Source organism: Cucumis melo, chromosome 5, assembly GCF_025177605.1.
Source record: "Cucumis melo cultivar AY chromosome 5, USDA_Cmelo_AY_1.0, whole genome shotgun sequence".
NCBI classification, from domain to species: Eukaryota; Viridiplantae; Streptophyta; class Magnoliopsida; order Cucurbitales; family Cucurbitaceae; genus Cucumis; species Cucumis melo.
Window position 1 is genome coordinate 22,455,891 of NC_066861.1, and position 72,089 is coordinate 22,527,979.

At 37.3% G+C, this 72,089-nt stretch overlaps 1 long non-coding RNA gene and 1 other non-coding gene across 3 annotated transcripts; both read left to right on the plus strand.

The window, feature by feature from the left end:
- The first annotated feature begins 7,475 nt into the window (after positions 1-7,475).
- MIR169G (microRNA MIR169g) lies at positions 7,476-7,608 on the plus strand. The gene has a single exon (NR_120788.1). It is a non-coding gene; the product is annotated as a microRNA MIR169g (primary transcript).
- Positions 7,609-33,946: 26,338 nt separating this feature from the next.
- Positions 33,947-36,829, plus strand: LOC127149510 (uncharacterized). 2 transcript variants are annotated; one of them, XR_007821188.1, is made up of 3 exons: positions 33,947-34,120; positions 34,216-34,345; positions 36,646-36,829. It is a non-coding gene; the product is annotated as an uncharacterized LOC127149510 (long non-coding RNA). The 2 variants fall into 2 exon arrangements; XR_007821187.1 differs by lacking the exon at positions 34,216-34,345.
- The last annotated feature ends 35,260 nt before the right edge of the window (positions 36,830-72,089 follow it).

Genomic DNA, 72,089 nt, shown 5'->3' on the forward strand with positions numbered 1-72,089 from the left:
CTTATGACAAATTCAATCAAACTCTATACTTTAATGAGATATTCAGACGGGAACATCTTCACCACAAAAGTGCATCCCTTAGATAGTCTGAATAAATAGACGATCAAAGATAAATGATAATGAAACTCATTTCCACTGCTAGTACAAATTATAACAAAAACGATGTACACTACGAATAATAAGATACCATAGGCTAATACCATGAAACTTCTCTAACCGATTCCTAATAGCAAGTTAGACGATGAAAGTGTGTATTCGAACATTACCTTTAAATCAAAGGAGACCATACCAAAACACCAGAAAAATGACTAAGACAATGTAAAAACAAATAAAGTACTAACAATTGAAATTAAAACATTTCAGAATGACTAGGGAGCTAGGGTCACATGATTCTTTCTCTCTACCTCAACCAATATAAACTATACTAAACTCCAAAAGTTGAATAACCTCTCTAAAACTAGAAGAGTAAAGAGACCAAATCTCATCTAAATAAACAAAACACGCACCTACCATAAAGGGGACTATTTGAATTTAAAGTAGAGTCATCGAACTAAACTATTGAAAGATAGAACCGAGCTTCTTATAACCGAGGGTCTAACAAAACCATACATCTCAAAGCCTATCTCCAATTAAAAAAAGGAACAAATGGTCATAAGCTTTTCCAAACACGAAGTATAGCCTGTTAACACCAAGATGAAAAACTAGAGAAACTGATGATTCAGATGTTCCGATCCTACAAACTATAGTATCGTCCACCAAATAAGGATCTCGAACAAATCAAAACAAGATATCAAGGAATATGACAAATACTTATACACTATAAAGAACAAATAAGACAAACATCCAACTAAGAAATCCTAGCCTTACTGCCACTATCCATATACGTATGTCATATTGTTTACAACCATACACAAGATTTCAATTCACTGCAATAAATTTTCACACATTAAATTAACACGGATTTCCATGAATATGATGTTATGCTTTTTAATTTTTACATATCAAGCCATTTTATTTTAATGTGAAAAAAACTTTCGAAAAAGACATTTTCAAAAATCAACCTCTAAATTCAAACCTCTAAATTCAAAGATAAAGATAAAACTTTTACAACATTTAAATGATATAACTGAAATCCAATTACTCAAAAGCTTAACGGTGCATTTTATATTTTCTTTAAGCTTAATTATTTTAACAACATGGAGTTGGATAAATCACCTAATTAATTAACTAAAGTATATGAGTTTTGAAAATACTATTTTTATGTATAGAAGTAAAAAGAGTGATATATGGGTAGAAAAGTTGGTGCTCTAATTTAGAGATTGTCTTGGACTTCACTAGTGGTTGATAGTTGTGACATGAGAATAAACTTTTATAAAGTAAAAAAAAAAAAAAAAAAAAAAAAAAAAGAGAGAAAAGAAAAGAAAAGAAAAGAAAGAAGTACTATAATTAAAATCAAAGTAAAACTTAGGATAAAAGCTTAATATAATCCAACCTTGACCATCTTAATGCTTATTATAAGGTTACACAAATCAATTTTGGACACACATAATCTCTGGATTAGTCAAAGAACCAATCATGTTTAATATTAATAAACTATGTATATACATTAAAAGAAAAAAGAAATGGTCTATGAGAAAGCATATTCTTTTGTGGTTCAACCTACTAAACATTCCCTACACTCTCTAGTGTGTAATAAATTCTCTAATCCAACAATGCTTTAACATTATTCTCTATTTTATTTTAATGGACTTTAAGTAAATTCTTATGCTCTTGATTTTTTTAAGCTTTTTATATTATACTCTCATATACTCCCTTATTATTAAATTATTTTTTTTACTTTACTTTTGACTTTTATTTCATTAGATGATTTCGTCCCTTAATCATTATGGTGTCAAATAAGGTCCGTTTAATAATTATTTGACTTTCTAAAACAAAATCTACAATCATACATTTATTCGAGTTCATTCTATTTAATAAGATTGTTTTTAATTAATCAACCACAAATCTTTTGGGAATATGAAGAAAAAAAAAAAGGACTATAATAAAAATATTGTAACGCAAAAAAAAAAAAAAAGGAAGAAATGATGACTAACCATCGAAGAAATTTTATAATTGTAATATGCTTTTACGTAAGTATCGATTTAATCTCCAAACTTTGGTTTGTAATGATTTAGTTTAAAATTTTGTAAAAATTTAGTTTTTAAATAACGCAACAATTTAGTCATTGTACTCTCAAATTTATAACAATTTAGTTCCAATTTTAAAAATTAATGTTAGGGTTTAATAAGATTTTTCGCATAAATAAACCAATAAACTAATTAGAGAGACTCAATTTTTAGACAAAATACAAAGTCTAAATCATAAAATAATAAAAATCGACATCTAATTTTTATAATTTTAGGCACGGGACTAAAACGTTAATGACTAAATTATTATTATATCATAAAGTTTAGAAAGCCAAATTATAACTCAATCAAAGGTGGAGAATAAAAGTGTTTTTTTTTTTTAAATCAAGTTTCTTACTTTTAATTTCGAACTATTTAAGTAAAAATATGTTATATTTTCTCTACTCACCTAATAATTATGCTAAATATGAAAGGGCTCTTACTTCAAAAGATTCATTCAAAACGCAATCCATCAAGTTAAATAACTTAAAACCTAATTGGAAAGGAAATAGTTGATGTCTTGTTTGAAATTTTATATGATTTATTGCAAGGATATTTCCATATAATAATTTTGAGGGTATTATTAATTATTTCATAAAGAAATAAAATCTTTAATTATAATTAAAAGCACACTAATAATAAAAAGGTAGTTATATTAATATTTTAACCATAAAATACCCTTACTTTAATTCAGCATCTTTTTATATATTTAGGGGCATATCAACCTTTTTCATTCCAAATCTTTCCTTAAAATGGTAATATATTTTTTTCTTCAGGCTTCTAATTAAGGAAATATTTGTCTCCCCCTCTCTCTCATGATTTTTAGTTCAACAAAACATGTGTAAAAGCAACAATTTTGAAAATTACTTCTTTTTAAGGTACATTGTTTTCTTTGGCAGAAATCTCTCTCTTTTTTTATTTATTTTTTTTTATAAAGTGTACATATTGTTATTTGTCCATTGGATTGGTAATTCATTTAGGTTTTCAATGAAAAGCAAAAAGGAGATTGGTTGGTTTTTGACCAAAAACTCATATTTTTCTATTTATATTCAACTTGCTAGTTGCTAGTATTAGGTTATCAATCCATAACAACCATGTTGGTTAAAGGAATCTGCCTTTTTTTTTTTTCATACCTTTAAACTTCAAGGTATATCCATTTAAATCTTAAAATAATAATTATATCAATTTAAAATTTGAACTTTGAAGTTATATTTTAATTTAAACTTCAAACTAATTATCGTTTTATTAATTAGATGTGTCAATTTAAATTCTTAACTTTCACAAGGGTATTCAAATAAAATATAATTAAGGATTTCAATTGATACAATAATCATTAAGTTCAAGTTTAAATTATATCGTTGATATATTTTATAAAAATTTAAGGTCTAAATTAAATTAATACAATTATTAATTTGAAGAGTTTAAATTGATACAACTTTCAAATTATACGTCATATCATATTGAGATGGAATTACAATCTTCTAATATATGAGATAATTTACATACTCAAACATTGTGCTACAAATTGAATCAAATAAGACCTTTTGACTAGTTGAGTTACTTTGGTTTACTTAGAATTTTGCTATACTTACTCGTCTCTCCTCCTTCAATTTATAAAAAAACTGGTTAGAATTCCAAGTGATCTCACATTTTATTTATTATTAGAAAAACTATTTGTTAGAATTCTCATCTGAATATAATTTTTCTTTTTCTTTTTCTTTCTTTATTTTTAAATCAATGCATGGTAAATGGGAAATATAGTTCAACCATGTTTTTATTAACATGTCTCTACACATTTTCACAATATGATATTTATGATTCACTTTTTGTTTTATGGATATAAGCTCTCATGTCTATTACGTGTTACATCCTCTAGTTAAGTGTGCCAAAGGCCTTTATCTCATATAGCCACATGATTTTTAGTCACATCTCCAATAATGTTTTTCTTGAACAAATTAGAACCATCAACCATCTTTTCGAATATTAGTTATATATTTGTTGGTGTACACTTACCCAAGACCCACTTTTATATTCGAAACATAAATTATATGTATGCATAACCTACGTACATATATATCTATATACATACATATGTACATATACATACATATCTATATATCTATGCATGTGTTTATATGTGTAAAGACATACACACATAAATATACATATATATAAGCACATCTTTACCATGTATCTTCATTTTGTTCATAGGATGTTAGAGACTTTGATCTCACTCCTAATAATTCATTCTTAAACAAGCACGACAAATCTACCCTCAAATGGTCATGCATATACGTGTCTTCCTTTATCTAAACTAACTTAATTATTATTTAGAGCATAAAAGGTCTGAACAGACAAAAATTCTTCCATGGCAAGGTATGTAAATGCTTTTATTTTAACCCTTTGAGCCCAATCTTTCCTTTCTATTTTTTATAGGGTAATATATTACTATGTATTCAAGATTTCTAAATATATATTTAAATCAACTTAGGTCGTACATCTTAAATAATAAACAAAAAAAGGCAAAGGAGAGGAAAAAAAGTTTATGGAAAATAAAATAGATAAAGAAAAAAAAGTTATGAATGGAAGAAAGGATGAAGCGATTGAAATGAAAAGGAAAGAAACAACAGCAGAAAATTATTGAATGCATACAACCACAACCCATGACTTGCCAAATCTTTCGACTTTTCTAGAATTACATTCCCATTTTGGTGGAATATGAATATCTACCTTTTTCCCATTACCCTTTTTGGGGATGTGGGGTGTATTTGGCTAATTGAAAATTGAAAGGACAACATCAAAATAAAGAATAATGAAAATCAAGACATAGAATCGAAAAATAATTTGTTTTAAATAACAAAACTATTAAAAATATTTATATATATAACAAACTTTCATGGTTATTAGTGATATATGTAGATAGACTTTGATAGAAACTGATACACATCTGTCTCTTAGCATCTATCAGTGATATTTTGATATATTTATATATATATTTTGGTACATTTCGATATATGTATATAGATATTTTGGTACATTTTACTATATTAAATTACTAAAAAAGAAAAACCCTATTATATCAAAGCTAGACCGAAGTAAAAATTCATTAAAATGTTGCAAAAAATTAGAACCCTAATATAGATATGATCATAATCTAGTATGGTACCGACAGATGTTTGAGTTTCAATTCTCATTTGCAACTTGTCCCTAGTAAAATGTTTCAAGTCTCTCAATTTCTGTTTGGTATCGTAAATAGATATTAATCTAGTGATAGATTTTTTTTAGAGGGAAACGAGATGCTCGAGGCTCTATCAGAAGCCCCAATAGGGGAACTGAAAGGACTCACATACATCGAATGTTATTAATAATAAAGTAAAGGTGTATATGTAGGGCTAGAGTTGAGCCCAAAGCAGAAAACTAGACTAGCAGAGCTTTGAAATTTAAAGCAATAATGCTAGGCCTGTAGTCTTTGAATAGTGGATGTCTACTACACCAGAGACGACCTAGCAAGTTACAAGAATCTTCTCAAAGGTTTAAAATGATTTCTTTTATTGTTGTTGAAGATTCTGTTATTTCTCTCGAGCCAAATGGACCAAAGAATAGCTAACCCTAATATAGATATGATTATAATCTAGTGATAGATTTGAAACTTTTATGAAATATTAAGAGTAATATTATTACAACTTTTGAAAGAATAAATTCTAAAAGTTTATTATTATTTTTTTCTTATTTAGTCACAACAAATATAAATACCCAAGAAACTTTCTATTTCTAAACCATTGATTAACCGAGAAACTTGAGCTTATAAAATGAAGATAAATTTGATTATATCAGCACTTCACACTTCCTCTCACCTATAAGCTTGCAAACTTCCTCTCACCTATAGGCTTGCAAATTAATCAGTAAAAGATCAAGAAATTAATATTAATTGAGGAAGAATGACATTACTTGCTTGGAACATATGATTGCTCTGGTACTATGTTAAACGACTGATTGATCAATTGATTCAAAAACTTAAGTTGATGTATTGAAACGATAAATTTAATCATATCCACTTCAACATCTATAAATCAAACACATTTACTTTGTGTTGCTAAAGTAATAATTGTTAGGATTGCCTAGAATTTATTATTTGACACTTCAAATAACCAAACACATGGGCCTGGAATGGGGACCTCAAGGGATAACATCCTCGAAACCTAATTGATATTCATACTGTGCTATTTAGTTATTTACGATTTTGGCCTTAGGTGGCGTTTAGAGAAGTGTATTGTATAAACTATCTAGCTCTACTCACGCTTTTGAATTTGTACTCAATTTTTTCTCTAATAAAATCGCATCTCTATACCCTTGGACATAACTAACTGTTCTGAGTCACGTAAATCTCTGTGTCAATTTCTCTACTATTTTCACTTTTTTTTGTTTATTTATTTGTTAATTTCTAAACAAACAGTTACCATAGTAGATTTTGACATAGTCATATTTGTAAAATCTTCGAGTGTTGAAAAAAAAATAAAAAAATGGAGAGTCTCGAATGAAATCACATGGTAGTATCCGTATGTGGTTGAGCCTTCAAATATGCAATGCATGCTCAAGTGTAACTTTGAGGAGATGACTATTTTTTACTGGAGGCTCGACAATAGTCGTTATTTGTTTGATGGAAAGATAGTTAAAATGCAATCAAAGTCTCACATTGACTAGAAAAAGAATAACCATGAGTTTATAAGGGAGAGCAACCATCTTCATTGGTAGTACATGATGCTTTTTTGGTGAAACCAAAAGAAAAGTCGTAAAGAAAATTCGTAGAAGTGTGTGCTCAAAATGAATAATACCATATTATCGTGGAAATATCTCAAGGTCAAGTACCCAAGAGTAACAAAATTAAAGCTCTCTGTCATCTTTTTAGGGTTAATGTTAACCATAGGCTTATAATTTAATTATATACCAGACATGAAGCACCCTCTGCCCTCACTCCTCCCACTCTCTCTTCTTTCCCTTTTTCTCTTGTTCTTATTCTTCATTCAGAATCTTGCTTGGTTTTGGGTCCAAAAGTGTGGGCTGACCAAATCTCTAAAAGATTATTAATTTAGTGCCCAAAGTGCTCTTTCTTTTGGAGGTGTGACAATGGTCTAAATCGAATAAGAATATAATATATATCTATCATTAATATTTATAATTATAAGGTCCCTTACCTTTCACTTTAACATCACTATAAATAGGTGCATTTTTGTGTACAAAAAACTTCAGCACTTGTTTGTGTTTTATAGTAATGTAAAATATTGTTTTAAGGCATTGCATGAAATGGAAGAGAGGACTACTAAGCCAAGGATGAATTGCCGGCAATGCATCAATATATATTTGATCTTAGTTTATGATATAATAATGTATAGACAACTTCTTCTTCTTTGTAGCCGGCAATTCCATTCTTGGCTAAGTGTGGCTTTCTTTCTCTCATGTCATGCCCAAGATGATGATGGTCGATGGCGACTATGCCGGAGGAGGATATATAGTTTCAATTTAATTTGGTTTTGTTTGTTGTTGTTTTTGTGGTTGTGTTTTGAGAGCTTTTGATATATACGTTCAAGAACTACATGAAATATATGGAGGATATGTGTATGGTTTACCAAGGTATAAAACGAGGAATTTAGTTAACCCCTTATAGGGGTGTAGGAGATAATTAATTAACGTGGCACAGTTTATCCTTCACTAAAATATTTAGGCACACTTCTATATGAATCCTTTTAACTTTTAGTTTGTTGTTAAGAAAAATAATAACTAATATTGCATAGTTTTGTTTTGTTTGACCCAGGTGTAATGGTAGATGGAAGAAAGCTAGAGGAGTATATATATCCATGGTTAAAGATCATATTTTTGCCTCCCGTGTAAAGGCAGAGGGTAAGTATCAACTGCTTACAACTAATTAAGACATGTTTGTGGTCAATTAAGATATGAAGTTGAAATTTCATTTTCATTTTCCAATCTTGGGCTCAAGTAAAATATTATATAAAAGGAAAATTACAAATAGAGCAATTAACTTCAAAGTATTAGCATACATATAGCAACACCTTAAAAAAAAATTGCAAACATAACGAAATTTATATATCACGATGAAGTTTATTGTTGATAGGTTTTGTTATATTTACAATTTTTTAATAAAATGGGTGCTATGTGTACATAGGTGTGGTATCGTCAAAATACCTTTTAATGCTTCAACCAATGGGAGTATTAAATTTGTTTAATTTTTGATAAATCCGAGGGGGAGTGTGTGTATATATATATATATATGTATAGATTTATTTACCTCGCCCACCTTACAACTTTTATTTTCCATGCACAAGTGGAAGCAAAAAAAGTAGGTTAGAAGGTCACTTGTTTTTGTTAGGAGATATGATTTGAACTTAAAGTGGCAACCTTGGAAGTTGCACCAAATTTAACTTAGAACATTCATGGTGCGGTAAAAGGGGACTTGATGTTTTTTCAATAAATAGATACGTTGAATCAGTTGGGTGCACCCAAGGCAATTAGGTACACCCAAGCATCTCCTAGACATTCCATAGCGCTCTCTCGTCACTCTCGCTTCATTATATATATAAGGAAAACAAATATAGGAAATAGAAGTATAGGGCTAGAGATAAGTCCAGTGAAGAATTAGATAAAACATTTATGTTCAAAGCAATAGAGCTAGGATTATAATTTGAAAAGTGCTTTTGGTCTAATAGTCCAAAAGCTCATAAGAAGATTTGATGTATTGGATGAAGTATAAAAGTAGGGTTGATTTGAAAAATATTTTTACAAAATGCGGTTGATTTTTTTGTTTTATTAGGTCACATTTCTAAATTCTAAGTTCTATTCCATTTTAATTTTGCTATTAGTTTGGAGATCTTTCTTTTATTTCTCAAATAATACACTTCCCCACGAACACTTTTCTCCAAAATATTTTCCAAAATCTAACTAAATATACCTTTTCAGTAAGCTCTCTTAATAACAACAATAAAATGATGCAAGTTATGGTTGTGAACTTTCCAAAATAATTATTTTTTTTTTAAATCGACACAAGTTAGACAATTTTTTTAATAAAAAATACGAATATTGTTGTTATCGTAAATAATGAAAGCAAAAATTATATTTACAAAAAACTACGAAGGTATATTTGATATATACAACACTATGCATCTAATTTTCTAAAAAAATAAATTATAGTATACGTGATAAGTGCGTCTTATGTATCAAACAATATATGAGATATATATTTATATTTTCTTTTATATATTGATACACAAAAAAAAATTATAATATATATGATGTATATTTTTATTTTTCAATCTCAATGTAGATGTTTCAATTTTTAGTTAGAAGTATATAAGAAAACAAAGTCCTTCCCTGAGGAAGAAAGTCATGAATTATATTCACATTAAATCAATATAAATCAAAATTAATAAATAAAGAAAAGTCAACATTATTAATAAGAAAGGAAATAATTATTTAAAAAGTAACCGATAAGAGATAATAGGTAATTAATGATATCTTAAGAAAACAAAAATCTTAATATAATTAACAAATCTGAAATTGGTATATTTTTTATTTAAAAATTAATTTCAGGAAGTAAAAATATGAGAGAGAATGTCCAAAGTTAAAAAATGTCGTAAATGTTTCCAAAATCTAATCATGAAATATTATTACATTTTAAGACATTTATGAAATAATATTAGTTATAAAGTAGGTTAATTCTATAAATTTTTTTAATATAATTACATTTATTGTAATCAATTAGCTAGATTTTTAAGTTAATTGACAATATTTTAACATAGGAACAAAAATCGATTGGGAAGGTATCTCTTAAAGAGATATCAATTCTACAATTCAAAAAGTGCGTTTGAAAATCTATCAACAACAGAAGCACCCTACCAAGATCGCAAAAGACTTAGATTAGCGAAGAGAATTGGGGTCTTTTTGCAAACAATATGGGATACACAACACTCCTCTTTCTAGAAAAATGTAACACCAAAAAATTTAAGGAACTTATTATGGGTATTACATTAAGTGGAATTGGAAGTTATGGAATTTATTCGGTGAAACAATGTACTTGTTGTTTTGTGTTAGATTAATTAAATATATATACATGATATGTATATTTACTTAAAGATTATGGAGTTGGGTAGAAATTGTTATTAATTATGACATGAGAGCCATATTTTCCCAAAATAATAATTATATTTTCTCAAAATAATAATTATTGTAGAAAATATAATTATAATTTTGGGAAAATTTAATTATTTTTAGAAGGATAATTTATCTTTTTCCCAAATAATTAATTATCCTCCATAATAATTAATTATTATTTATCTTTTTTCAAAATAATTATCCTTTTACAAATAATTATATTTTTCCAAAATATAATTATTTTCCTTTTCTACCTTAATAAATATCTTTTCTCCAAAATACAATTATCTTTTCTTTAAATAGTTATATTTCGACAAATACAATTTAATTAAATAATTTAATTCAACTTTAAAATTAAACACTAAAAATCTAAACTTTACTTAATTCTCTTAACCTACCATTTAATCAAAATTTCAACAAACAAGCCAAAACCTCTAATTAATTAAATATTCATCCAACAAATATTTAATTAATCTTAATCCTCACAAAAATCAAATAATTCTTATTAAATGAATTATGACATAATGCCCAATAAATTAAATTTAATTAAACAAAACTAAGATAATTAACTCCAAAATTATCTTAATTTTAGGGACATTAAAAAAAAAGATTCGATCCAAGAAGGTCTTCAGTAGGAGTAGGTCGAGTGAATCAAATGAGTACTTTAACCGCAAGAGAAAGTACCACGACAAAAGTAAGAACAAGCGGAAATTTTCTAAAGAAAATACCACTTGTTTCAAATGCAATAAAAAGGGTCATTATGCCAATGGATGCCCCGTTTTCAAAAAAATTAACCAAATGGAGATTGATGAAATTGAAAAGCAATCCCTGTTAAAGGTTATCAAAGCTGAAGAATTATCTTCAAAAGAAGAAGAATTCTCTTTTGAGAAAGAGGAAGATTTGCTCAATGTCATCCTCAAAGAATCTTCATAAGAACCTTCGTCATCCGAAAATGAGTCAGACAACGAAGATGCAATTCTCTGTTCTAGGTGCATTAATGTTCTCATGAGCACTCAGAAAGATCTCTTGGACATCATCGAAGTAGTCGATGATGATGCAATTAGAAAGAAGATATTTTTGAGACTTGGAGAGGACCTAGAGACTTCAGATCAAAAGTTCAAAGATTCGATGTATTTCAGCTTTCAAGCTGTGATGAATCAGTTATCAAAAGAACATGCTGAACCAGTTAAAGTCACGGACCTCCAGCATGAAATCAAGGTCCTTAAAAAGGAAATCAATGAAAACATGCAGCATATATCTTATCTTGAAAATGCAGTTGTTGCAATTCAAAAACAGATAATTTCAAAAGAAAGCGTTGAAACTCCAAGTAATGAGATCAACGTTATCAGTAAAATCTTTAATCATAAGTGGTTAACTAAGGTGACATTGAAGATTAAAAATTATATATAAGTTTGAAGCAACATCCTTAATCGATTCAGGTACTGATTAAAATGTGATGCAAGAAGAAATTATTCCATCTAAATACTTTGAGATAACCAGAGAGTCTTAAAAAATCTAGTAATAATTCTTTGAAAATCAACTACAAGCTATCAAAGGTAGATGTTTGTAAAGACGATGTGTAGCTATTGAATTCATTTCTCCTCGTTAAAGGCCTTACCAAGGAAGTAATTTTGGGTACTCCATTCCTTACCCAAATTTATCCATTTATAGTTTCTGACAAAAGTTTAACTTCTCAAAAATTTGGAAAATAAACTATCTTTGAATTCTGTAAATTGGTCGTTCAAAGGTATATTTCTTCAATCGAAGATGAGATTGTGCAAAGTCTTAATCTCATCTCAAAGAAAGAGAAGCAAATTAAATTTCTTCATGATGACATAAAAGGACAAAAAATTAGTGAAGAAATCAATAAACCTTTTATCCAAATAAAAATTCAATCCATCCTGAAAAGGATCAATTCTAAGATTTGTTTCAATTTACCTAATGCCTTTTGGACAAGAAAAAGACATATTGTGGACCTTCCCCATGTAGACAATTTTGATGAAACTCAAATTCCTACAAAGGTCAGACCCATTCAAATGAGCAAAGATCTAGTTGATAGTTGCTTTAAAGAGATATTTAATCTCCAAAAGAAGAGATTAGTAAGCCATTAAAAAGCCCATGGTCTTGTGTGACCTTTTACGTTAACAATTAGAAAAAGAAAGAACGAGGAGTCTCTCACCTGGTCATTAACTACAAACCACTAAATAAAGTACTCAAATGGATTGGGTACCTCAATACCTACTAGCCAAGACTTGCTTAAGCGTATCGCTAATGCAAAGATCTTTTTAAATTTGACATGAAATCTGGATTTTGGTAAATTTAAATTAACCCAAAAGACAGATCTAAAACCGCTTTCAATGTTCCATTCGGTCAATACGAATGGAATGTTATGCCATTCGATCTTAAGAATGCTCCATCAGAGTTTCAAAAGATCACGGATGACATTTTCAATAAACATCAAGACTTCACAATAGTTTACATTGATGATGTTTTGATATTTTCTGAAACTATTGATCAACATTTTAAACATTTAAATATGTTCATCAATATTATTAAAACAAATGGCCTTGTGATATATCTACTTAAGGTTAAGTTGTTTCAAACAAAAGTAAGGTTTCTTGGATTTGATATTGATCAAGGAATCATTAAGCCTATCCAAAGATCATTAGACTTTGTGGATAAGTTTCTTGATGAAATCCAAGATAAGACCTAACTACAGAGATTTCTTGGGTGTGTCAATTATATCGGAGACTTTATTAAAGACCTTCGAACAATTTTTCTGCCACTTTATGACAGACTAAAGAAGAACCTAAAACTGTGGACGACTGAGCATTCTCGAGTAGTCCAGTCAATCAAATCCCTAGCCAAAGGTATTCCATGTTTAACGCTTGTGGATGAAAAAGCCAAAATGATCGTTGAAATCGATGCATTTGAGAAAGGTTACGACGACATTCTTAAACAGAAAATTAACGAAAAAGAATCATTAGTCTGTTTTCATTCGGGTATATCGAATAGTGCCCAACAAAACTATTCCACCATCAAAAAGGAAGTTCTAGCAATAGTACTCTTCGTTCAAAAAGTGCAGGTTGATCTTATCAACAAAGATTTTTTTGTCATAATAGATTCAAAAGCAAGTAAATCCACCTTTGAAGAAGATGTAAAAAATCTTGTTTTAAAACAAATCTTTGCACAGTGGCGAGCAATATTATCTTGCTTTGATTTCACAATTGAGCCTATAAAAGGCACGAACAATTGCCTTGCAGATTATGTCTCAAGAGAGCACCTTTCATGACACAAGCTCTCAAAGCCCTCAAATGGTCCAAAAAAATGCTTCCGACCTCCGGTCGTCCTCAACCGCCAAGGAGGCCTCTGCCTTCCAATCAGCCTAATTCGACTACTTCTTAACTAGCTAGCTTCTTTAGAACAAGCTCTTCTAAGGACAAACACCCTATATCTCAAGCATCTGCACTCAATCCAATGTGTGCAAACAATTATGCTATGGATCTAAGCTTTCAAATGGTATCTAGGCATCATCAAGGTTCCTCACAAAGAAATCTTACAATTAGATCAACTTCAGATCCCTCAACAACTTTGTTGTGTCTAACAAGCGTCGTAACGTCAAATAGCCCAGCCTCTAAGCCTAAATCCTATGCTTAGATGGTTAAACCAGCAGTGTTTATACCACGAACATCGGTCACATGATGTCAAACAAAAATAATTCTAGAAGATGTAGTCATCGAGCCAGAATTCGATGGACCTTCCGTTCCAAAAATTTGTTACCACGGTTCAATTTCTTCTTGGAAGATATCAAGAAAACAAGACAATTTTATGAGTTCATTTTTGTCGATATCATCTCCACCGAAATTACTCATATTTCTGACAGGAATAATCGGGAGAAAATTGTCTATTACAAACTAAAAATTTTTAGGGTTCTAACACCATCCCATTGGCTTCAAGGGATGTTTATTCCCATAAAATTTTCAAAGCCGTTTAATCCTCAATTGTAGGCATATCGAGACTATATGGAAGTTTGGTACATGGTACTTTGACATGAGTCACACAACCACCCTGGTTTATTATGTTTTGTAAGAAATCTTACAAAACTAATTTTCCAAATTGGTTTAAAACATGGTGGAGAGTTATTACGGCCTAACAGAGATCTTACCCGTTGATGTCCAACGAGACTACACCACTTCTCAACAAGTATCTATCCGTCTGCACTTTCGCCGACGTATAGGCTCTCTCTTTATTTTCAAGTGCCTTGGACTTTTTGTTGGAGTCACCAGCTTTCATCTAGAGCAAAGATCAAAATCTTAGGAAAGATTTTGCCTGTCAAATATTAGGATAAGTATGACATTATTCCCATCTGAACGAAGAACAAATAGCGAAATGGTTCAAAACCAAAGTTCATCTCTCTCGAGAAGAAGAAGATCAGTTCCTTCTCGCAAAGAACTCAATCATGACCTCCATTGCTGGAGCAATGTCTAAAGCAAACCTTCAGGCGGTCATGGAGAAACAGTCGTCAACAATGCTTCTGACCACAACAAACAAGATGAACCTGAAGATATCGCAAATCTCTCAAATTCATCTGTCAATGATATCGATTTTGATAATAATTCTTATTACAACTTCGATAATTTCGACCCCTATTTGGACTCCCAACCGAGATGAAAAATAGATTTTTACTTTTGTAGTATTATTGTAAAAAAAAAGTTCATAAATAAATTTAGTCCTTGTAAACTTGTGGTAAAATTTTCCAATTTGCATGTGTAATTGCTGATTTGGGTGATCTTTGATTGAAGGGGAGGTGATGTAGATAACAGGTGATTGAAGCGACATGACCAACTGCAGGCCAACACAATTAGCGAGGATTGTTTCTGGTCAAGAATTCTTATCGCGAGCAGCAAATTCAATGAGACTAGGATGCTTGGGCAGTTGATGGAGGGGAAGCCAAGAGTAAGTCCCTAGATGTATTCTATCTCGGAGAATCTACAGTCATTGCACGATGAGACCAATCCCGACCATTCAGACAAAGTCGGGTGATGCCACATTCTTCAAAGAAGAAATTACCAAAAGAGGCTTGAAGACATTGGCATACATATCATTTCAGTTTTTTTTTTTTTTTTTTTGTATAATTGTATTTTGTTCGTTTGTAATTTTGCTTTGTTGATTTGTATTTTAGCTCTTGTATAGTATCTTTTTAAATTACGAAGAGATAAGGATAAGTGAGGCTTCTTTCCCACCCAAACCTTATCGTAATCTTTTCTTTTAAAAAAGAAAGATTCTAAAGAGATAAGATGTCAAACAGGGGTTCTGTCTTGTCTACCACCTCTTTTATCTTTCTACTTTTGTAAATTATTGTTGACACGTGATGTAACTTGTATGAATAAAATGATATCTCTGTCTTTCTACTTTTGTAAATTATTGTTGACACGTGTTGTAACTTATATGGATAAATGATATCCTGGTGAGAGATACATTTATCTATATAAGGGCACGTTCCTCAAGCCTTAATGGTATTAGAGCAATATTAGAGATATATATTTATATTTTCTATTATATATTTATCCACACATGAAAAAAAATAGATTATGATATATGTGATGTATATTTCCATTTTTCAGTATGATATCTACTTGAGATCTAGATGTTTCAATTTTTAGTTAGGAATATATAAGAAAGCAAACAAAGTCTTTCCCGAGGAAGAAAGTCATGAATTATATTCGACATTAAATCAATATAAACGAAAATTAATAAATAAAGAAAAGTCAACATTATTAATAAGAAAAGAAATAATTATTTAAAAAGTAACCGACAAGAGATAATATGTAATTAATGATATTTTAAGAAAAAAAACTCCTAATATAATTAATAAATCTGAAATTGGTATATTTTTTATTTAAAAATTAATTTTAGGAAGTTAAAATACGAGAGAATGTCGTAAATGTTTCCAAAATCTAATCATGAAATATTATTACATTTTAAGACATTTATGAAATATTATTAGTTATAAAGTAGGTTAATTCTATAAATCTTTCTTGATATAATTACATTTATTGCAATCAATTAGCTAGATTTTTGAGTTAATTGACAATATTTTAATGTAGGTTTTTATAACGTTACTAGCTAGACAACTGACTTTAGTCAAGTTCTATAGTTTGTTTTTATATATACATATGATCTCTCCTTTTGATTCACTTAAGACTTTATCAATTATTTCACATCCACTAGATATTGTCTTCAATTTCTCATCTTATTCTGAAAAAAGAAAATTAGATAATGCATGCCCTTTTCTTTTCTTTTACAAAAATACTTAGTTTTTTGGATTTATCATAAAGTATATATGATTATTTAAATACATGCATGTCCAATTTCCTATTTGCAACAAAAGAGCAAATGGTTCTAAAATTAAAATTAAAACTCTAGGTGGTAAATGAAGTCAACTTGGAATCAACTTTTGAAACTTGAACTTGAAATCAATTTTCTTTTTATTTATATTTGACCAACTTAACTCTATTCTACTAATTACGTATATGCTCTACCTTTTCTTTCTTACTTAGACCACAGTAGAGTAACTAATTAATAAAAAAGTTGGGGATGATATGTTTTTTATTAACGTAAGTTTTTCAATTTTGTTGTTTTTAGAAGTCTTAATTAATTATAAAGTAGAGGTAGAAAATACATTTTAAATTATAACATTAGATCAAAGATCATATGTTATAGCATGAACATAAAACTGTGTTTATTTACATTTAAAATTGAAAAGTTCATGAAACAAAATTTGTACCAACTTTCTTTTGACTCAAAATAAAGATCATATATTATAGTATTGAAATTATTATATATTATGCGAACAACAAACAATTTTATATGACATATTAGTTTGTACTATTAATGTTATAAGATCTTATATTGTAAAAAAAACTAACAAATAAAGTAACGATGATAACAAAAACAACAATCCTTATGGATAACAATAACTAACAATAAATATCGAAGAAAATGACCTATAAGAACATATTTTTTAGTAGTCTTGTACTCAGTTCTTGGAAGTTAGAGGTTCAATTCCACAATCCGTACCGATAGATTCAATTGAGAATAGACCTATATAATTGATGTACTTTTGATTAGCTAGTGATAGGAGTTTTGCCAATCATTGATCATAAACTTCATTCCCAACCCAAATGTATAAGAAACCTAACCTTATCAATTATTCAAGTGTATTAATAATAAACGACAATCCAACTATAAACTTAGTCAATAAACTTAATTGATGAATGAACTCGGTCGTATGAAACATGCATTTACATTGTAAAAATCAAGTGCAAAAAGTTGAAACTAATAAAAAATGGTTGAAGAAAATTGTTGCTTCACAAACTGTTTAACTTATTTAAATAACCCAAAATAAAACTACATAGACCAACATTGATTAAGAAAAATAAATAAAACACTATAATAGTTTGAAAAGAAATCGAATTTTAACGAATTTAATTTGGGATGGAAATTCCATGTGTTCAAATAACCCATAATTTGGACAACCCAACTTAAAATGTAAAGGTTAGGTTGAGTTAGTTTTATTGCTAGGTTTGATGAAGCATTTTCTACTTTTATCCGGTTGGGTTAGATTGTGGTTTGTCTAAAAAAAGTTAAACTTGGATTGGTTCAATCCAACCCGAATTACACACGTATATATTAATAAAAAAAATATGATAACATATATTTTTGTCGAAGTTTGACTATTTTTTATTCATTAATTTGTTAAATTTTAGTATTTTTCTTTTAAAATTGTTGTGATATTTGTCTTTCTTTAAAGTTTGTATTAAATATATATTTTAGTATTTTATATTTGAATTTAATGAGATTTTTTTATTCATTATATATGTATGATGAACAAACTTACATAATTAGATTAAAAAGAAAAAAAAAATAAGTCATAACCATCATGAAATTATGTATTAGTAAGGGCTTTTAAGATTTTTCAGTTAGATTTTGCAAATAATTTTCAGGTTTACAAAATATTTTTCTATTAATTGAACACATTTATTATACATTTCAACTTTAATTTGGTCTAAAGAAATATCTCTCCGCAAAGTAATTAATCAAATAAATTTGTATAATAGATACGATTAAAGAAATTCTAATAATGCAAAAGGATATATATCTATCAGTTTTTTTTTTTTTTTTTTTTTTTTTTTTTTTTTTTTTTTTTTAAATAACGATCAATCAACTCCTCAAAATCATATTATTAATTTCCATCATTAAAATTTCCTTAATGGCACAATATATTTTGTAACTGAATTTAAATTCAAATTTGATCAATTACAACCATCCAGAAAGGGTTCCCTTGTTTTATCTATATATATTAGTCTTCTCCAAGAACCTAATACAACGTTCAAATAAAATACAAACTTTGTTCTTATATATAATCTTAGCCATTTTGCATTTTAGAATTTAAAATGTCTAAGATTTTTCTACCTATTTGCCTTCTATCTCTTCTTTTTATAGCAATAAGTAAGTGTCATGGATTAATTTCTTTTTTCATTTCAACAAATTTTAGATGGAATCTTTGGTTTTTGGAAAAAAAAGAAAGAAATAGGTGCATGCTTCATTTACTGAATTATTTTTAAATTGATCTCGAACAAGGTTTTGATTGTGACAAATCTTATTCTTCTCGATCCAATCTCTCTACCTCTAGGCTTTTGTTAAAGATCAATATATATATATATATATATATATATATATTCTTTAGTTCAACAATTACAAAAGTGAGGATCAAGATTAACCATTAAAAAAATATGCTCAGATTTAACATGATCTCTTCCATTGTTTTTATTTTCTTGAGTTATATGTGTATGTATTGTTATCATTACTCACAACACTTGAATCTTTCTTTTTAAAAAAAAAAAAAAAAAAATCTTATGCAGTGATTTTTCCTAATTTTGAGGGGTGGGTTCATGTTTATTTCTAAAATAATTCACATATAATCTATTTTTATTACCCATTTTAATGGATAATGATAGTGATGGTTGAATTGTTTATGAATTATGCATTAGATTTTACAGATTACTAATAAAATATTATTGATAATTTCATAATCTTTGAAATTTCATGGTGATGAACAACAGGCACAATGACTCCAGTGGTTGGAAACAAGAACATATGCAGCGAAGGGTTAGGACCATGTGGAACCAACTGCGATGCAAGGTGCAAAGCCAAGCATAGCCCTATAGAGAACCCTCAGGGCAGCTGTGATCAAATCGGGAGCAACTTATCGTTGTGTTACTGCCTTTACACTTGTGGCATTCCGACGCCGAAGCCGAACCCACCACAAAACTGCATCTCCGGACTAGGGTTGTGCACTGGACAATGCAAGAGCGATTGTTGTAATGCTAAATGTAGGAGGCAGTACCAAGGAGGGGAGGGGTATTGTGACACAAACGTTGGAGTTCCTTTGTGCCAATGCAGCCACCCTTGCTAATTAACACAATAAATGATGTGTGCATTGTAAATGCACGGTTTGGGCAATTGAGTTTTCTAAAAGTGTTTCTAGAATTGCCTACATGTTATCTCTAGTTTCTTAGGTGTGCGTACTGTTATTTATTTTAGGAAAGGTGTGTGTTCTGTTATTGTGCTTGTGCTTTTAGTGAACGTTCTTTTTATGGGAGTATCTTATCTTTTCCATGTAATGTTTAATTTCAATCTTAACAAGTGTTACTCAAGCAAATATCTAGATTTTCATGTTACAAGAGAGTATAGCCAATTAAGGTGAGAGATAACAAATTGTCATAATAAAAGCTAAATTTTTCTTTTTAATTGCAAAAACCACACTGAAGTATGATGGTTAATAAGTTGTAATGACATTCTCAAAATTTCAACGGTAAAAATTGAATTCTTAAACCTTTACAAGTATTAAAATTGGACCCTCAACATCAAAATAATTCTCATAATTAGACTTTATTATAAAATTGAACTATATAATTTATACTACAATAATTTATATAATTATAGATAGGTTTAAAAGTTGGAGGACATAATTGTACTACCCTTTATTTTAACAAAAAGCGGAGATTTTTAATTTTAGGTACATTTTTATGATTTTTGTTAAAGCAAAATATATGAGATTTATTATTTTTCAAAAATAATAAAAGAATTATTATTTACACTCCATAAAAAAACCACTAGGATAAAAAATTCATTACCAAGTTTTTCTTAATATTTTCTTAATCAAATTTAATTATTAGGAGTTATTGGTCGGAGATATAATCAATTAAATTGGTTGCCCAATGATGGCCATCAAAGCTGGGGCTCTAAGAGTTGGTTGTTAATGAAAACCATGGTAGAGATAAAGTAGAAATTTTTTTCGTCAAAGTCAAAACTTTCCTTATCTACATGGCTTTCAAACCTTCTCAATATATCTATCAAATATTTCAAATTAATTAATCTTATCCAAATAACTTTTAAGCTTTTACTTTTCCGAATGAATTTAATTGAATTTAAATTACTAGTTTTAATTTATAAGGGAGATTCTTGTAAAAAGGATAACATAAATGACAAAAACAATTAACTCTTTGTTCTTTCATGTATCCCCTCCTCTGGTTTTTGAAGAGAAAAGATTCTAGTGTAATTTTCTTTGTTTTTTTTTTTTTAATCAAGAAACGATCCAGAGAGCCACCAAAATACCACAGTATTTTGAAGGCACCTGGAGGATAAAATTATATTTCATTATATTAGAGTAGCATTGTTACATAAAAGAAAAAGGCAGGGGATGCCTAAAGACTTCAATCTAACAATCCCTTGAAGTTAAGGGACATAGTATTAGGAATGTAAATTTTATAGGATTTGTGTCTGCTGGACCAAATATCAGTCAGCATTGTTGAATCCTTCCACCAGTTGATTGTGCTTCTTTTGGTCTCCTTCAGGATTCTGTTGTTTCTTTCATTCCAGATTGCCCAAAGAAGAGCAGCAATGGCATTGAATTTGATGACATCATTTTGATTCTTTTGGTTGAGGTTGCATAGCAATGAACATAAAGCTTCAGTGCTACTTCCGTCAAAGTTTCCACCAATTTGAGAAAGGAGCTTGGCCTTTTGATAAATTGCAATCTATGAAGAAGTGATCCAAACTTTCATTGTTGGAGTAGCAAAGAACACATTGATTTGGGTTTAGAAGAGTATTTGGTAATTTTCTTTGCAGCACTTCCTTCAACCGCCAGCCGTTCTGCCTTCTACCCGAGCCACCCTTCTCTTCAGCCTTGAGTCGCCAAGCCATTTTCAAGTCATCTAGTTTATTTTTGGCCTTTTTCCCCTAATTTTGGTAAGTCTAAGTAAATTTGATTGGATTTTTAGCATACCCAACTAAGGTTTATTTTTAGACCCTAACTAATTTAATTTTGGATTAAATTGGTTAGATTTTATTTGGAAGTCTGAGCCGGAGAATTTTCATAAACTATAGGTAAATCAGATTCGACTTCAACTTTGGGTAAGTTGAAATAATTGGAATTTTAATCCTTAAGCGACTGTTAATTAATTTATTTACTTTAGTTATTGGGTTCCCTTGTTGTTTAGGACTTGACTATTGGAAAGCTTGACCATGACTGTTAGGATAATTTTGGTTTAAGCTAATCTCCAGGTAAGAGATTCTTCTACTAAACCTTCGTATTGAAGTGAGAGCTTGTATGAAATTCTTCTGTCATGCTTTGATGTAGCTGGTATGCATAATATGAATCATGTGTATGGTGATTGGTATTTAGGATTATTCCATGATTATGATGACTGATAGATCCGATTGAGATATGTTATGAAGATAATATTTGAATACGAATGCAATGATTGATACTTATGCCACGTTTATGATGATATGATGATATGTTTATCCTATGGATATGGTGTATTGTTATCTCTATTTATTAGAGTCGTACCAACATGGATGTCCCTCGAGATTACCACATTTTTATGACTGTGTAATTCAACGGGATGACCAGTCCAGTATGATATAGACATGATTATGAGTGATTCCACGGGGTTACTCACAGCCCGATTGTCTTAGTGTTTCCTTCAGGTACACTAAAGACTAATTTGTCCTAGGTGTTCCTTTGGGTTCAGCGAAGACCAGATATGTTTCCTCCAAATCACAGATTGCACGTGTTCGAAAACGTGCTAGTTTAGGGGTACTCATTGAGGTAGAGGTACCCTTCCACCTAGTCTTCCGCCTAGCCCTTCACTGAGTATATTTTTATACTCATTCTTTCTTGTTTAATTTTTCAGGCAGAGGTAAAGGTAAGGGCAGAAGGAAGCTGGTGAATGACAAGAAGCGACTCTGGCGAGCCAGAGGGAATATTGTCACTCGCCAGGTATGTTTTACCCTTATGGCTAATATGGTCCTTTGTCACTCGCCGGGTATGTTTTACAATTTATGATGATGTTATGAATATAACCTTGCCTGAATTAAACTAGATAATGTATGAATGTTATAATTGTATTGTGAAAACTTCTACTGGTGGAATTTAGAAAAAATACCGCCACGTAGAGGTGCACACAGAGGTGGTAGGGGAGGCAGAGGAGCTGGAAGTATCCAGCCTGAAGAGCAAGCTGCTGTACAAGCTGTCAACCTTATTGTAGTCGTCACTCAAGTAAACCTCGCTGCAATGGAGAAGAGGTACCAGAATATGCTGAGAGATGCTTTAACACCATTTCATGTTATCCAGCAGACCTTTATTCAGCCCTATTGGAATCTCAGATCGTGCCAGATCGACTGTCCACCGAGGCTAAACATCTGAGGGCTAAACATCCAGCCCTAGTGGAATCTCAGATATGCTAGTTTAGAGATATCGCCTGGTGGAAGACTGCTGAAAGGATGCTAGGTGGTGATGTCAACCAGATAACATGAGAGCAGTTCAAGGAGAGCTTCTATGTTAAATTCTTCCATGCTAACTTGAGGTACACTAAGCAGCAATAGTTCCTGAACTTGGAGTAAGGCGACATCACTGTGGAGCAGTATGACGTCGTGTAACGCCCGACAATTTCGGTTTCCTTTTTGTTTTGACCATTAATATTAATACTAAGTGTGTTTATTATTAGTATTAAACTAAAGTTTTTATGGATTAATTTTGAAGTTAGGGGGTGAAATAAATTAATGGCTTAGCAAATAAATGGCCTTGGAAAGGGTCAAAGGTGGTTAATGGAGGAGAGAGGAAAGAGGGTTTTAGGGTTCTCTTTTAATTATTTTTTTTATTTCTTTAAAAAGAGGCATGGGGAAGTGTGAGACTCTTCATCTTCCCAAAGAAAAGAAAGAAAAAAAAAAATAGAAGAGGAAACCCTAGCCGCCGCCGCACGCCGCCGCACGCCGCCGCACGCCGCCGCCGCCAGCTGAAAGAATAACCCTCGGAGCCGGCCGTAGTAGAGCCGACCCACCGCGCGTCTGCAAGCCGAGTGGAAGCCGAGCCATCCTCCGCGCGTCTGCAGCCGAATCCGCAGCCGCCAGCCGAGCCGGAACCCGCCGCGCCGTTTCGACCTAAGGAAGACCGCCGACGCCGCGCCGCTCCGATCAGGAGGATAGCCGAGCCGCGTCGCGTCGCTTCGATCGAGCCGATCTGTGTAGCCGAGAAGCTCCGTCAGCCGCGTCGATCCGAGAAGCTCCGTCAGCCGCGTCGATCCGAGAAGCTCCGTCAGCCGCGTCGCTCCGATCGAGCCGAAGGGAGCCGCTTCGATCCGCGCCCAGCCGTCTCCCGCAGCCGCCACTCGAAGCCGATCCGCCGCGCGTGCCTCCAGCCGACGAACGAACCCGGAGCCGCTCCACGCCCGCGCGCCCGAAGCCGAAACCGAAGAGCCGCGTCCGCGTGTGAAGCCGCGCCGCGCGCTTCTGTGTAGCCGAGCCGCGTCTCCCCTGTTGCAAGCCGAGCCGCGTCTCCCCCTGTTGCAAGCCGAGCCGCACGCGAAATCCCTGTACCGAGCCGAGCCGCGTCTGCCCAAGCCGAGCCGGTCCTGTCTTCTTCCAGCCGAGCCGCCAGGACTAAATTGGCTCCATCCACCTATATTTTGGTAAGCTAATTAATTATTGTGATTTTTCCGGTAAGACTCCATGCTCGGACGTTAGTTAAATTAATTTGGATCTAAATTAAATTATTTTCCTCAAGGGACGTCTTGGACCAAGAAATTACTGCAGCGCGGGATTTCTTCAGTAGGGGCTCGAGCACTGCAACCTCCTTCTAGGGTAAGTTAAATTCAATTGAGTCTCGAACCGTTGGTCGTTGGCGACCTATTTACGAATTTTGACTTATTAAACAGTTAGGACTTCGTCGCTTGGAAAGCGTACTGCCTCGCGGTTAGGACTCGACAAGTAGATCTCCAGGTAAGAGATTCTACTACTAGTTTCATGTTTGAAGTATGAGACTGTGTATGCCCTATGTTGCATACTGAGGATTTGACAGTATGATGCCTGAAATAAATGCTAGTATGATGCAAATGACGATTTAGTTGTGCTATAGCCTGTTATGTGTGGCAAGATCTATTATGGTTACGACGAATGTCGGGACGGAGAGTGTAGAAATGATTTATGTGACATGTTATATGCTGATGCCATGTGTATGTTTACTGCAATTAGGGTACCTGTTAGCTTGATTCTGTTAGAGTCGTACCTGCATGGGTGTCCTTCGGGATCACCACCTATTGAGGACTGTGTGGTCCGACGGGACGCCAGTCTAGCATGATATAGACATGACTCGAGTGACTCGACGGGGTCCTCGCATCCCGACTGTCCTAGGTGTCCCCGGGCACCGAAGACCAGAGTTACGTTCCTACGGGAGCGCATGATTGCACGTGTTCGGGAACGTGCCAGAGATTGGGTACCAGTTATCAGGACTCTAACAGGAAGTTAACAGGCACCTAGTGGGACTAGTAGTGGGTCCCTTACTGAGTATTTTTATACTCATTCTCTCCATTTTATGTTTTCAGGTAGAGGACGAGGCAAGGGCAAGGGCAAACTGGCGAGCGACCCGAAGTGAGACCGAGGAGGGCCATAGGGACTACCGCTTCCGCTTATTTCTTATTTCAGATTTTAGCATTTGAGTTTGAGTACTTTTTATTTTTCACTATCTTTTATGTAGATAGGGCCCGAGTAGGATTTCAGAACGTTTTTACATTTTTGCATGACTACCTTGTTTATGTTTTTATAAATGAATTTCTTGAACCGTATGCTTTTAATAAAATTTTTAGACTTAAACCACTTGTTCTATATTTAGTAATGACTTCGATTCAGCATAAGGAGTTGGGTCGTTACAGTTGGTATCAGAGCACAGTGTTTTAGGTTCTGTAGACTGACCTACGATGTAAGTCATTTTTGTTTGGTTTTACTTCACCCTATGGCTATACGGTCCTTCGGCACTCGCCAGGTATGTCTAAAGCCTTGCTAATGTTAAGATTACAATTTTGCCTGAATAGTCTAAGACCTAGATATAGGGTGTTAAGTTCTTGTGGTGAAAAGTTTGTTGGTGAATTTTAGGGAGAATGCCGCCACGTAGAGGTACACGCCGAGGAGGTGGTAGGGGAGGCAGAGGAGCCGGTCGTGGCCAGCCGGAGGCGCCACCTGTTGCACCGGCAGTCGACCCAAACGCACCGGTCACCCAGGCGGATCTCGCCGCAATGGAGCAGCGTTATCAGGACATGCTGCAAGCTGCTTTGGCGCCTTTCTTTGCCGCCCAGCAGAACCAGGCCGCCCCTGTTCAGGCCGAGGCCGCCCCTGCTCAGGCCCAGGCCGCCCCTGTTCAGGCTCAGGCCGTCGCTCCTCCAGCCCCTGAGGAAGCTCAACCAGTACCAGTTCAACTGTCGGCCGAGGCGAAACACTTACGGGATTTCAGGAAGTATAATCCCAAGACCTTTGACGGATCCATGGACAACCCCACAAAGGCCCAAATGTGGTTGACGTCCATAGAGACTATTTTCCGGTACATGAAGTGCCCAGAAGACCAGAAGGTGCAGTGTGCAGTCTTCTTCTTGGAGGACAGGGGCACCGCCTGGTGGGAGACCGCGGAGAGAATGCTAGGGGGCGATGTAAGCAAAATAACATGGGAGCAGTTCAAGGAGAACTTCTATGCTAAGTTTTTCTCCGCCAATGTGAAGCACGCCAAGCTGCAAGAGTTCCTAAACTTGGAGCAAGGCGACATGACGGTGGAGCAGTACGACGCCGAGTTCGATATGCTGTCCCGCTTTGCTCCCGATATGGTAAGAGATGAGGCTGCCAGGACGGAGAAATTTGTTAGAGGACTCAGGCTAGACCTTCAGGGCATTGTCAGAGCCCTCCGCCCAGCCACGCATGCTGATGCACTACGTATAGCACTGGATTTGAGCCTGCCTGAGAGAGCCGATGCGTCTAAGGCTGCCGGCAGAGGGTCAGCCTTGGGACAGAAGAGAAAGGTTGAGACGCAGCCTGACGTAGCACCGCAGCGAACACTGAGGTCAGGAGGTGTCTTCCAGAGGCACCGACGGGAGCTTGCAGCAGCCGGGAGGACTCTGAGAGAGCTACCCGCTTGTACTACCTGCGGGAGAGTCCACGGAGGTCGTTGCTTGGCTGGAAGTGGAGTCTGCTTTAGGTGCAGACAGCCGGGGCACACTGCTGATATGTGTCCTCGGAAACCCTTTGAGACGACACCGCCCCAGCCTTCTGCGGCCCAGCAGGGGAGAGTTTTCGCCACTACCCGGCAGGAGGCCGAGCGAGCTGGCACTGTGGTGACAGGTACGCTCCCAATTTTGGGGCACTATGCTTTTGTGCTATTTGACTCTGGGTCATCCCACTCGTTTATATCCTCCGTTTTCGTTCAGCATGTGGGTTTAGAGGTAGAGCCTTTGGGTAGTGTTTTGTCGGTTTCTACTCCATCTGGGGAGGTCCTGTTATCCAAAGAACAAATAAAGGCATGTCGGGTAGAGATAGCGAATCGTATGTTAGACGTGACCTTGCTAGTGTTAGACATGCAGGATTTTGATGTGATACTAGGCATGGATTGGCTATCAGCCAACCATGCAAATATAGACTGTTATGGCAAGGAAGTTGTCTTCAACCCTCCCTCCGAGGCTAGTTTCAAATTCAGGGGGGCAGGCATGGTATGTATACCCAAGGTCATCTCAGCCATGAAGGCTAGTAAACTACTCAGCCAGGGTACTTGGGGTATTTTGGCAAGCGTAGTGGATGTGAGAGAGCCGGAAGTTTCCCTATCTTCCGAACCAGTGGTAAGAGAGTACCCCGACGTTTTTCCAGACGAACTTCCAGGACTTCCGCCTCCCAGAGAAGTAGACTTCGCTATCGAGTTAGAGCCGGGCACTGCCCCAATCTCGAGGGCCCCTTACAGAATGGCTCCAGCTGAGCTAAAGGAGTTAAAGGTCCAGTTACAGGAGTTGCTGGACAAAGGCTTCATCCGGCCCAGTGTGTCGCCTTGGGGAGCCCCAGTATTGTTCGTGAAGAAGAAGGATGGGTCAATGCGCCTTTGTATTGACTACCGAGAGCTGAACAAGGTGACAGTCAAAAACCGCTACCCCTTGCCCAGGATTGATGACCTGTTCGATCAGTTGCAGGGAGCCACCGTCTTCTCCAAGATCGACCTGCGATCAGGCTATCACCAGTTGAGGATTAGGGACGGTGACATCCCCAAGACGGCCTTTCGATCGAGGTACGGACATTACGAATTCGTTGTGATGTCTTTCGGCTTGACTAACGCTCCTGCAGTATTCATGGATCTGATGAACAGGGTGTTTAAGGAGTTTCTAGACTCGTTCGTCATAGTCTTCATTGACGACATCCTCATTTACTCAAAAACTGAGGCTGAGCACGAGGAGCACTTACACCAAGTTTTGGAGACCCTTCGAGCCAACAAGTTGTATGCCAAGTTCTCCAAGTGTGAATTCTGGTTAAGGAAGGTGACGTTTCTTGGCCATGTGGTTTCCAGTGAGGGAGTTTCAGTAGATCCCGCAAAGATTGAAGCGGTGACCAACTGGACCCGACCGTCCACGGTTAGTGAAATTCGAAGTTTTCTGGGCTTGGCAGGTTACTACAGGAGGTTCGTGGAAGACTTCTCACGTATAGCCAGCCCGTTGACCCAGTTGACCAGGAAGGGAACCCCTTTTGTCTGGAGCCCAGCTTGCGAGAGGAGCTTTCAGGAGCTCAAACAGAAGCTAGTGACTGCACCGGTCCTGACAGTGCCCGATGGTTCGGGAAACTTTGTAATCTATAGTGACGCCTCCAAGAAGGGACTAGGTTGTGTCCTGATGCAGCAGGGTAAGGTAGTTGCTTATGCCTCCCGCCAGTTGAAGATCCATGAGCAGAACTACCCTACCCATGACTTGGAGTTGGCAGCTGTAGTCTTTGCACTGAAGATATGGAGGCACTATCTGTACGGTGAGAAGATTCAGATTTACACCGATCATAAGAGCCTGAAGTACTTCTTCACCCAGAAGGAGTTGAACATGAGGCAGAGGAGGTGGCTTGAGTTGGTGAAAGACTACGACTGCGAGATCCTATACCACCCAGGTAAAGCGAATGTAGTGGCTGATGCGCTAAGTAGGAAAGTTGCACATTCAGCAGCGCTAATCACCAAGCAGACCCCCTTACTCAGGGACTTTGAGAGGGCAGAGATTGCAGTCTCAGTAGGTGAGGTTACCGCACAGTTGGCTCAGTTGACAGTTCAGCCAACCTTGAGGCAAAAGATCATTGCTGCTCAGCTGAATGATCCTTATTTGGCAGAGAAGCGTCGCGTGGTAGAGACAGAGCGAGGTGAAGGCTTCTCCATATCCTCTGACGATGGCCTCATGTTTGAAGGACGCCTGTGTGTGCCGGAAGACAGCGCAGTTAAGACGGAGCTTTTGACTGAGGCTCACAGTTCCCCGTTTACCATGCACCCTGGGAGTACAAAGATGTACCAGGACTTAAGGAGTGTCTATTGGTGGAGGGGCATGAAGAGGGATGTGGCAGACTTTGTCAGTAGATGCTTGGTGTGCCAGCAGGTGAAGGCACCTAGGCAGCATCCAGCAGGGTTGTTGCAACCCTTGAGTGTGCCAGGGTGGAAGTGGGAGAGTGTGTCGATGGATTTTATTACGGGACTGCCCAAGACCCTAAGGGGCTACACGGTGATCTGGGTCGTGGTCGACAGACTCACGAAGTCGGCCCATTTCGTGCCAGGGAAATCCACTTACACTGCCAGTAAGTGGGGGCAGCTATATATGACAGAGATTGTGAGACTACATGGAGTACCCGTATCCATCACTTCAGACAGAGACGCCCGTTTCACATCGAAGTTCTGGAAAGGACTTCAACTTGCACTAGGTACAAGGTTGGACTTCAGCACGACATTCCACCCTCAGACTGATGGTCAGACAGAGAGATTGAACCAGATTTTGGAAGACATGCTGCGAGCCTGCGTACTAGAGTTTTCAGGAAGTTGGGACTCCCATCTGCATCTGATGGAGTTTGCCTATAACAACAGCTACCAGGCTACTATCGGTATGGCACCGTTCGAGGCTCTGTATGGCAAGTGCTGTAGATCCCCTGTCTGCTGGGGCGAGGTTGGAGAGCAGAGGATGCTAGGCCCCGAATTAGTGCAGACGACCAACGCAGCCATACAGAAGATCCGAGCTCGTATGCTGACAGCCCAGAGCAGACAGAAGAGTTACGCTGATGTACGACGTAAGGACCTCGAGTTTGAAGTGAGAGATATGGTCTTTCTGAAGGTTGCACCCATGAAGGGTGTTCTGAGGTTCGCGAAGAAGGGGAAGCTGAGCCCACGCTTCGTAGGGCCGTTCGAGATATTGGAGCGGATTGGCCCCGTGGCTTACCGCTTGGCGCTACCCCCATCGTTTGCTGCAGTGCACGACGTATTCCATATCTCCATGCTGAGGAAATATGTCGCAGACCCAACACATATGGTGGACTTCGAGCCACTGCAGGTTAGCGAGAACCTGAGCTACGAGGAGCAGCCTGTCGAGGTCCTGGCAAGGGAGGTCAAGAAGCTTCGCAGTCGAGAAATTCCACTGGTCAAAATCCTTTGGCAGAACCATGGAGTGGAAGAGGCCACGTGGGAGAAAGAAGAGGATATGAGAGCCCAGTACCCCGAGCTGTTCGAGGATTAGAACTTTCGAGGACGAAAGTTTTTTTAGGAGGGAAGATTGTAACGCCCGACAATTTCGGTTTCCTTTTTGTTTTGACCATTAATATTAATACTAAGTGTGTTTATTATTAGTATTAAACTAAAGTTTTTATGGATTAATTTTGAAGTTAGGGGGTGAAATAAATTAATGGCTTAGCAAATAAATGGCCTTGGAAAGGGTCAAAGGTGGTTAATGGAGGAGAGAGGAAAGAGGGTTTTAGGGTTCTCTTTTAATTATTTTTTTTATTTCTTTAAAAAGAGGCATGGGGAAGTGTGAGACTCTTCATCTTCCCAAAGAAAAGAAAGAAAAAAAAAAATAGAAGAGGAAACCCTAGCCGCCGCCGCACGCCGCCGCACGCCGCCGCACGCCGCCGCCGCCAGCTGAAAGAATAACCCTCGGAGCCGGCCGTAGTAGAGCCGACCCACCGCGCGTCTGCAAGCCGAGTGGAAGCCGAGCCATCCTCCGCGCGTCTGCAGCCGAATCCGCAGCCGCCAGCCGAGCCGGAACCCGCCGCGCCGTTTCGACCTAAGGAAGACCGCCGACGCCGCGCCGCTCCGATCAGGAGGATAGCCGAGCCGCGTCGCGTCGCTTCGATCGAGCCGATCTGTGTAGCCGAGAAGCTCCGTCAGCCGCGTCGATCCGAGAAGCTCCGTCAGCCGCGTCGATCCGAGAAGCTCCGTCAGCCGCGTCGCTCCGATCGAGCCGAAGGGAGCCGCTTCGATCCGCGCCCAGCCGTCTCCCGCAGCCGCCACTCGAAGCCGATCCGCCGCGCGTGCCTCCAGCCGACGAACGAACCCGGAGCCGCTCCACGCCCGCGCGCCCGAAGCCGAAACCGAAGAGCCGCGTCCGCGTGTGAAGCCGCGCCGCGCGCTTCTGTGTAGCCGAGCCGCGTCTCCCCTGTTGCAAGCCGAGCCGCGTCTCCCCCTGTTGCAAGCCGAGCCGCACGCGAAATCCCTGTACCGAGCCGAGCCGCGTCTGCCCAAGCCGAGTCGGTCCTGTCTTCTTCCAGCCGAGCCGCCAGGACTAAATTGGCTCCATCCACCTATATTTTGGTAAGCTAATTAATTATTGTGATTTTTCCGGTAAGACTCCATGCTCGGACGTTAGTTAAATTAATTTGGATCTAAATTAAATTATTTTCCTCAAGGGACGTCTTGGACCAAGAAATTACTGCAGCGCGGGATTTCTTCAGTAGGGGCTCGAGCACTGCAACCTCCTTCTAAGGTAAGTTAAATTCAATTGAGTCTCGAACCGTTGGTCGTTGGCGACCTATTTACGAATTTTGACTTATTAAACAGTTAGGACTTCGTCGCTTGGAAAGCGTACTGCCTCGCGGTTAGGACTCGACAAGTAGATCTCCAGGTAAGAGATTCTACTACTAGTTTCATGTTTGAAGTATGAGACTGTGTATGCCCTATGTTGCATACTGAGGATTTGACAGTATGATGCCTGAAATAAATGCTAGTATGATGCAAATGACGATTTAGTTGTGCTATAGCCTGTTATGTGTGGCAAGATCTATTATGGTTACGACGAATGTCGGGACGGAGAGTGTAGAAATGATTTATGTGACATGTTATATGCTGATGCCATGTGTATGTTTACTGCAATTAGGGTACCTGTTAGCTTGATTCTGTTAGAGTCGTACCTGCATGGGTGTCCTTCGGGATCACCACCTATTGAGGACTGTGTGGTCCGACGGGACGCCAGTCTAGCATGATATAGACATGACTCGAGTGACTCGACGGGGTCCTCGCATCCCGACTGTCCTAGGTGTCCCCGGGCACCGAAGACCAGAGTTACGTTCCTACGGGAGCGCATGATTGCACGTGTTCGGGAACGTGCCAGAGATTGGGTACCAGTTATCAGGACTCTAACAGGAAGTTAACAGGCACCTAGTGGGACTAGTAGTGGGTCCCTTACTGAGTATTTTTATACTCATTCTCTCCATTTTATGTTTTCAGGTAGAGGACGAGGCAAGGGCAAGGGCAAACTGGCGAGCGACCCGAAGTGAGACCGAGGAGGGCCATAGGGACTACCGCTTCCGCTTATTTCTTATTTCAGATTTTAGCATTTGAGTTTGAGTACTTTTTATTTTTCACTATCTTTTATGTAGATAGGGCCCGAGTAGGATTTCAGAACGTTTTTACATTTTTGCATGACTACCTTGTTTATGTTTTTATAAATGAATTTCTTGAACCGTATGCTTTTAATAAAATTTTTAGACTTAAACCACTTGTTCTATATTTAGTAATGACTTCGATTCAGCATAAGGAGTTGGGTCGTTACACGTCGAGTTTGATATGTTATCCTCTTTTGTTCCCGATGTAGTGAGGGATGAGGCTGCCAGGACCGAAAAGTTAGTTGGAGGTCTGAGACTAGACCTCCAGGGTTTTGTTCGAACCTTTAGGCCAACCACCCATGCTGATGCACTGCGCCTGGCAGTGGACATGAGTCTGCACGAGAGAGCTAATTCGTCCAAGGCTGAAGGAAGAGGGTTAACCTTAGGTTAGAAAAGGAAGCCTGAGTTGCAGCCTACTATAGCGCCACAAAGTAAAATGAGGTTAAGAGGTGTCTTCCAGCGACATCTCCAGGAGCTTGCTACTACAGGAAAGACTTTGAGAGAACTGCCTGCGTGTTGGGGCTATGGGATATCTTATGGAGATCGTTGCTTAGCAAAATATGGAGTTTGTTTCAGGTGCAAGCAACCAAGGCATACAACTGACTTTTGTCCTCAGAAACTGTTGGAGACTACCTCGAACTAGACTTCCACTTCCAAGCAGGGAAAAGTATTTGCCACTACTCGTTATGAGGTCGAGCAAGCTGGTAGTGTGGTGACAGGTACGCTCCCAATCTTGGGGCACTTCGCATTTGTGTTGTTTGACTCTAGGTCATCTCATTCCTTCATATCTTCAGTCTTTGTTTGACATATGTGTTTAGAAGTAGAACCTTTGGTTAGTATACTATCTGTTTCTACTCCATCTGGAGAAATTATGTTGTCTAAATTAGAAAGGATAAAAGCATGTCAAGTAGAGATAGCAAACCATGTGTTAGATGTAATTTTGCTACTTTTGGACATGCAAGATTTTGATGTAATTCTAGGTATGGATTGGCTATCTGCCAATCATGCAAGTATAGATTGTTCCTTTAGCGGCTAGTTTCAAGTTTAAGGGGGCAGGGACTGTGGTCCTACCCAAAGTTATCTCATCCATGAAAGCCAATAAGTGTAAGCCCTCGTTCCATTTTCTTTTATGTATATTAATATTCTCTAAGTTGAGGAAAACAAGTTGGAATACTTTTATGCTCCTTAAGGTTTATTCGGGTGATAAGAAATTTTAAAACTATTTTAATAAAACTTAAATTGTTTAGTTTAAGTGTTGAAAAGAATGAAGAAGGGTGAAAAGTGAATTCAATTAGAATTGAAGGGCATTGTGGTCATTTTATTATTATTATTATTAAGTTAAAAAAAAAGAAAAAGAAAAGGGGAAATATCTCACCTCTCTCCCCCTCCTTCTCGATTTTTCTCTTCACCTTTCCCTTCTTCTTCTTGCTGACGCCACCATCTCTATCTATCTCTCCATCGCTGCACGCTGACAGCTACTATGTTTGAACGTCAAACGCATGGTCGCCAGCCATAGCCGGTCGTAGCCAACTGTGTTCAACGAAGTCGTCGTGAGTTGCTTGGGTAGATTATACTACCCATTAAGTTTCAGCTTTTATTTTGCTTTACCCATTATAATTTGTTGTTATATGTGGAGTTTTTGAAGATTTCTTGGCTCTATGGTTGAAGAAGAAGGGGAAAAACTCAAAGGAAGTTTCAATCATAACAATTTTTTTACCCACTCTGCATACTTCTGGTTTTTATTTCAATTTGAGCTTCTCAAGAAAATCTAAGAGGTGAGGTTTGTATTTTCTGAAAGCTAATTCATTTTCGAACAAATTTTATGAAGAAAGCTTAAGCAAATTTTGAGGTTCATTGGTGAATTTTCACAAAAAAGACAGAGCAAGTGTTTTCATGCGAAATCAGAAGATCTCTATTCTTTTTAGTATTTTAGGGTGTACCAGTGGATTTAGGATCTCTATTTAGTATGGTTGGAAAGCTTATTCAATTTACTACAACTTTTATGAAGAAATTGTGAGCTAAATATGATTATAATTAATCTTAATTTCATAAACAAGTCAGGAGATAGCAGAAGATTCCGTTTTTGAATACTCTCTGTTTTGGGCCAATTTTGTAGTAATCTATTAAGTATCGTATTTTTCTTCCTTCAGATAAATTATAGAGGACATCAATATGAAGATTTTGACATAAAGAACGCTCATTTTGGTTAAGTATTGGAAGAGTTATGATCATTTGAAGATCATATTGCGAATCTGAAAAACTTTGAGAAATGTGTTGTCGAGGTGATTTTGATATGGTTTTAGATAAATTTTAGTGGGTTCTCTCATGTTTGGGTGCTTGTGGTATTAAGAGTTTAAGTTGAAGTTTAAGGGTATAAATAGCCTAAATTGAACCATTTGGGGGATTGTTCAATCTAAATCTTAGAAGTACTTAAGGTTGTTGGTCCCTTGTTGATATAATGGACATAAACCCACATAAACGATCCATTGAGCTTGTTGTATCTACATAAAAGACCCGTTGAATTTGAACTAACTTGGATGCTCATGGGGTTAAGTATCTAGATTTCAAGTCCAAGGGTTCGTAGGTGAAAGGTTTAGTCTAATCCTAAGCGCTTTGAAAAATTGAGAACCTTAGAAACATAAAATGGATCTAGGTGGCCTAATGAAGTTTAAGGTTAGTTGGTTCATGTTGACATAGTGGATTTAAACCTAAATATCTAAATTTGAAGTTTAAAGGTTTGAAGTGGATTTTTAGTCTAGTCCAAGGAGATTTGAGAATGTAAGGACTCAACAAATGTAAAATAGTTTGAATGCTCGTAATGAAGTATTTTTAGAGATTATTGTGTTGTCTTGCTAAGTGAAGACAATGATGTGACCTTGAAAGTTGTTTTAGGCCAAATTAAAGTGGGGAAAGCGTAAAATCCTGGGGGATCGAGTTATCGACTGCGAGTGGTTATTTCCAAATATTTTCGTTATAAATTTATATATGTTATTATAGTACATTGTAATTGTAATGATTACTTGTATGATTGTTTTATGATCTATATGTCAAAAGTGTTTTCAAATATAAATTTCGGTATTCCATGAACTCTTGTATTTCAAAATTATGGTTGAAACCAACTTTACTAAACAAGTTCTAGATGACAACTGAATTCTAAAATCTTCATTGATTTATAACTAGATTTGAATAAGTTCTAAAAAGATGAATCAATTACTAAGGATCGAAAATGATTTGAAATGTGTTTCTAACCATGTTTGATTTGTTTTTAAACTTGAAATATGTGATTTTATGAATGTCGGTGATTACCCTTAAGGCTACGTGAATGTATTTCCGTAGCGCCACTTATGGTTGTTAGGGGGTTTCGGGGCTGAAAGAGGCTGTGACTGGAGATCCGAGAACCTGAGCCTAGGTGAGGACATGGATGGAGGATTGTGATATGGCTTCGGCCTAGCTTAACTCATGGTTGGGTGGCTCTATGTGCATATAGGAGCGGGATGTTGCTACTGTGGTAGGTGCTGAGTATGCGTGAGCTCTGTTTGGCCGCGTGCTTCTTAGTGGATATGGAGCACGTGTGAGCTATCCTTGGGTCGTATGCTTAGTATGCTATCATGGTTGGATTTGATTGGATGGAGGTTGCTACCGTGGTATGTGCTAAGTATGCGTGAGCTCCATTTAGTCGCGTGTCTCCTTGTGGATATGGAACACGTGTAAGCTATTCCCGGGCCGTATACTTAGTATGCTATCATGGTTGGATTGGATTGGTTGGATCAGATTGGATTGGAGGTTGCCATCGTGGTGGGTACTAAGGATGTATGAGCTAATTTTGGCCTCATGATTCTTTATTATGTGCGAGCTATCTTTGGCCATATCTTTAGATCCTTGCCATGGTTGTACGGATTACAGGTTTGTTGGTGGTCTAATGGTTACGAGTTAATGGCATTTTTTTTTACTAATATTATCTTACTAATGCATATTTATAATTTTTCTCTTAAAGCATGTTTTACGAGCTTTACAATTAAGGAACTTACCACTCACTGAGTATTCGACTTACATTCTTAATGTTTTCTTCCTCCAGGTTGCGAACCAAAGACCAAGTGTTGATTTAACATTCGTCATCAGTCATAGATCTCCATTATTCTTTGTATGTTTATAGTAAATTTTTGTAATGCATCATGGAGTAGTTAAATGTGACGAGAGTGAGGTTAAGAACTTGTGTGAAATTCCCTCTTAGAATGAAATCATGTGTATGTAACTTTTAAGTTGATTGTGAACTGTACTGAAACTCTGAAATTGTTTGGATAAGTGTGGTGAGATACACTTGCGGCGTTGTGGAGTTTTGAAGTTAATTTACATATAGAAGTGCAAAATCTCTCCATTTCAGGTTTGGCTAACTCATATTTTAGGGGAGATGCTGCGGAAATTTTTAATGAAATTTTTGAAAGGGTATTTTATAAATCTTATCTTTGAAAAGACTTGTTTAAGGGAGTAGATTCACACCACAATCTAAGTTAGAGGGGAAAACTTAGAACGGGGTGTGACAATAAGCTACTCAACCAGGGTACTTGGGGTATCTTGGCCAGCGTAGTAGACAATAGAGAGTATGAAGTTTTCTTGTCATCTGAACCTGTGGTGAGAGAATACCCCGACGTTTTTCTAGATGAGCTTCCAAGACTCCCACCTCCCAGGGAGATCGATTTTGCTATTGAGCTGGAGTCAAGCACTACTCCAATATCTAGAGCTCCTTACAGAATGGCCCCAGCAGAGCTGAAAGAGCTAAAGGTCCAGTTGCAGGAGTTGCTAGACAAGGGTTTTATTCGACCTAGTACATCACCTTGGGGAGCACCAGTATTGTTTGTGAAGAAGAAAGATGGGTTGATGCACCTTTGCACTGATTACAGATAGCTGAATAAGGTGTCAGTCAAGAACCGGTATCCATTGCCCATGATTGATGACTTGTTTGATTAGTTGCAAGGAGCCACTGTTTTCTCTAAGATTGATTTACGTTCAGGCTATTACCAGGTGACGATTAGAGACAGTGATATTCCTAAGACTACTTTTCAATCAAGATATGGACATTACGAGTTCATTGTAATGTTTTTTTGGCTTGACCAATACCCCTGCGGTGTTTATAGACCTGATGAACAGAGTGTTTAAGGACCTCTTGGACACTTTTGTTATAGTTTTTATTGATGACATCTTGGTTTACTTCAAGAAGAGGCTGAGCATGAGGAGCACTTGCATTAGGTTTTGGAGACTCTTCGAGCTAATAAGCTATATGCTAAGTTTTCTAAGTACGAGTTCTCGCTGAAGAAGGTGTCGTTTCTTGGCCATGTAGTATCCAATGAGGGAGTCTCTGTGGACCCAACGAAGATTGAAGTTGTGAGCAGTTGGCCTCGACCTTCTATAGTTAGTGAGGTTCATAGTTTTCTAGACTTAGCAGGTTATTACAGAAGGTTCGTGGAAGATTTCTCTCGTATACCCAGTCCGTTGACTCAGTTGACTAGGAAGGGGACTTCTTTTGTTTGGATCCCAGCATGTGAGAGTAGTATACCCAGTCCGTTGACTCAGTTGACTAGTCCTTACAGTGCCATATGGGTCTGGAAGTTTTATGATCTTCAATGACGCCTTCAAGAAAGAACTGGATTGTGTTTTGATGTAGCAAGGTAAGGTAGTTGCTTATGCCTCTCGTCGATTGAAGAGTCATGAGCAGAACTACCCTACCCATGATTTAGAGTTGGCAGCAGTTGTTTTTGCATTGAAGATATGGAGGCACTACTTGTATGGTGAAAAGATACAAAATTTTACTAACTGTAAGAGCGTGAAATACTTCTTCCCCCAGAAGGAGTTGAACATGAGACAGAGAAGATGACTTGAGTTAGTAAAGGATTATGACTGCGAGATTCTGTATCATCCAGGTATGGCAAATGTGGTAGTTGATGCACTTAGTAGAAAGGTGTCACACTCAGCAACACTTATTATCGAGCAAGCCCCTTTGCTTAAAGACTTTGAGAGAGCTGAGATTGCAGTTTCAATAGGGGAAGTTATCTCACAGTTGGCTCAGTTGGCTCAGTTGTCAGTACAACCGACCTTGAGACAGAGGATTGTTGTTGCTTAGATAAATGACCCATATTTGGTTGAGAAGCGCCGCCTGATAGAAGCAGGACAACGTGAGGAGTTCTCCATATCCTTTGATGGTGGACTTATGTTTGAGAGGCGTTTGTGCGTCCTAGCAAATAATGCAGTTAAGACTGAACTTTTGACTGAGGCCCATAGTTCCCCATTTTCTATGCATCTTAGAAGTACGAAGATGTCCCATGACTTGAAGCGAGTTTACTAGTGGTAAAATATGAAGAAAGAAGTGGCAGACTTCGTTAATAGATGCTTGGTATGCCAGCAGGTGAAGGCACCAAGACAGAGGCCAGCAGATTTGTTGCAACCCTTGAGTGTGTTAAGGTAGAAGTGGGAGAGTGTGTTTATGGACTTCATTGTAGGACAACCTAGAATCCTTACAGGTTACGCAATGATTTGGGTGGTTGTTGATAGGCTTACGAAGTCAGCTTATTTCATCCTAGGGAAATCCACTTACATTGCTAGTAAGTGGGAACAGTTATACATGACTGAGGTAATAAGATTGCATGGAGTGCCTGTATCTATTGTTTCTGGCAGAGATGCTCGTTTCACTTCAAAGTTCAGAAAAGAACTTCAGCTTGCATTGGGCACGAGGTTAGATTTCAGCACAGCCTTTCATCATCAGACTGATGGTCAAATAGACAGGTTGAACTAGATTTTAGAAGATATGCTGCGAGCTTGTGTGCTAGAGTTTTCAGGGAGTTAGGACTCTCATTTGCATTTGATGGAGTTCGCCTATAATAACAGTTACCAGGCTACCATTGTCATGGCACTGTTTGAAGCTTTGTATGATAGGTGTTGTAGGTCTCTTGTGTGTTGGGGTGAGATTGGTGAGTAGACACTACTAGAAAAAGAGGCTTTCTTGACGGCTGTTTTTTTTTCCTTGACGGTTTTTGGTAAAAACGTCAAGAAACGAGTGGTTTAATAGGAAAACCGTCAAGAATTTTGATAAAATGGCGGAGGGTAGGCAATTTTCAGAATTCTTGACGGTTTTAAACTGTCAAGAAATATGAACTTTTTCTTGACGGTTATAAATTGTCAAGGATTATCTTCTAAATTTTTGACGTTTTTAAAACGTCATGAATTTTTATAAAATCGACATTCTTGACGTTTTTCAAACATCAAATAATATGTAATTATACTTGACGTTTTAAAAACGTCAAGAAAGACCGATTAAATTCTTGACGTTTTAAAAACGTCAAGTTATATCAATTAAATTCTTGACGTTTTAAAACGTCAAGAATTTTTAGAAAAAGGCGGAAGAAGTTATTTGGGAAATTGCCAAAAATAGGTTAAAAAAAGAGATTTAAATGAATTTTGGGACAAGTTTTCAAAAGAAAGACTTTTAGGACAATTTGGGTGTGAATAGACAAAAATGCCCTTCCTTTCCTTTCCCTTTTCCACGTTGCTTTCCCTTCTCTCCACCATCGATTCCTTCTCTTTCGCGTATAGTTCCCTTTCCCTTCTCTTTTCTTTCGTGTAGAACACCTGAACCTACTCCGGCCATCGTCACTTGCCCATCGTCACTTGCCCATCGTCGCTTGCCCATCGTCGTTTGCCCTTCGTCGCTTGCCCTTCGTCGGTCGTTGTCCAGTGCATTTCGTCGCTCCTATTCGGACCATTCAATCAACTTCGAGCGTCTTATTTAGGTGAGTTTCATGTCTAACCGATTTTCAATTTATCTGCTGTAAGCAAATGTTTGTTAGGGTATTTGGTGCTATTTTCATCCGTAGTTGTCTGGCTTTTGGAATTGGACTTATTTTCCGTAAATTAGTTTAGTCAAATTTTGGTTTTAGGTTCTTAGAAAGTTCAATGGGTAGTGAAAAATGAATTGAACTCGAGGATGAGGATTTAGTTGGATCAAATAGAGGAGGAGTAAGCAATAGGAATAGAAGGAATGAAGGTTTTTTTTTATCTCGCACGTATCTCGCACGTTCCAAACTTTCACTATTTATTTCAAAATCAACTTGGTACACCTCCTAATCCATTTAGAGCTATTCTTTGCATGTTTAGTAACTCTCTTAGACCCTCATGCTTTACCTCGCACGTATCTCGCACACATCTCGCATGTATCTCGCACGTTCCGAACTTTCACTATTTATTTCAAAATCAACTTGGTACACCTCCTAATCCATTTAGAGCTATTCTTTGCATGTTTAGTAACTCTCTTAGGCCCTCATGCTTTACCTCGCACGTATCTCGCACACATCTCGCATGTATCTCGCACGTTCCGAACTTTCACTATTTATTTCAAAATCAACTTGGTACACCTCCTAATCCATTTAGAGCTATTCTTTGCATGTTTAGTAACTCTCTTAGGCCCTCATGCTTTATCTCGCACGTATCTCGCACGTATCTCGCACACATCTCGCACGTATCTCGCACACATCTCGCACGTTCCAAACTTCCACTATTTATTTCAAAATCAAATTGGTACACCTCCTAATCCATTTCTTTACATCTTGCACGCATTTTGTAGGTTCTTAAGTTCAAATCAATTTTTGAAGATACAAAACTACTTAAGGTAGTTTAAGGATGGCACATGTTCGGATTTTAGTGCGTCACGGTGGTGAATGGGATGAGGGACGAAGAAAATATGAAGGAGGAGTGTTAAAAGGCATTGTTGTCCCTAAAGAAATAACACACAAAGATTTACAGTCTGAACTATATGACCTTGGTTGTCTAATTGTGCCAAACATGAAACTGTTTAGACAACAATATGTGCTGGAACTTTGGGCCAATAAATACTTTTGCTAAATAAAAAAATATATATTCGTTCTTGTACTTTTCAGTTAATATTTGTATTCGTTTATATAATTTTTTTATGTAATTTTTATAGAGAGAATAACATATTATAATTTTAAACTTTGTTATAAAATAAATACTTTGTGATATTTTCAATTAAACGCGACCAAAATTGAGAAAGAATATTTGAGTTAATATTTGTATTCGTTTAGATACATATCACAAAATATTCGTGTAGAGAAATACTCATCGCGCACATATGTATAAACGATCTTCTTAATAAACGATGTCTAAACGATCTTCTTAATAAACGTCAAAATATTAAGCGATCGTTTAGTAAAGTCTAAACGATCGTTTGGTAAAGTCTAAACGATCTTCTTAATAAACGATGTCTAAACGATCTTCTTAATAAACGTCAAAATATTAAGCGATCGTTTAGTAAAGTCTAAACGATCGTTTGGTAAAGTCTAAACGATCTTCTTAATAAACGATGTCTAAACGATCTTCTTAATAAACGTCAAAATATTAAGCGATCGTTTAGTAAAGTCTAAACGATCGTTTGGTAAAGTCTAAACGATCTTCTTAAAATCATAAAAAAATTAAGCGATCGTTTAGTAAAGTCTAAACGATCCTTTGGTAAAGTCTAAACGATCTTCTTAAAATCATAAAAAAATTAAGCGATCGTTTAGCTACAAGTAGTTTTGCAACATAGAGAATAATCGATACTTCTAATTGAAATGTCAATTGATACTAATTGAAATGCAACATACACAATAATCGAACAGCCAATTGATACTTGTGATTTATGTTAATATTTCAATACATAGGAGTGTTGGTCCATAATTGAAATGCTAATTGTTTTCTAAAGTATGACATGTTTTCTTGACATAATGTATCTAAACCAACACCAGCATCTATGTACTCAAAATACTTAATTGTGAATACGCCACAATCACTATTATTTCGTTGAAGTGGAATTGAGTCAACAATGACAACTGGCCAAGGTTCCTTGTATGTCGATGATCTACCTCTCCTATCAAAGAAGCCAGTACTATCTAACAACTTTGGCACCAACTGTCGAATGGGCAGTAATATGTTTGTCATCTCTTCGGCAGTTGTAAGTGACGGAAGCGAATCCCATACCTTCACTTGAAAACTTACCAAATCCAAGCATAATAGAACCCAATGGTTGCCATGGACATTGAATGGAGAGTAAACGTAATCAACACTTGCCCAAGGATCTTGGAAGTCCTCTTTTGACCCGACAACATAGTCAACCAACCTATACTCTTCGTCCCAGTCAAACGGGCAATTCTCTTTAATACATTCTTTGTATAGGGGCCACTTCGAAACTAAAATGCGCTGCAAAGAAAAACATACAAACGCAAATATCAGACCGAAAGACAAATATCAAACGCAAATACATACATAAAATAACGCGACGATTCCAAACCATAAAGATTGTGTCTGCAGTTGTGAAGTTCTGAGAAGAAGGTATCCTGGCTGCCTTAATCTTCAAGCGAATGAAAAGAAAAAGTGCATCCAAATGCTAATAGAAACAAAAGTAAGCAGTAAATGTATAGAACCATAACAATGATAAAATTATAATTGCATAAATGATAAGATAATCTCATACCTCATCCGACAACCACCGGCGACACATAAACAAGTCTCTGAAAAAAGCCTTCGATTTTTTCCCATGAAAGGTTTCACGCAGCTCATCGTCTGTACGCTTGTCTGTAATCCAAGCTCGAAGTCTATCTAAATGGACGTCAAGTATTTTGTGCATAGGATCATAAACAATTGCTTCATACTCAGAGGTGCTGGTGGTTGATGTCAGAGACCGTTTAGGTAGAGTTGTGAATGGGGTTGATAGGTAAACACTTGCACGCTTCCTACGGGAGGGCCGAACGTGTGGTCGTTGAGTGAGAAATGGTTCTATCTCTGTGACGTCCTCATCGTCAACGACATCTATTGGCTCCTCTAAACCAATATCAACCTTCTTCTCCAACACATCTTCGTCGCCCTATGGAAGCTCATAATGCATTAGTGTGGATAATGATAGAAATTAAACATCAATATTAGCATGAACATGGAACCAAACCTTCTTTTTAACTTCAATGTGTTCATCCTCCTTTGGCATCCTCAACCAATTAGGGGTACCGCCTGTGTCAACATCTTCGGTCTTAGCATTATCCACATCTTTACTTTCTAATGTATGATCTACTAAGCCTTCGGACACCTTGTGGTCCCCTTCGTCACCCTATGGAACCTCAAAATGAATTAGCGAGAACATGCAACTTAACGTATGAGTAATTACCAAATATGAAACAACTAACGTCAATACACTTAACAGTTTCATTCCTAACCTTGCTTTGAAGTCCAATGTGCTTCAATATGGTTGACATCATGCCCTTCAATTCGTCAATATCGGATTTTATACTATTAAGTTGCCCTTCAACAACCGCTACTCGATCTTGGAGATTTCGAATAGCCTTTTTCATCTTAATCTTGGACTTCTGTTTCTCACTCTTTTTGAAGTCATCTTCATCATTAACAACTTCTCGTACTCTTTTTGAACCACCATTCTTCGACTGAATAATGGTAGATGAGCGGAAGTTTTCAAAAAGTTCACTTGAAGCAATTTTCAACTGCTCCTCTTCAGGTGTCATCTCAATGACCGCCTTAATTATAAACTGCAAATAGAAAAAGGCAAATGTATTTAGGACAAAGAAATAAGCACAAAATCACGCGATCCTTAAGTAAGTTACTATTGCTTGCTACTTACCATTGGCGAGTCAAACACCTGGCTTATAGTTTGGGACTTTGGTGATTGTTGGCACACCCACCTCAGCATTCGTGGTATGGCATGATCGTTTACTTTATCTACACCACATCCAATGATGGTTGGTATAGACTCATATGCCCAAACCTATTCGACATTTGACAAACAAGTTTAGAAAGTGCCACAAGATATATATAGATATATAAACAAGTGGTTATACAATCGTTTGAAAACAACTATACGATCATTTAACATAACTAAACGATTGTTAAAAAACAACTATACGATCGTTTAACATAACTAAACGATCGTTAAAACAACAACTAAGCGATCGTTTAAAAGAACTAAACGATCGTTTAAAACAACTAAACGATCTTTTAAATAACTAAACGATCGTTTAAATAACTAAACGATCGTTTAAAATAACTAAACGATCGTTTTAAAGTTTTGAAGTAAGAAGTAAGAAGTCACATACCTGTAATGCATGCGGAAATCCATTGATAGTATATTTTTTTGTCTGTGTTGATTTCTTCTTTCCCTTGGCATATTGCTTGTCCAAGGCTCTTTTCAAGGCACTTAGCGTGCGTACAAAAACAATCCGACCCCAATCATAATTATTAAATGAATTCCAATCATCAGCAATCTTGAAAAAAACAATGTCCACTTTGGTTCGCCTATCTTTTCCCAACAAAGATATCTCTATAAAGTAGACTAAAGCTAATTTCACAATATCATCATCATCACCCTCGTATTCCAAAAATATATCCTCTAAGTCGCTAACATAAACACACTCCTTGTCTTTGAAAAACTTCTCCAACAGTCGACTATTCCCAACCAACTGAATATAGTCCTCTTTAGGACCCCATAGTCCAGTTATGATGTTAAACTCTCTCCTACCGAAAGTACAAACAACGCCCCCTAGTAAGAAACTTATAGAATCCTTTCCTTCATCTTCCACCTCCCTTAACAGTAAGTAGTGGATGAGTGGCCCATTAAAGACAATATTTAGGTCCAAAAAGTGCCCAAACTTTGTTTTCCTAAATAAGGCTAATTGATCGGGTTTGAGTTTGGCCTTAATATTATGTGTTGTCTTTTCCAAATGAGACAAACAGCTTACTAGGGAATAAAAATGATGGGAAGGATTAATCTTGTACAAGGGTCCGTCGGTCGATGTCGAAGTCGATGTCATGATTCAAGCCTGAAGAAAAAGGAACAAATTCCAACAAATATATTGAAAATGGGTTACAGATAAAACTCACTGAAATAAGAGAACACGCTCAAAGTTGATTCTTAGGTTCGAAAAGGAGAAGCGACGAAATGCACTGGAGGACCGACGACAGACGAACAGTCGGAGTATCTTCGAAGAGCAGAGCGGGAAATTTCAAAAGCCAACGAAAGGAGATGTTTTTTTTTTTACTTCAAGTGTTCTATGCGAAAGAGAAGGAAAATCGAACGTGGGTAGGCGAAAAAATCAATAGAGAGCGATAGAAATTTAATGAAGGGCATTTTTGTCCATTCACACCCAAATTGTCCTAAAAGTCTTTCTTTTGAAAACTTGTCCCAAAATTCATTTAAATCTCTTTTTTTAACCTATTTTTGGCAATTTCCCCAAGTTATTTTCCAAATTTCTTGACTTTAAAAATGTCAAGAATTACTAAGTAATTTCTAAATAAAAAATATTATTTTAATATAAATATTTCATAATCTTTATAATTGATCAAAATTCCCAAAACAATCTCAAAATTTCTAAACTTCTTGCGCGTCTCCCCCAATTTTTTCTTCACTTTCTTCGCGTGTGTCGCTGTGAACTCGTCGGCGTCGCTCCATCTTCCAAACGTCGTCCGTCGAACGTCGCTCTGTCGCCGAGCATTGTTCTTCTTCAGCTTGGTCAAGGTCGCTCCGTCGCCATCGTTTCAAGCCGTCGTGCAATAACCTTTTGTGCAAAATTTAGGGTTCGATATTTAAAGTATTTCATCAATTTTTCTCAATTTCGTTTTCCCCCCAAATCGATCGTTATTCCTGATGATCAATCACATCTTCTGTTGGTTTCTTTTTTTTCGGCTACCGGGACGGTGGCGAGTTCTGTGAGAATTTCGTTGTTTGTATTTCTTCCATCGAGATCTTCTTCGACTTTTTTTTTGTTTTTCTTTAATTAATGGGGTTTTTGTTTAGGAATGAATGTTAGGTTTTCACGATGTGGGTGTTAATTGTTTGTGTATAATCATGTTTGTTGGTTGAAATTTTGTCTATTTGGGGTGAAATGGGTATAGATTGCTGGCTTTTTTTTTATGTATTCGAGATAATTGTTGTTCTTTGGTTATTCTTTTTTTTTTTTATTGTAGTTAGATTTTTTAGACTTTTTTTATTTGAGGCTATGATATTGAGGAACTGAAGGAGGAAGGAGAGTTGCAGAGTGGGGAAGAGGGAAATTTGGGTGTTATTGTTAGTAATTTGGAGAAGAGCATTGTTAGGTCTGATGTGAAAAGGATCGTTGTTGGAGTTGGGGCTCGTGTACTTTTCTAGAAATTTGTCTCTTATCTCTTTCACAAAAATTTTTCACATAGAAGATGTTAAAGCTAATATTATTGTTTTTCATTCACGAAGTGCTGCTGCTTGATTCCACACCATTGTGCACACACAAAGCTCATGTTTTTCCTGATTTCTTTGCAGGTCACAAAATTTGGAGTTGAAGAGTCTGGCCACCGATGGCAGAGTCACCTGTAGATGGGTTTTACTATTGATACTGCTGCGGCTCACTGTAACACGAATTCCCTTTTCCTTGTCTAAATTGCTCGGCACACTAACTGGCAAGGAGCATTGGATAATTTCTTGAGCTGCAGCTACTGCCTTTGTGGTATGCACGTATTCTCCGTTATTGTTGGAATTCCCCAATCTAAAGTGGCAGCTGAATTCAGCCGGATTTGATTCTCTGTGTTTGATTCCCAGCCGGATTTGATTAATTGATGAGAGTTGGTAAATTTATGGATTGATTCATGAAATAATATGTTCATAGATTTAAGTTATAGAATATATAATTGTTCAAGACAATCCTACAGAAGGTTAAAGGAGTAACTCATACTGCTTTTCTCTTCTTGCCTTGAACCTTGTTTCTCTCTTCAATACTCCTCTTTTCTTTGTCTTAATTTCTTGGTGTTTCTTTAGAAGTAATTACTTTATTCTACTTTTCTAGTGGTTATTTATTGCTCCTTCTATCTTAGAGTTGTATGAGTATACAAGACATATAATTTGCCTATGTATATATACAAAATTTTCATCATAGTTAAAATTGGATCTAGTACTACTGATATACTACTGAGATTAGTGTATGTCTTTGTTTTGTCCAACACAATCCAATCCTTTAGGTAAGTATATATGAGAAACCAAAGTGGTGTCGAGTTGAAAAAAATCAGATTACGTACCTTTCTCAGGGGTGGGTTAGATCCTGTTATTGTAGTAGTACGTTGAGTTTTTTTCTTGTTGGTGCAGGTTCATTATCTTTTCCACATTGCTCGACGTGTGAAGAATAGGCTAAGGTACTCATTTCTAGCTTGAGTTCATTTCTTTTCAAATATGCTCATTTTAATTTGAATAGTAGCTTGGGAAACGTGGCTCAAACCTGGCAGAGGAAGAGCTTGAAACACATACCATATCTACTTGGAAAAAGGGTAAAGCATATTTGAATGGTCAATGGATAGACAAGGAAGGTTTTTATCAAGACAATACATTTATATAAGCAATATATTTCACAATTTTTAAAACTAATTTGTACTATTTTTTATATCTTCATCACAGCTTTTACAAATTCTTGAACTTAGATTACCAATTAGCAAATTCTTGAAATATGCAACTCATTGCCTTAGTTGTCTCTTGTAGGATAAAGTTGATTATAGGGTCAAGCTTAGAAATCACACCTTATTGAAATTCCTTGTTTTGTTTTCTGATTAGAAATCCTTCCAAATTTAGGGTTCAAACAGGGGTAAAAAATGCAACTGAACACAAGTTTCTTAGCCAAAGATGCAACACGACGAGGTAATATGGTAGGTTATCCGCCACAATCATTGCAGTTTCATGGCCAAGTGAGTTTTACTTGAGAGTTATTTACATTTAAAGGTTTTTTTTTTGTTGGAACAAACATGGCCAGTTGGGTTCATGTTCTGTAAAAAATGGTGAGTTAAGTTAGTTGGAGGTTTACAAAATGTAAACGCTTAATTTTTATGTTGCATTATTTAGGTAGATAAATCCGAAATGCTCCTTGCAATGGAGCCATATGGGAATTGGGTGTCAATGCATCTTCATATGTTATGTTAAATTAATTTGTAACTCACAATTTTTCTTGTACTTGATCATTGTTTTTTTTTCCTCGACAGCTTGGTCATATAATCGATAATGAGGTACTGTACAATGTTTTATTACTACTTTTTCTTCTATTCTTTTTAATTTGTATTGAACAAATGGAGAATCTTTTATTGTATATCATGAGAAACATTGCACGATGTTCGTGGAAGTATTGTAGTCTGCTATGTGATTACAAGTTTGAGGTAGGTTTTCGAAGTTATTGTTCTAATGTGGAATCTGGTTTTTGTGATTTAAATACCCAAACGACCTTTATGGTCTATGTCTGAACCATTGGTTGTGATTGTTGAAGATGTAATTTTCCAACTATTGGCTTCCCTCAAAGTTTGCTGTTTTTTTTAATTTTCCATATATTCCATGGTTATGAATTATAATACAAGGGTGTTTCAAATGAAATGTTTGTCCGCCTGCGTTTTGTGTGATTTTATAATGCAATATTAACATTATGAAAGGTTTTCCGTGATGTGGTCTTGCTGCAAAATGTGTTATGGGAATCTGACAGCATTTTAGCCTTTTTTTTTCATGAACCCGAGTACTTTCTGTAATTTTACTTACGCATTAATAATATGAGGGAATTGGTGTAAGATTATGCACATGCATATTTATTTGCGATGATTGCCTAATACCTTGGGCACTATTGTACTTGTAATGATAAGATATGCTAAGACTTATTTTTACATGAAGCATTTCTAAAAATGTGATTACAATACAACACAAAGTATGTAGCCACTCTTGGTACCTGTTGGACATGCTTGTTACTTCCATTTTCTAATTTTTAATATAATTTTTTAATGAAATGCAGTGGATGTGGATTCTAATGGTTGTGCTTCCATTAATAAAAATTCTATCAAGTGCATCTCCTTTTACTACCGCTGCCTTTGAACTTTAAGTTTCTAATTCATTTATTTTGCATGTTTATAGGTTGATACACGAAGATCATACTCACAGGTCGAGTTAGATGAGGTGCAAGTTGAGTTAGCTAACTTTCTGGGTTCGTACATGTGATTGCGTTTATTTGTGATTCTGAAGTAGGAAACGTTTTGCTGTGGCTGATTTTTTCAATTGTTCATATGGAGGGGGTTGATTGTTATACATCCAAGAGACTTTGTTGTTTTTAAAACTTTGTTGATAGGTTATTTGTTCATAGGTAAATTGTTCATATGGATGATAGGTGAATTGTTCATAAGAGTTCAATTGTTCTGAAACTTTGTTGTTGTAGCCATTCTGAAACTCTGATGGAATTGTATATCGGTTTTGTAAATGATAGAAATATTTGCAAAATTTTAGAAATGATATGGTGAAAAGTTTTATATTTGATAAATATTGTCGTTTATATGTATTTATGGAACAATTATTAAACCACTATACAGGACAAATAGGAGTATAATACAAGAACAAAAATATAATTGAATTACAATTAGAAAAATAGAAAAATACTTGACGGTTTTAAAATGTCATAAACAATTACATTCTTGACGGTTTTTTAATGTCATAAATAATCACTTTCTTGACGGTTATTAAATGTCATGAAAAAGCATACTCTTGATGGTTATTAAATGTCATAAATATTCATATTCTTGACGTTTTTGTCATATTCTTAACGGTTTTAAACTGTCATGAACATTTGTACTCATGACGATTTTAAACTGTCATGAAAATTTAAATACTTGACGGTTTAAAACTGTCAACGTTCACTATTCTTGACGGTTTTACCAACCGTCAAGAACTTTGACAGTCTTGACACTGGATTCAACGACGGTTTTAAAATCGTCAAGAATAATCATTCTTGATAGTTTAAAACCGTCAAGAGATTCAGTTTCTGTAGTAGTGAGAGAATGTTAGGCCCTCAGTTAGTTCAGACTACCAATGTAGCCATACAGAAGATAAGAGCTCGTATGTTGACAGCATAGAGCAGACATAAGAGTTATGTTGATGAACGGTATAAGCATCTTGAGTTTGATGTGGGAGACATGGTGTTTAAAGGTAGTACCTATGAAGAATTTTCTGAGGTTCGAGAAGAAGGGGAAGCTAAGTCCACATTTTATAGAGTCATTTGAGATACTTGAGCGGATTGACCCTATAGCTTATCGTTTGGCGTTGTCCCTAACGTTTTCTGTAGTTCATGATGTATTCCATGTCTCTATGTTGAGGAAGTATGTCGTAGACTCGACACATGTAGTTGACTTTGAGCCGTTGCACATTAATGAGAACTTGAGCTATGAGGAGCAACTCGTTGAGATTTTGGCAAGAGAGGTCAAGATGCTCCGTAATAGAGGGATTGCACTTGTCAAAGTTCTTTGGCGAAACCACGGAGCTGAAAAGGCCACATGGGAGAGGCAGGATGACATGAGAGCCCAGTACCCTGAGCTGTTCGTGGATTAGAACTTTCGAGGACGAATGTTTCTCAAAGGAGGGAAGATTATAACGCCCCAAATTTAAGGTAATTTATTTGTAATTATCTTAAATTAAATTTTGAATTTCTTGGTGTTACTTATTTGTGGAAATTTGATTAATTATATATTTGATTGTATAATTAATTAACTGTGAAGTTAAAATAATTATTTTATCCTAAAATAATTATAGTATGAGGATAATATAATTATATAAGATTAGTAGTTTTTTTTAGAAAAAAAGTTGATGTGATTCGAGAGAGGGAGAATAATTGATTTAAAAGAGGATTTGATGGGTTTTAAATGAAGTAAAAGAAGATATGGTTGGTTTATTTCGGAAAAGAAGGAAAAAAAGAACAATAATAATAATTTATTATTATTATTATTATTAAATAGCCTTCGAAAACGTGGGAACCCTATTCATCTTCTTCTTTCTTGAGAAAGAAAAAACCCTAGCCTCCCAAGTCCACTACCGTCGTCACCGCCTCAACCTCCGTTCGTCACAACTCCTCCGTCGGTCGAGACAATCACCATCACCATTGTGGTTTTCCGTCGTAGCCGCCACGTCCAGCCAATTATCCTCGCTGCTCGCATTTTGCCAGTTGTTCGCCTCCGTCGCCCGTCTATAGCTGTCAGCATCTCCGTTGCAAGTCACCGGTCGTCCGCTTGCCGTCACGGTTCGATGCTCGTCGTCGTCAACAAACGCGCTCTATCCATTCGAAGAGCTGTCTTCGAGCGTAATTCGAGCAGCACACACACCCCAACCCGAGCTGTTAACCCGCGCAAACCGTAAATCTCAACCTGTGTCGTCGACTTCCACTCCGAGCCGCACGCAGTTGTTTATCTTCAGTCGCACACGTGTCTTCGCATCGAGTCGTCTGCAGTCGCACTTTCTTCAACCGTGGTCTCAAGCCGCCAGCCTTTCTACCTTCTACACGAGCCACCCTTTTCTTTAGACTTGAGCCGCCAAACCATTTTTAAGCCATCTAGTTTATTTTTGGCCTTTTTCCCCAAAATTTGGTAAATCTGGGTAAATTTGATTAGGTTTTTAGCATATCGAACTAAGGTTTATTTTTAGACCCGAACTAATTTAATTTAGATTAAATTGATTTGATTTTAACTGGAAGTCTGAGCTGTAGAATTTTCATAAACTATAGGTAAATCGGAATGGACTCAACTTTGGGTAAGTTGAAATAATTAGAATTTTAATCCTTAAGCGACTGTTAATTAATTTATTTACTTTAGTTATTAAGTTCCCTTGTTATTTAGGACTTTACTATTCGAAAGCTTGACCGTGATTGTTAGGATAATTTTTGTTTAAACTAATCTCTAGGTAAGAGATTCTCCTACTAGACCTTCGTATTGAAGTGAGAGCTTGCATGAAATTCTTCTATTATGCTTTGATGTAGCTGGTATGCATAATATGATCATGTGTATGGTGATTGGTAGTCAGGATTATTCCATGATTATGATGACTGATAAATCCGATTGAGATATGTTATGGTGATAATATTTGAATACGAATGCTATGATTGATACTTATGTCATGTTTATGATGATGTGATGATATGTTCATGCTATGGATTGGGTGTACTGTTATCTTTATCTATTAGATTCGTACCCACTGGATGTCTCTCGAGATCACCACATTTTTATGACTGTGTAGTTTAACGGGATCACCAGTCGAGTATGACATAGACATGATTATGAGTGATTCGACGGGGTCACTCATAGCCCGGTTGTCTTAGTGTTTCTTTCAGGTACACTAAAGACTAGTTTGTCCTAGGTATTCCTTTGGGTTCACCGAAGACCAGATATGTTCTTTCGCCATCACAGATTGTACGTGTTCGGGAACATGCCAGTTTAGGATACCACTTTACAAGACTATAATAGGAAGTTAACAGGCACCTAGCGGGACTAGTAGTAGGTCCTTTACTGAAAATATTTGTATACTCACTCTATCTTGTTTAATTTTTCAGGCAGAGGTAGAGGTAAGGGCAGAGGGAAGCTTATAAATGACAAGAAGTGACCTTGGCAAGCCATAGAAAACACTTTTGCTTCTGCCTTATGTTATGTGTTCAAATTTCAGTACTTATGTATTCTCTTTTTATTTTTCTCCTTTTAAAACTAGATAGGGCCCGAGTTAGGATTTTATTTTTCTAAAAATTTATTTATATATACATTTGTTTAAAATTTTAATGAGTAATTTGAGGTTTTGTTTTATTTTCTACTTTAATTTAAGAAATTTTGTTTTCCTTTTTATTAGTAGCGACCTCGGCTTAGTATAAGGAGTTGGGTCGTTACAGCCTAATTGTGACAGGTTTTTAAAAATGCATTAATGGAGAATTAAGAGGGAAGACTAGAGTTGTTGTGACCAACTAACTACCTTTTCTATCTCAATTTCACAAAATTATCCTCCTTCATGCGAAGGCATGATGGAGAGGAAGGAACGTACGAAGAACTAAGAGAAAAAGGAAAATTGTTCCAAACGCTAATGAAAAATGTAGGAGTACTATCCAAAGAAAGTAATGAAGTTTTGCAAGTCGGAGAAACCAATGGTACTAAAATTCATCATCAGAACTTCCACATGCTAATAACGATATCAAAAATGATTCTACAGATGTTATTCCATCATAATACCTTACTACGCAACAAAAAACTACTCTGATCGTGCAAGATTAGAAACAAGCCTTCTCGATTGGAATATTATACTTAGGTACGTACTTTCTTTTAAATCACCAATCACACATTATCCAATTTTAGTTTGCATACATTCATCAATTTATTGCCTTTTTGTAATTCCTTTTCTTTTGGTTCCACATTATCTAGTTTTAGTTTGTGTATATACATTCATCAATTTATTGCCTTCTCTAATTCCTTTTCTTTTGGTTCTACATTATCTAGTTTAGTTTGTGTATATACATTCATCAATTTATTGCCTTCTCTAATTCCTTTTTTTTTTTTTTTTTTTTGTTCCTTTTATATACATGAAGCCATTAGGAGGTGTATGGGTTTTCATTATACTCCTATACTTGGTTGTTTCGATTACTCTTGAAATTCTTGAGAACATGTGGTTAAAGAAACGGATCGGTCAACGCAGCTTAGGACGAAATCAAACTTTATATAAAAACGCGATATATGTTGTCTTGTTATTTCGTCTGGTACGTGTATATACTTTTATGAGACATTTAATTATTAGCTTTAAAAGTACTACTCGTAGTAATTACTCTTTTTCTTTTTTTATCTATTTGTTTTTTTTTCATTTCCAACACAAACACAAAAGCTTACTCAATACATTATATACCTTTTCACTTTCTAATTTATAACATATGTAAGCTTAAACAACTTTTAATTGTGGAGACTAGTATCCTATATACGGTTCGTCATGTCGAGTCTACATGTAACAAAAACATTGCACGACCAAATGCTTTTGTCTATTATAGAAGCTCCAATGTTGTTCTTCAACACCAATCCTCTTGTGAGGATCGTCAATCCATTTTGAAGGATAGGTGGGAAATTGATAGGATCGTTCCATAATCTCCATCTGTGTTTTTTTTTTTTTTTTTTTGAAGCAAATTTCACAGTTCCCTTATACTTTTATCTTGATTGGAACTTTGAGCACTTTATCGTTGTGGGCAACCTTTCCTCTTATGTTATGCTTTTATGTAGTCTATTTATACTACCAAGTAAGTAATATGCATTTTCTATTTTATTATTATTCTTACATTCTTTGATGCATTTTTTTTTAGATAATCTGTAGTGCCTAGTGGTACTCATTGTTGAGTTTTGATAAAATATTTGAAGCGTAGTTGTCCCATATTGAAAAGATTCAAGAAAGTGATGGACTTTAAGTACTTTAAAAGAAGCCTAGACTTTGGTACGGTTTTCAAATCTTTTTTGTGTTGATTCTCTATTAATTATTTACACTTTTCTGCTTATATTTATTTGTCAATTCACAACTGTTAATTTAGACCTATTTTCTGTTTTTCTTTTTTACGTAAAGACATCTCGAGAAGTACAACAACTAGACTCGATAAGTAGATCGATCATCTCTCTCGTTTACGCACAAGTTACCAAAGCTCTCAACGATATGCCAACCATTCATGTATAAAAAGCTTATAATAGAAAATTGTTGAAACCAAGGGAAAATCTATAGATAATAACATTAGATTTAGCCTTGTGATGATAACTGGAAACCAACGGCTAGCCATTCACTTACAAACTGTGGGAGCTCTAATGATTTGGCTTACATCAACTTTTGCAGTGATGGGGAATAGCAAAGAGAAAAACCAACAAGCATTTGCATCCACCATGGGACTTCTAATTACAAATGTTTTAACTATTACTTCTTTGTTGATAGATATACTCACACTTGGAAGTACATGGTTGAAAATAGTTTAAACTCAGTCGAAGCATTGGGAGGCATATAGATCTAGCTTCGGAAGCACCATCAATTATCGAGAGTAATTGGTTGCCCTTGGGATGGCCTTCGTTTGGAGTAATAAATTTGATAGTTTTGTATTACGTTATAGAGACCCGAGCTCCCCACCCGTCATTCATGGGGTTGCTTTTAATGAATAATTTGGACGAACTAGGGCTGGAAAATCCAAGCATAATTAATACTTTATTTCATATTGTTGAACTAGCTATAGAAACAGGATAATATTCCATTGATGGTTTGGATACAGTAAAATTTGGATAGGGGGATTTGAGAGAAGTTGGGATTAAACCACAATCACTTGTTCTTTTTTTAGGTAAAGGATGTGATCATATTTAATCATCTAGCTTTCCTTAGTGTTTGGTTTTTGAAAATTAAGTCTCTTTCCTCTTCATTTCTTACCATGAATTTTATCCAAGAATTGAATTCTTAGCCAAGTTCTAAACATATAAGCAAAGTTTTAAAAACTGCCTTTCTATTTTAATTTTCAAAACTTGTCCTAATTTTTCAAAAACATCAATAAAAAGAATATATCTAAGCCAATTCCTAGGTGAAAGGAGGTTTTTTAGACAAACTAAATTTATAAAAACCCAATCAGACTTACCAAAGAGGACCTTGGAAACCAAGATGATTAAATATGATCATATTCTTTACCTGAAAAAAGAACAAGTGATTGTGGTATAATCCCAACAACTTTTCTCAAAATCACACAATCCAAATTTTGCTGTATCCAAACAATCAATGAATGTTCTTCTTATTTCTAGTTCAACAATACGAAATAAAGCATTAAGCTGATTTTTCAGACCCAGTCCGTCCAACTATTCCAACCTTTTCGTTAGAAAAAGCACTAAAAGAGATCCCATACAAGACAGGTGGGAGATTAGGTCTATAGTGTAACACAACACTATCAAATTTTGTAACTCCAATCAAAGGCCATCCTGAGGGCGGCCGATTACTCTCGATAATTGATGGTGCTTCTGAAGCTAAATCTATATATCTCTCAACGTGCTAGACCGGGTTTAAGCTATTCGCAAACCATACTTCCAAGTGTGCGTACATCTGTCAACAAAGAAGTAATAGTTAAAACATTTGTAATTAGAAATCCCATGGTGGATGCAAAAGTTGCAAAAGTTGTTGTAATTAAGCCAAATTATTAGATCTCCTAATTACAGCCAAATCATTAGAGCTCCCACAGCTTGTAAGCAAATGGCTAGTTTGCAGTTATCTTCGCAAGGCTAAATTGAGGTCTTTGATATTTATTTGAAATAATTTTTTTAAAAAATGAGATTATAAAATAAATCATTTTAGAGAAAACACATGCAACCAAATTTTAGAATAAATGTTTATTTGATGTTTAATGAGGGATCCCTTCCAAATATCTATTTTTTCCTCTATTTTTTCTATTCCTTTTTACTATGTATTTTTCACTCTGTCGTTCTTTTTGTTTTTTTCTATTTTTAAATACTTTGAATATCTTTTTCATTGTACATGAACACACATTTAAATATAGAGATTAACAAATGTTCCTCTCTCAACCAAATCTACTTCGCCTTAACATTTGTGAAAGAAATCATGAGGACGTCAAAGAAGAACATGATCGTTCAATTTGTGAAATAAATATGAATGAAGAACATGATCGAATTGTATATCTTTTTGTCTAGTTGACATTATATTGTCTCGAAAAAATTATTTATCTTATTTATATTTTGTTGATGGAAATCAAAAATTTTTTTATGGTTATGTATTTACATTTCAAGATATTTGTGCTTCTAAAATTGAACTTTTTAAAAGAAATTAATACAAAAAATGAAATTAATGTTTAGTTTCAAGTAACTAAAAAATTAATAATTACGATTAATTTTAAAATATATTTATGAAAAAAAAGATTCAATATGTTACATAAGAAGAAAGATTACATAAATATGGTTTATTTATGAAAAAATTAAAAGTATTTATATTACTACGTATTTATGAAAAACTATTTATCTTATTTATATTTTGTTGATGGAAATCAAAATTTTTTTTATGGTTATGTATTTACATTTCAAGATATTTGTGCTTCTAAAATTGAATTTTTTAAAAGAAACTAATACAAAAAAGGAAATTAATGTTTAGTTTCAAGTAACTAAAAAATTAATAATTTCAAAATAATGTATGATTAATTTAAAATATATTTATGAAAAAAGATCCAATATGCTACATAACAGGAAATATTTATGAAAAAAAAGATAAATAGACTACATAAGAGGAAAGATTGCCCACAACCATAAAATGCTCAAAGTTCTAATTAGGATGAAAGTACTATATGTGAAATTTGCTCCAAAAACACATGAAAATATTGTTGAATTGTAACGCCCCAAAAATTAAGATAATTTATTGGGCGTTATTTTGAATTCATTTAATGAGAATTATTTGATTTATGTGAGAAGTGAATTTAATTAAATATTTCTTGGATGAATATTTAATTAATTAAAGGTTTTGGCATGTGGAGTTCGTTGAGTTTTTGATTAAATGGTAAGTTAAAGAGAATTGGGTAAAGTTGTGGATTTTTAGTGTTGTCGAAGTTGAATTTAATTAAATAATTATGGATGTTATTTAATTAAATTTTAGAGTGGAAAGTTTGTTAGAGATTTAATAATTATATGTATATGTGGAAATAAATATATATATATAATTATTATGTTGAAGAAAAAGATAATTATATTTGTTGAAATATAATTATTTAAGGAAAAGATAAATAATAATTAATTACTGGGGAAGATAATTAATTATTTTGGAGAAAGATAAATAATAATTAATTATTGTGGAAGATAATTAATTATTCTGCAGAAAGATAAATTTTGATTATGGAGTGAAGTTGTTATAGTTGGGTTAAGATAATTCATGTTGAAAGTTATAAGTGATTTATTGGAAAAGATTTGATTGATTAAATTAATTGAGGATTTAAGTTAATTTGAGATTTTGGAGGGAAATGTTGGTTTTGGTGGGATTGGATTTAATTGAGTATATATATATGGATATATATATTTAATTAATAATTTGAAAAAGTGAAGTTAATTATATTATTGAATATAATTATATTTATTTGGAAAAGAAGATAATCCATGAGGAAAGAAATGGTTGATTTGATTGGACAAGAAAAGATATATATTTATGATGGTTTAAATAAATATATATTTATTGTAGATTTTGGTGAGAGAAAAATAATAATAATAAAGAAGTATTATTATTATTATTAATGGTTATAAATGCCTAAGATTAAGGCATTTATTTAGGAGAGATAATGGGAATAAAGATATATGTATATATTTGGTATTATATATATATATATATATCTCCTAAAAGGAAAAGGAAATAATAATAATAAATATTATTGTTATTATTTGGGTCTATAAATAGATTGGAATGCTTAAGTTGGAAAGTAAAGGAAAAAGAAAAAGGTTCTTCATCTTCTTCTCTAAGATAACCCTCTGCTGTCGCTGCCTCATCAGTTGGAGTTAAGATTGGTCTCTTTGGATGCTTGAGTATTTAAAGTGATGTATTTTTCCATTAAGGATAAGAGGATTTTTCAACCTCCATTTGAGTAACCTTGGTAAGCCAATGAAATTAAATTAATATTTTATTAATTTAATTTTAGATCTATTTGGGGGTTTCTTTAAAGGTTCAATTGGCTAATTTTTAAGATTTAAATCTTGGATTTCTCCCAATAAAGGTTGAATTGGTTTCAACCCTTTTTTTTAGAAAGTTGATTAATTTGGGAAAATTTTGGATGTTAGCCAGTTGCTAATTTCATTAATTGAGATACTGAGTTTTCCTTTTATGATTAGAATCAAGTTGATTGGAGAATTTTTACTGTCAGATAGGGAGTACCTTGTTTGGCTAAAATCTCCAGGTAAGAGATTCTTCTACTAGACCTTCGAACTGAATTCAAGAGACCGCATGTATTTATGATTATGCATTGATGGTAGCTAAATGTGATGCTATAAATGATGATTGATATTGTGTTTATGATGATTGATATTGAAATTGATGATGATGACTGATACTATGATTGACGATGATGACTGGTACGTTTAGGATGTTTATGATACATGATATATTAATCACATGAATAAGGACGTTATGATTAATATTCATGTCATGTTATGATGTTTATAATGATGTTACATACTTTGGGTTATGGTGTGTCTGTTAACTTTGTCTGTTAAGCTTTTTACCCCACCTGTATTGTGGTCTTATCTCTGGGGTTACTCGCACGACTAGGGGTGTTCCCACGGGATCACTCGCACGATTTAGGGGTGTACCTACGGATCACATGCACGGTTAGGGGACAGTTATATTGTGTATACGAGGTCACTCGCACGACTAGGGGTGTTCCGACGGGATCACTCGCACGATTAGGGGTGTACCTACGTATTACATATATGTTTATGGAGTGTGTACGAGGTCACTCGCACGACTAGGGGTGTTCCGACGGGACCACTCGCACGATTAGGGGTGTACCTACGTATTACATATATGTTTATGGAGTGTGTACCTGCGATCATTCGCACGACTAGGGGTGTTCCTTCGGGATCACTCGCACGATTTAGGGGTGTTCGTAAGGTCTCACTCACTCGGGTGTGCTCCATTGGACACACAACGTTATGATTATGTTTCTAACGGAAAGTTAACAGATCACCTAGCGGGACTAGTAGTGGGTCCCTTACTGAGTATATTTATATACTCACTCTTTCCTATGTTTAATATTTCAGGTTAAGGTAAAGAACTTAAGAAGCTGGCGAGCGATAGCGAGGGATCCGTGGCATGCCATATGGGGACACAGTTCAGCTTCCGCACTCATTTATATGTCTTTCAGTATTTTTAAATTTTAACCATTTTACTTAAAGATTTTATTCTATTTATTTGTTTTTAGTTCCTTAAAATTGTTAGAACCCGCGGGTCACGTTTTCAAATTATTTTTGTTAATTTTGAAAATCTTATGTTTTTCGTGAACGTTTTGATATTAATTTTATAAAGATTTTAGTTATCCTCTTTTAAAAAAGTGTCTTTTGATGTTTACCTTTTTAGTAATGACCTTAACTTAGTTTAAAAAGTTCGGATCGTTACATGAATGGTCCTATCAATCTCCACGGTATCCTTCGAAAATCAATTGACGATCCTCCCAAGAGGATTGGTGTTGGAGAATAGCATTGGAGCTTTTATAATAGACAAAAGCATTTGGTCGTGCAACATTCTTGCTGCATGTAGACTCGACGTGACGATCCATATAGAATATACATCTCAACAATACTTGATATCAAAAGTTGCTTAAGCGAACATATGACATAAATTAGAAAGTGAAAAGGTCTATAGTATTGAGTCAGCTTTTGAGTTGGAAATGAAGGAAACAAATAATTGTGCCAACGAGTAATACTTTTAAGGCTAATAATATTAAATCTCTCATATAAAAGTATTAATTGAAGCTAAAAAAAAAAATTAGAATAGTATTAGAAGGAAATGAAAATTAGGTTTACCTCATACGGAGGAAATCTAGGTTGTTGGGGTTGAAATTTTGGCTATCAATTTAAACAAAGGCTCAAAGGCAAAGTAAGTAGCCAACAAAGATAAGAAATAGTTTGAAAATGTTAGACTTAAAGCAAAGCCTTTGTGATTTAAATTTGTAGAAGATGAACCAAATTCTATAGAAACATAGAGCTAGAAGAAGCATGTGAGAAATAGAAAGCACAAGTGAGTCAATGGCACATGGCATGTAAGCACTAATCGCTGACTTGCTCCAAACGATACTTATAACTGGTGGTCGACAATACCAAAAATATAGTTCTATGGCCAAAAGTTTCGAGTTAAATTTTTTTAAAATTGTTTAAAACTTGCAATGAACAAAACAATCAAGATCGTTATATTGAATATAATGACGAGAGAATATTCCTTAAAAATATAACAAGATGTCAAAATCAAAAGAGAGAGAAAAAAAAAGGATAAAGGATAATACAAGATTTTAGTGAAAGAGAATGGAATAATGAACAAAAACCTTGGATTCAGAACACCATGAGGAAGAAAATAAGAAGATGAGCATAGAAACCAAGTTAATAATTTATAATGAAAAATCCACTTATTCAAATGAAAAGATCTTGAAATTTAATTTAGGAATGCAATTACAAAAATCAATTATCACTAAATTTGCCTATAATATTTTTTCCTTAATTCTAATATTCTTAGGATATTGATTTTACTGTTGCAACCTTCTCCCAAATTGTTCTCTATTAATATGGCCATCCCAAATCCGGTTTGCTGTTGCATCGATTTATTAAACTAAAAAAAAAAACATAATTAACCCCAAATAGATACCCAAAGCCTCGGAAGGAAGGCAGTAGAGGTAATTGCAATGAAAAATGATCCATAACATCTTCTTTAAGCCACCTCTTAAATCAAAACAAAAACAAAGATAAAATTGAAAGAGAGAACAAATGAGAGCTTAAAAAAAGTGTGATTGTGACTTCGGAATTTTGAAATTTATTTCGAATCCTCCCTTTGAACAAAAAGAAAAATCATAGCAAAAAAATTTATTTGCTATTATCTTCATTATTTTACACCATTTTTTTTTAATAATTGTGTTGCCAATGTTAAATATATCATTAAAGTATTAAAAGACGAATTATAATATATCTAAAATTGTAAAGAGTTAAGTTTTTTTTTTTTTTATCACTACTAGAAAAAAGATCATTCTTGACAGTTGCAATTTAATTTCTCGACGGTTTTTTAAAAAAACCTCAAGAAATGGATGATTTAAAAGAAAAACCGTAAAAAAGTTTTATGAAAAGGCGGAGAGTAGTCAATTTTCAGTTTTCTTGATGGTTTTGAAACCATTTTTTCTTGACATTTTAAAACCGTCAAGTATTATCTATTAAATTCTTGACTTTTTAAAACGTCAAGAATTTTTATAAATTCGACATTCTTGATGTTTTTTAAACGTTAAATGATATGTACTTATCGTTGACGTTTTAAAATCGTCAAGTAATATCAATTAAATTCTTGACGTTTTAAAACGTCCAGAATTTTTATGAAAAGACGGAGATGAGTAATTTTTCAAATTTCTTGACAGTTTTTAAACGTCAAGTAAGATACTTTTTCTTGACGTTTTAAAAACATCAAGAATTACTAAATAATTAAAAAAAATAAAAACTTAATTTTTTTTAAAACAAACCTAGTTTTTCGGCTTATGTTAGGAAATATAGTTATTTTTTAAATTATTGACAAAAATAGGGTGAGTTGAAAAGAAATTGCAAAAGTAGAGTGGTAGGGCAAACTTGTAATGTCCCAACAATTTGGAATTTAATTTTGTCATCTTAAGCATATTTATTGAAACCTTGGACGTTGTTATTAATGAAATTTTTGGTGGAGTAATTATTTAAGTCCGAGGATAAAATAATTTCTCTAATTGGATAATTAAATTTGGTAAGGTTGTTTGTTGAAGATAAAATAATTGAGTTAAGTTAATGTGATATTTTATTTGGAAAAGAATATATATATATTTACGAAAGGGAGTGTTGTGATTGGATGATTTTGAAAATTTAAGATATTGGAAGTTTTAGTTGAAGAGAGAGAAGATTTGTTGGTTTTGAATTAATTGAAGGGAAAAGAAAAAGGGAATTTATTATTGGGTTCTTTTTATAAATGAGCCTTGGGACTCGTGCACCAAAAAGTAAAACCTATCTTCTTTTTTCAAAATAAAAAAAGAGAGAGCAACCTAAATATTTTGGAAACCCTAGCCGCCGCCGCCGCCTCCCTTACGAAGTGCCGCAATTGCTGTCGTGACCGCACCGTGCGCCACCGCACGTCGAGCGTCGCTTTCGTCTCCAGCCGTCTGCAGGCGTCGAGTCGTCTCGCCAAGGGTAGCTGTCGACCTGCAGCCACGTACGCCGTTGAGCGCCAGCCGCGAAGTTAGCCGTATCGCCCCCCGCGCCAACCGTCGAAGTCGGCGAAGCCAACCCCTTACCGCCAAGCCGCTTGCTCAGCCACGTCGAGCGCTACCTGTCGAAGTCGGCGAAGCCAACCCAGTCGATCCGCACCGACCCGCAACCTAGTCGAATCCGCACCGACCCGTGAACCCCGTCGATCCGCCCGAATCCGAAAACCCGCGCTGTGCCTCGTCACACGTAAACCCGACCCGGTCGCGTCTCCGCCCCGCGATCCGAGTGACCCGCGTCTGCACCGCCAGCCAAGCCGCACGCGCATAGCGCCTGCGCCCGAGTCGAGCCGCGCCTGCGCCTAAGCCGAGCCGCGTCGCGTCTCCTTCCTTCCAGCCGAGCTGCCAAGCCTTTTTGGAGCGACCTTGCTTTTTGGTCCTTTCCCCCACCTATTGTTGGTAAGTTTTTGGTAAGTCAAATGGGTTTTTAGCATACCCAGCCAAGACTTGAATTTTTAACCTAGATAATTTAATTTGGATTAAATTAAATTATTTCTCTTAAGGAACATCTTGAACCAATTGACTTTGGAGCATCGGATTTCTTCAGTAAGGGCTCAAGCGTTGCAACCTCGACCTAGGGTAAGTCATCTCAACTACATTTTTGGGTCTTGGGTCGTTTGGTGAATTAATCATGAAAATTGACGTTATTAAACATTTAGGACCTCGCTGCTTGGAAAGCACATTTTTCTTGATGTTAGGACTCGTCGAGCAAATCTCCAGGTAAGAGATTTCTACTACTAGCTCTACGACTAGAATCATGAGACCGCATGCATTCCTAGTTATGCACTTGAGGACTAGACTGCATAACGATTGTAACGACCCAACTCCTTATACTGAATCGAAGTCATTACTAATATAGAACAAGTGGTTTAAGTCGAAAGTTTTTCATTAAAATGCATACGGTTTAGGAAATTTCATTTACAAAATCATAAACACGGTAGTCATGCAGAAAAAGTGTAAAAGCGTTCTGAAGTCCTACTCGGGCCCTATCTACATAAAACATAGTAAGAAATGAAAAGTACTCAAACTCAAATGCGAAAATCGGAAATAAGAATAAGCGGAAGCGGTAGTCCCTATGGCCCTCCACGGTCTCACTTCGGGTCGCTCGCCAGCTTGCCCTTGCCCTTGCCTCGTCCTCTACCTGAAAACATGAAATGAAGAGAATGAGTATAAAAATACTCAGTAAGGGACCCACTACTAGTCCCACTAGGTGCCTGTTAACTTCCTGTTAGAGTCCTGATAACTGGTACCCAATCTCTGGCACGCTCCCGAACACGTGCAATCATGCGCTCCCGTAGGAACGTAACTCTGGTCTTCGGTGCCCCGGGGGACACCTAGGACAGTCGGGATGCGAGGACCCCGTCGAGTCACTCGAGTCATATCTATATCCATGCTAGACTGGTGTCCCGTCGGACCACACAGTCCTCAATAGGTGGTGATCCCGAAGGACACCCATGCAGGTACGACTCTAACAGATTAAGCTAACAGGTACCCTAATTGCAGTATACATACACATGGCATCAGCATATAACATGTCACATAAATCATCTCTACACTCTCCGTCCCGACATTCGTCGTAACCATAATAGATCTTGCCACACATAACAGGCTATGGCACAACTATATCGTCATTTGCATCATACTAACATTTATTTCAGGCATCGTACTGTCAAATTCTCAATATGCAACATAGGGGCATACACAGTCTCATACTTCTAAACATGAAGCTAGTAGTAGAATCTCTTACCTGGAGATCTACTTGTCGAGTCCTAACCGCGAGGCAGTACGCTTTCCAAGCGACGACGTCCTAACTGTTTAATAAGTCAAAATTCCTAAATAGGTCGCCAACGACCAACGGTTCAAGACTCAAATGAAATAACTTACCCTAGAAGGAGGTTGCAGTGCTCGAGCCCCTACTGAAGAAATCCCGCGCTGCAGCAATTTCTTGGTCCAAGACGTCCCTTGAGGAAAATAAATTAATTTAGACCCAAATTAATTTAACTAACGTCCGAGCATGGAGTCTTACCGGAAAAACCACAATAATTAATTAGATTACCAAAATTTAGGTGGATGGAGCCAAATTAGTCCTGGCGGCTCGGCTGGAAGAAGACAGAACCGGCTCGGCTTGGGCAGACGCGGTTCGGCTCGGTACAGGAAGCTACGCGGGCGGCTCGGCTCGCAACAGGGAGGAGATGCGGCTCGGCTCGCGTCAGCAAGGAGGCGCGGCTCGGCTTGCAGTGCAGGCGGCGCGGCGCGGCTTGCACGCGGGGAGAGCTAGGCACGTGTGGGCACGGGCGCGGGTTCGGTTTCGGGTTCGGGCGAGCGGGCGCGGGGCGGTTCCGGGTTCGGGTTCGGCGGCTGGAGGCGCGCGAGGCTTAGCTGCTGGATTTCAGTCGGCGCGACGGCTGGCTGGCGAACGTTCCGGCTGCGCTGCGTCGGATCTAAGCGGCGCGGCGTGGCTGGGCGTGTGAACGACGGCGTTGCGGACACGGCTTGGCTGAGGAATCGGCTGCGGCTCCTCAGCGTTGGATCGGGGCGTCGCGACGCGGCTGGCTGCCCTTCCTCAGATCGACGCGGCGCGGCTGGTTCCGGCTGCAAACACGGCTGGCGTGCGTAGCTGATCCTCGGCGTGCGGTGGCTTGACTTGGTTTGCTGTCTCCGGCGCGGCTGGGCGTGTGGCGTGGGTAGGCGGCTAGGGTTTCGGCGGCGGCGGCGGCTTGATTGCTTTCTTTCTTCTTTTCTTTTTTTTTTTTTTTTTGATTTTCTTATGCGCGTCCCGAGGCTGCTTTAAAGAGAGAATTTATCTCTTTTTTTTTTTCCAATTCCTTTAATTAATTAGAAAATAACCACCTCCTACATCTCCAAATCTTTTGGAATTTACCTAATTAACCCCCAACTAGTCCCCACATTTCTCCCTTAACCAACCAACCTTAGTTTTATAAAACTTCCCCAATTATTTCCAAAAATACTTATTATCATAAACCAAATAAAGATTCTCAACCTTAATTACTCGAGAAATAAAATGACAAGGTTCTTCCAATAAGTTTAAAATTCCCATAACCACACTTAATATTAATATTATTAGTGGTCCAAAATAACAAGGGAAACCGAAAAAATGTTGGGCGTTACAATCTTCCCTCCTAAAAAAAAACTTTCGTCCTCGAAAGTTCTAATCCTCGAACAGCTCGGGGTGCTGGGCTCTCATGTCCTCTTCTTTCTCCCACGTTGCCTCTTCCACTCCATGGTTTTGCCAAAGGATTTTGACCAGTGGAATTTCTCGACTGCGAAGCTTCTTGACCTCCCTTGCCAGGACCTCGACAGGCTGCTCCTCGTAGCTCAGATTCTCGCTAATCTGCAGTGGCTCGAAGTCCACCACGTGTGTTGGGTCTGCAACATATTTCCTCAACATGGAGATATGGAATACGTCGTGCACTGCAGCAAACGATGGGGGTAGCGCCAAGCGGTAAGCCACGGGGCCAATCCGCTCCAATATCTCGAACGGCCCTACGAAGCGTGGACTTAGCTTCCCCTTCTTCGCGAACCTCAGAACACCCTTCATGGGTGCAACCTTCAGAAAGACCATATCTCCCACTTCAAACTCGAGGTCCTTACGTCGTACATCAGCATAACTCTTCTGTCTGCTCTGTGCTGTCAGCATACGAGCTCGGATCTTCTGTATGGCTGCGTTGGTAGTCTGCACTAACTCGGGGCCTAGCATCCTCTGCTCTCCAACCTCGCCCCAGCAGACAGGGGATCTACAGCACTTGCCATACAGAGCCTCGAACGGTGCCATATCGATAGTAGCCTGGTAGCTGTTGTTATAGGCAAACTCCATCAGATGCAGATGGGAGTCCCAACTTCCTGAAAACTCTAGTACGCAGGCCCGTAGCATGTCTTCCAAAATCTGGTTCAATCTCTCTGTCTGACCATCAGTCTGAGGGTGGAATGCCGTGCTGAAGTCCAACCTTGTACCTAACGCAAGTTGAAGTCCTTTCCAGAACTTCGATGTGAAACGGGCGTCTCTGTCTGAAATGATGGATACGGGTACACCATGTAGCCTCACAATCTCTGTCATATATAGCTGCCCCCACTTACTGGCAGTGTAAGTGGATTTCCCTGGCACGAAATGGGCCGACTTCGTGAGTCTGTCGACCACAACCCAGATCACCGTGTAGCCCTTTAGGGTCTTGGGCAGTCCCGTAATAAAATCCATCGACACACTCTCCCACTTCCACCCTGGCACACTCAAGGGTTGCAACAACCCTGCTGGATGCTGCCTAGGTGCCTTCACCTGCTGGCACACCAAGCATCTACTGACAAATTCTGCCACATCCCTCTTCATGCCCCTCCACCAATAGACACTCCTTAAGTCCTGGTACATCTTCGTACTCCCAGGGTGCATGGTAAACGGGGAACTGTGGGCCTCAGTCAAAAGCTCCGTCTTAACTGCGCTGTCTTCCGGCACACACAGGCGTCCCTCAAACATAAGGCCACCGTCAGAGGATATGGAGAAGCCTTCACCTTGCTCTGTCTCTACCACGCGACGCTTCTCTGCCAAGTAAGGATCATTCAGCTGAGCAGCAATGATCTTTTGCCTCAAGGTTGGCTGAACTGTCAACTGAGCCAACTGTGCGGTAACCTCACCTACTGAGACTGCAATCTCCGCCCTCTCAAAGTCCCTGAGTAAGGGGGTCTGCTTGGTGATTAGCGCTGCTGAATGTGCAACTTTCCTACTTAGCGCATCAGCCACTACATTTGCTTTACCTGGGTGGTATAGGATCTCGCAGTCGTAGTCTTTCACCAACTCAAGCCACCTCCTCTGCCTCATGTTCAACTCCTTCTGGGTGAAGAAGTACTTCAGGCTCTTATGATCGGTGTAAATCTGAATCTTCTCACCGTACAGATAGTGCCTCCATATCTTCAGTGCAAAGACTACAGCTGCCAACTCCAAGTCATGGGTAGGGTAGTTCTGCTCATGGATCTTCAACTGGCGGGAGGCATAAGCAACTACCTTACCCTGCTGCATCAGAACACAGCCCAGTCCCTTCTTGACAGCCCAGTCCCTTCTTGGAGGCGTCACTATAGATTACAAAGTTTCCCGAACCATCGGGCACTGTCAGGACCGGTGCCGTCACTAGCTTCTGTTTGAGCTCCTGAAAGCTCCTCTCGCATGCTGGGCTCCAGACAAAAGGGGTTCCCTTCCTGGTCAACTGGGTCAACGGGCTGGCTATACGTGAGAAGTCTTCCACGAACCTCCTGTAGTAACCTGCCAAGCCCAGAAAACTTCGAATTTCACTAACCGTGGACGGTCGGGTCCAGTTGGTCACTGCTTCAATCTTTGCGGGATCTACTGAAACTCCCTCACTGGAAACCACGTGGCCAAGAAACGTCACCTTCCTTAACCAGAATTCACACTTGGAGAACTTGGCATACAACTTGTTGGCTCGAAGGGTCTCCAAAACCTGGTGTAGGTGCTCCTCGTGCTCCGCCTCAGTTTTTGAGTAAATGAGGATGTCGTCAATGAAGACTATGACGAACGAGTCTAGAAACTCCTTAAACACCCTGTTCATCAGATCCATGAATACTGCAGGGGCGTTAGTCAAGCCGAAAGACATCACAACGAATTCGTAATGTCCGTACCTCGATCGAAAAGCCGTCTTGGGAATGTCACCGTCCCTAATCCTTAACTGGTGATAGCCTGATCGCAGGTCGATCTTGGAAAAGACGGTGGCTCCCTGCAACTGATCGAACAGGTCATCAATCCTGGGCAAGGGGTAGCGGTTTTTGACTGTCACCTTGTTCAGCTCTCGGTAGTCAATACAAAGGCGCATCGACCCATCCTTCTTCTTCACGAACAATACTGGGGCTCCCCAAGGCGACACACTGGGCCGGATGAAGCCTTTGTCTAGCAACTCCTGTAACTGGACCTTCAACTCCTTTAGCTCGGCTGGAGCCATTCTGTAAGGGGCCCTCGAGATTGGGGCAGTGCCCGGCTCTAACTCGATAGCGAAGTCTACTTCTCTGGGAGGCGGAAGTCCTGGAAGTTCGTCTGGGAAAACGTCGGGGTACTCTCTTACCACTGGTTCGGAAGATAGGGAAACTTCTGGCTCTCTCACATCCACCACGCTTGCCAAGATGCCCCAAGTTCCCTGGCTAAGTAGTTTACTAGCCTTCATGGCTGAGATGACCTTGGGTATACATACCATGCCTGCCCCCCTGAATTTGAAGCTAGCCTCGGAGGGAGGGTTAAAGACAACTTCCTTGCCAAAACAGTCTATATTTGCATGGTTGGCTGACAGCCAATCCATGCCTAGTATCACGTCAAAGTCCTGCATGTCTAACACTAGCAAGGTCACGTCTAACATACGATTCGCTATCTCTACCCGACATGCCTTTATTTGTTCTTTGGACAACAGGACCTCCCCAGATGGAGTAGAAACCGACAAAACACTACCCAAAGGCTCTACCTCCAAACCCACATGCTGAACGAAAACGGAGGATATAAACGAGTGGGATGACCCAGAGTCAAATAGCACAAAAGCATAATGCCCCAAAATTGGGAGCGTACCTGTCACCACAGTGCCAGCTCGCTCGGCCTCCTGCCGGGTAGTGGCGAAAACTCTCCCCTGCTGGGCCGCAGAAGGCTGGAGCGGTGTCGTCTCAAAGGGTTTCCGAGGACACATATCAGCAGTGTGCCCCGGCTGTCTGCACCTGAAGCAGACTCCACTTCCAGCCAAGCAACGACCTCCGTGGACTCTCCCGCAGGTAGTACAAGCGGGTAGCTCTCTCAGAGTCCTCCCGGCTGCTGCAAGCTCCCGTCGGTGTCTCTGGAAGACACCTCCTGACCTCGGTGTTCGCTGCGGTGCTACGTCAGGCTGCGTCTCAACCTTTCTCTTCTGTCCCAAGGCTGACCCTCTGCCGGCAGCCTTAGACGCATCGGCTCTCTCAGGCAGGCTCAAATCCAGTGCTATACGTAGTGCATCAGCATGCGTGGCTGGGCGGAGGGCTCTGACAATGCCCTGAAGGTCTAGCCTGAGTCCTCTAACGAATTTCTCCGTCCTGGCGGCCTCGTCCCTTACCATATCGGGAGCAAAGCGGGACAGCATATCGAACTCGGCGTCGTACTGCTCCACCGTCATGTCGCCTTGCTCCAAGTTTAGGAACTCTTGCAGCTTGGCGTGCTTCACATTGGCGGAGAAAAACTTAGCATAGAAGTTCTCCTTGAACTGCTCCCAAGTTATTTTGCTTACATCGCCCCCCAGCATTCTCTCAGCGGTCTCCCACCAGGCGGTGCCCCTGTCCTCCAAGAAGAAGACTGCACACTGCACCTTCTGGTCTTCTGGGCACTTCATGTACCGGAAAATAGTCTCTATGGACGTCAACCACATTTGGGCCTTTGTGGGGTTGTCCATGGATCCGTCAAAGGTCTTGGGATTATACTTCCTGAAATCCCGTAAGTGTTTCGCCTCGGCCGACAGTTGAACTGGTACTGGTTGAGCTTCCTCAGGGGCTGGAGGAGCGACGGCCTGGGCCTGAACAGGGGCGGCCTGGGCCTGAGCAGGGGCGGCCTGGTTCTGCTGGGCGGCAAGGAAAGGCGCCAAAGCAGCTTGCAGCATGTCCTGATAACGCTGTTCCATCGCGGCGAGATCCGCCTGGGTGACCGGTGCGTTTGGGTCGACTGCCGGTGCAACAGGTGGCGCCTCCGGCTGGCCACGACCGGCTCCTCTGCCTCCCCTACCACCTCCTCGGCGTGTACCCCTACGTGGCGGCATTCTCCCTAAAATTCACCAACAAACTTTTCACCACAAGAACTTAACACCCTATATCTAGGTCTTAGACTATTCAGGCAAAATTGTAATCTTAACATTAGCAAGGCTTTAGACATACCTGGCGAGTGCCGAAGGACCGTATAGCCATAGGGTGAAGTAAAACCAAAACAAAAATGACTTACATCGTAGTTCAGTCTACAGAACCTAAAACACTGTGCTCTGATACCAACTGTAACGACCCAACTCCTTATACTGAATCGAAGTCATTACTAATATAGAACAAGTGGTTTAAGTCGAAAGTTTTTCATTAAAATGCATACGGTTTAGGAAATTTCATTTACAAAATCATAAACACGGTAGTCATGCAGAAAAAGTGTAAAAGCGTTCTGAAGTCCTACTCGGGCCCTATCTACATAAAACATAGTAAGAAATGAAAAGTACTCAAACTCAAATGCGAAAATCGGAAATAAGAATAAGCGGAAGCGGTAGTCCCTATGGCCCTCCACGGTCTCACTTCGGGTCGCTCGCCAGCTTGCCCTTGCCCTTGCCTCGTCCTCTACCTGAAAACATGAAATGAAGAGAATGAGTATAAAAATACTCAGTAAGGGACCCACTACTAGTCCCACTAGGTGCCTGTTAACTTCCTGTTAGAGTCCTGATAACTGGTACCCAATCTCTGGCACGCTCCCGAACACGTGCAATCATGCGCTCCCGTAGGAACGTAACTCTGGTCTTCGGTGCCCCGGGGGACACCTAGGACAGTCGGGATGCGAGGACCCCGTCGAGTCACTCGAGTCATATCTATATCCATGCTAGACTGGTGTCCCGTCGGACCACACAGTCCTCAATAGGTGGTGATCCCGAAGGACACCCATGCAGGTACGACTCTAACAGATTAAGCTAACAGGTACCCTAATTGCAGTATACATACACATGGCATCAGC